Here is a 52,307-nt window from a genome sequence, read left to right as displayed (position 1 = left end):
CTAGAATTTAGAAGATTGAGGGGGGATCTTATAGAAACTTACAAAATTCTTAAGGGGTTGGACAGGCTAGATGCAGGAAGATTGTTCCTCGATGTTGGGGAAGTCCAGAACAAAGGGTCACAGTTTAAGGATAAGGGGGAAATCTTTTAGGACCGAGATGAGGAAAACTTTTTTCACACAGAGAGTGGTGTGAATCTGGAATTATCTGCCGCAGAAGGTAGTTGAGGCCAGTTCATTGTCTATATTTAAGAGGGAGTTAGATGTGGCCCTTGTGGCTAAAGGGATCTATGGAGAGAAGGCAGGAACAGGATACTGGATACTGAGTTGGATGATCAGCCATGATCATATTGAATGGCGGTGCAGGCTCGAAGGGCCGAATGGCCTACTACTGCACCTATTTTCTATGTTTCTATGAATCAGTCTGAAGAAGGGTCTTGACCCGAAACGTCACCATTTAATTTAATTTAAAAAAAAAAAACCTTGTCTCCAGAGATGCTGCTTGCCCAGCTGAGCTACTCCAACATTTTGTGTCGACATGCGATTTAAGCCAATATCTGCAGTTCTTTTCTACACGGTTGACAGTGTGTGAAGTCATCAGCTGAAAGTGTTGTCCTGCTCCTTTGAATTGTTGTCTAATACCGGCTTTTAATCTGTATATTACAGAGCAGCGGGACGTGTGAACGGCAGTCACCACCATGGCTGATGGAGCGGACCAGGGAGGAGATCCAGTGGCCTCGACAACGAGGACAGACGAAGGTGTGTTGCAGCATTACGTCAGATATAAATGTAATGTGACAAGATGTTTGAATGACGTGAAATGTAAAGCTCGTGGAGAGATTTAGGTGGAATGGTTGGGGAATTTTGCGGATGGGGAATAGGTTATGCATTGGGATAAGCAGGGCTCACGCTTAACTTTTTTTCCCTGTTGCCAGCCGAGCAACCTTGGCAGCTTTTTAGGTTGCCAAATGACAGTTTAGGTGGTCATTTAAGACGGCTTTCATGAAGCGTGCGATAATGTGCTCGGATGAAGTGCGTAGTTACCAGTCCGAGTTATACTCAATGAAGCATTCACATATTATTTCTGCTTCAAGTAAAGTCACAAACTAAATATTCACCAATCAAGACATGATATATCCCACAATGACATGCAGCAAAATTATAAGACAGTATCTCAACTCTTTTTACACATTGCAATTAATGCAATTTCTATTAGTTCTTTCCACTTCCAAACAAAAATGTGGTTGAATTATTCAGCGTATGATCCCACCTGTGTCAATAATTCCAGGACCATGGTAACATATATGCGTACGTATAGTTGTGAATGTTGCTCATTAAAAAACTACAGTACTGATATTCCATATTAAGAGTACACAAAAAAGCTGGAGAAACTCAGCGGGTGCAGCAGCATCTATGGAGCGAAGGAAATAGGCAATGTTGCCTATTTCCTTCGCTCCATAGATGCTGCTGCACCCGCTGAGTTTCTCCAGCTTTTTTGTGTAACCTTCGATTCTCCAGCATCTGCAGTTCCTTCTTAAACATTCCATATTAAGAGCATTGATTTGCCGTTAAGATGAATTCTGTAATAACTTGTCAATGGTAGCAGTGACAATCGAACACTGCAGTTTTAATGTTTCACGTGTTCACAATATAATTAATCTATCTTTATGGATTAAAACAAATAATAACAATTAAAACACATTTGATTGCATTCCGTTATCAAACGTAGTCAATGTTCACTCTGAAGACATTTCCAGGACAATAGGGTCAGGGAGGGGTGTGCGTGTGAATCAATGCGGGGTGGATAGATGGGAGGGGGGGGTTATAAGGCAGTCGGTGCAGAATGGATGGATTGAGGCAGGTGAATTAGTACGTGTTGGTTGGAGTAGGTAAAATTGTGAGGGGAGAGCACGGGGATGTCAATGGTGTTGAATGCGGGGGTTCAGTACGGCATGGATGGGGGTAGACAAAACTGCTGGAGAAACTTAGCGGGTGTGGCAGCCTCTATGGAGCGAAGGCAACGTTTTGGGTCGAGACCCTACTTCAGACTGTTCCCTCCATTCTTCTTGAATGGGAGGATCAGTACAGGATGGATGGGGGGGGGGGGGGGGGGGGTCAGCGCAGGATGAATGGAGGGGGTCAATACAGTGTGGATCGGAGGGTCTGTGCAGGATGAATGGGATTTTTCACTGCAGGATGAATGAGGGGAAGGTGCAGGGTAAATGGAGGGTGGGTCAGTATGGGATAAATGTGTGGATTAGTACAGGATAGTTGCGGGATCAGTACAGGGTGAATTGGGGAACCAGTGCAGGATGGATGGGGGGGGGGGGGGGGGGGTGCGGTGGTGGCAGGAGAATCAATACGAGGTGGATAGGGTTATTAGCGCAGGATGAATAGATTGGGGGGGGGATGGGGAGGGGAGCACACGTGATGTCAGTGAGGACTGAATAGAGGCGGGAATGGGGATGTGCTGGATGTAGAGGAGGGGTCCCAGGATAAAGGGGGGGGGTGTGGAGGGGGCATACGAGAGAGAGAGAGAAGGGGGGGCGAGGTGGGGAGGAAGGAAGGTCAGCGCTCCTCGGACGACATCACCCGCTGCCTTGGTCGTTGGGAACTCCTCGCCACCACCTCCCTCCTCCGCCAGCCAACAGCAAGGTGCGGGGCCGAGCGGTGCAGCACAAAGATCCTATAGCTATAGGATCTATGGTGCAGCTGCTTCAGAAGTATCGGAGTGAATGACGGGTCCCGCACAGCGGCAGCAGCGGCTCCATCTCCTCCTCCCTGATAGCGGCCGCTGCTTGCAAACCCGCTAACGGCGATAACTGCTTTCAAAACAAACCCCCACGCCGAGGCCTCCCCCTCACTCCATCCTCCTGGCCTCAGCGTGCGGGAGGGTTTGTTTTGAAAGTGCGCCATTAGCGGATTTGCAAGCAGCGGCCATTATCAGGACGGGCTGGAGGAGGAGGAGATGGAGTTGCTGTCGCTGTTCGGGGGCCGTCATTCACTCCGACCCTTCGTCATCCCGCATCTAGTATCTTTGCCACGCAATACAGTCGTCACCACCGACACAAAATGTTGTGTTCCTTTTCTCCAGAGATGCTGCCTGACCCGTGGAGTTACTCCTGTTTCTTGTGTCTATCTTCGGTACAAACCAGTATCTGGTTGCCAAGCCGGACAAAATGACTCGGTGTTTAGGTTGCCCGGCGGCGCTTTGAGTGGTCAATGGCACCCGGGCAACCGTTAATTTCGAGTCCTGATAAGGAGAGAAGAAACGGGACTAAGAAGTATTGAAAGAGGTTGAAGAATTCTATCTAAACTAGTACACTGCAGTACAAGAACAGACCCTACGTTGTCTGTGCCGAACATGAAGCCAGGTTAAACTAATCTCACGTAAAGTTTGCAGAATAATGTAGAACTAGTGTGAATGGGTGATCAATCGTCTCCGTGGAGTCGATAAACCGTTTCTATTGCGCATCTTTCAAATCAATATTCCCGATTCCTTGTATATCCATGGCCAGGGCTCGAATTTAACGATTGCCGGCTGCCAACCTATAGCCCCGCCGGGACCTGAAGCCATGCCATTTTGTCCGTCTTGGCAAGCACCCGGGACACCTATCATTTAATTCTAAGCGGGCCCCCTCTCTATCTCTCTCTCTCTCTCTCTCTCTCTGTCTCCGCCTGCCATCCGTGTCCGAGTCTTGGGTCTTCTCTCAGCTCGGGTCTCCGCTCGGCACGGCACACCGCCTTATACATGCGCACTGCCTCTGCTTGTACATCCTCTCCTTGCACATGGGCACAACCACGGCCAGCACATCATGGGTTGTGGTTGTGCGCATGTGCCGCCCTGCACATCCGCGCTGCCACGGCAACCTGTCTGTGTCGGCCGCTTTCTCCCTCCCTTTGCATTGTGGGAGAACTGGCCGCCATTGCTGTACGGTCGCCGCATCAATGCAATCGCTGAAAACCAACACAGAATTACTCCCTGGAGCTGGAGTAACTCCCTGGAGTAACACTTGCGTCTTGGTTTCTTGGCCCTCCAAAAATATTCCAAATGGAATTTAAAGTGGAGTGGACCCACCACAACCAAACTGCAAACTCTGAAAAATAACAGCCAATTGCATTTTATCTGTTTATTTATTGTGTATATATATATATGGTCTATGGTATATAGAACTGTTATCTCCTGTTCTGTATTATGTTTACATATTCTGTTGTGATGCAGCAAGCAAGAATTTCATTGTCCTATCTGGGACACATGACAATAAAAATCTCTTGACTTGACATTGACTTAAGCAAAAAAGGGTTCTTGAGGGGAAAAAAGAGCTACCTTAATTTAGTTGTGTCTGGTTGGGTACCTTTGGTAGGGTGAAGACTATTCCACGCTTTCATTGTGCGGGGGATCTCCATGGAGCAGCCAGCATCTCTGGATAGATTGGGTGACGTTTCAGGTAGAGACCCTTCCTTAGATTTCCTCTGGTTTTAGTGTTTTTAGTTTAATTTAAAGATACAGCGTGGAAACAGGCCCACCGAGTCCACGCCGCCCACCAATCACTAGTTCTATCCCACACATTAGCGACGTGAGTCAAGAGTGTTTTATTCACTCACGTCCCAGTTAGAAGAATGAAATCCTTACTTGCAGCAGCACAACAGAATATGTAAACATAGTACTCTGTAAACAATGTTATAAATGAGAAAACAAAACTCCATACAGACAGCACCCATATTCAGGATCAATTGCGGGTCTCTGGCAATTTTAGGCAGCAACTTTATGGCCAATGTACTGCCCCATAGTCTTGAACTGAATTAAAACATAGAATATCTGTAAACAGGGACATAACGTCACTTGGAGATTTAAGACTGAAAATTGATATTTTCATTTTTTTAGTAACCAAAGTTACCAACGTATAATTTTTTTGAGTGTTGGAAAATAAAATATAGTGGTACAGCTGGTGGACTTACTGCCTCACACGGCAGGGATCTGTGTTCGAACTTGTTCTCGGGCACTGCCTGTGTTGTGTTTGCACATTCTCCCTGCAAGCGTGTGGGTTTCCTCCCACATCCCAAAGACGCATTGGCTTTGTAGGTTAACTTGTCTCTGTAAAATTGCCCCTAATGTGTAGGGAGTGGGTGATGAAAGTGGGATAACAGAACTGGTGTGAATGGGTAGACAAAAATGCTGGAGAAACTCAGCAGGTGAGGCAGCATCTATGGAGCAAAGGAAATAGGCAACATTTCAGGTCGAGACCTTTTTCAGACTGATGTGAGTGTGCGGGGGGTGGGGAGGCGGGAAGAAGAAAGGAAGAGGCAAAGACAGTGGGCTGAGGGAGACCTGGGAAGCGGAGGAGAAAGCAGGGACTACCTGAAATTGGAGGTCAATGCTCATACCGCTGGGGTGTAAACTGCCCAAGCGAAATATGAGGTGCTGCTCCTCCAATTTACGGTGGGCCTCACTCTGGCCATGGAGGAGGCCCAGGACAGAAAGTTTGGATTCGGAATGAGAGGGGGAGTTGAAGTGCTGAGCCACCGGGAGATCAGGTTGGTTATTGTAAACCGAGCGGAGGTGTTGGGCGATGCGATCGCCAAGCCTGCACTTGGTCTCACTGAGGTTGATCATGCGCTGAATAATCCAACCAGATTTTTGTTTGGAAGTGGAAAGAGATAATAGAAATTGCATTCATTGCAACGTGTAAAAGAGGTGAGATACTGTAGGTATATTTCAAAACCTACCTTCGTCGCGGCTGCAGATCTGTCCCTGCCCGTGTGCGCGATTTTGGCGCCGTTGAGAGGGGGGCGGGTTTAAAACGCGATTTTCCCTAGGCTATTCAAATCGAGGTTGTTCAGCCTACTTAGTTACTGACGAAAAATCGCTGCGAGGTTCATTCGCTGCGGCTATTTTTAAACTTAAATGGTTAATTTAACTGTTATAGTAGGTTAAAAATTATCCTCTAAACCCGCGACCGCTGACAACGGGACGGATTTCATTCAGGGGACAACGGAAGGTAGGTTGTTTATTTTTACATTAAAAAGGACTTCTTAAGATCCCTTTATACAAAGTTTTATGTTGCGAGAAGCTAATTTGGGGCCCCATTAAATCCCGCAGTATTTTTCTGGGCATATGGGGTACAAATCCACCGTAAGGGGAACATTCCAAACCAGTGCGTTCCATAGAGTTCCACAGGATCCCACTCGAAAGCTGATTTAAATGGCCATTAATTTACAGCAATTGAACACTAAATTCCTTCCATTTGGCCTATAAATTAATGTAAATGAGATTTTAAAATCATGTTTTATTGTGAATTCTTTGTGAATGTTATTTGGACACTTAGGCTATTTAAAAATGTTAATATTTTCTTAAGAAACGGATAGATGTTTAGATCTAGTAATTGAAGTTGGAATTAGCTACAATTGGGTAACTAACTAATTATATGCTTTAATTTCAGGTCATCCAAGTAAGATTGTTTCATATTTGTTTCAGAATGCTTCAATCTATAATAACTGAAAATGTATTTCAGTTCTCTTAATTTTTAATCAAGTTATGGCCATTTCACTGTCCACGATCACAGCTTTTGTGTTAAGTCAATGGAAAATCAATAGGGAACAAGATGCTAATTTCCGAGTATGAAAATGGCCATACATTTTTTAATACTGATGATATGAAAGTGAATTAGGTGTCAAATTAAACTTATTTTTGTGCTTTATTTGATGGGATAAATTGCAAACTTGATTTTTAAAATCTCAAAATTTTGTAACATTGCTAGATACTGTATTGTAATTTTGCTGCATGTCATTGTGGTATATATCATGTCTTGATTGATAAATATGTTTAGTTTGCGGCTTTATTTGAAGCAGAAATAATATGTGAATGCTTCATTGACCATAATTCCGACTGGTAACCACGCACTTCATCCGAGCACATTATGCACACGCGTCATTCAAGCCGTCTTAAATGACCACCTAAACTGTCATTTGGCAACCTAAAAAGCTGCCGAGGTTGCCCCGCTGGCAACGGGAAGAAAGTTAAGTGAGAGCCCTGACGTCCCTATCTCAAAGCTCTTCAATGCCATTCTCCCACCAGCATCCACCACCAGCCTTCACAGGGGGATGCCCTTGGGGTTCTGCAAAGTTTCTGCGCTCTCATTCTTAAATCTGCCGTCTAGTTCTTGGTCCCATTCCCCTTCAAATACGACTTTGGGCACAGAGGGAGGTGGATATATGGAATGAGTTGCCATTTGAGGCGTGTACAATAACATGATTTTAGTGCCACTTGGGCAGGTACATGGGCAAGAAATGTTTGGAGTGATAATGGCAAACATGGACAAATAGGGCTGGCTCAGTCTGTGTCTGGCTGAAGCATCTCTGTGTGTGCGGTGTGACTGATTCTGCCACGTAGCAATAATCTGAAAATGTCTACATTAGAAAGAAAGATTAAAACAAGCCATTTAAATATAATTGCATAATATCATAAGGATTGCAGGATGCAAGAGACACGTTTGAAGTAACAAGGCTAATGGAAAATAATGCGTGGCCATTTTGTACGTATATCAACAAAGGTAGATAGCGCACAGTAACCTACAGCATAGAAACAGGTCTTTTCGGTCCACAATGCCATGTGGACCGGTGCCAAATGAAACTCATCTCCACTGCCTTAACACAATCCATATTTCTCCATTCCCTGCATATCAAAAAGCTTAAATGCCATTATCGTATATATGCCCCAACCAGCACACCTGGCAGCGCGTTCCAGGCACCACTGTCTTCTGCGTAATAAAAAAAACCTCACTCGCACTTCTCCTTTGAATTCCACCCCTTTCAGCTTAAAGCTGTGCACCTCTGTTGCCACACACCCCCAGCCAGAAGAACAACCTTCTCAGTAAACCAGTCTTCTCAGCAAACTAATTTTGAATTTATAGGAACACGTTGCTGTGAACCTTGTGCATTCTTATTATGATAACCATATAACCATATAACAATTACAGCACGGAAACGGGCCTTCTCGGCCCTACAAGTCCATGCCGAACAACTTTTTTCCCTTAGTCCCACCTGCCTGCACTCATACCATAACGCTCCATTCCCTTCTCATCCATATGCCTATCCAATTTATTTTTAAATGATACCAACAAACCTGCCTCCACCACTTCCACTGGAAGCTCATTCCACATCGCTACCACTCTCTGAGTAAAGAAGTTCCCCCTCATGTTACCCCTAAACTTCTGTCCCTTAATTCTGAAGTCATGTCCTCTTGTTTGAATCTTCCCTATTTTCAAAGGGAAAAGCTGATCCACATCAACTGTAAAGCCCTCTCATCATTTTAAAGACTTCTATCAAGTCCCCCCTTAACCTTCTGCGCTCCAGAGAATAAAGACCTAACTTATTCAACCTTTCTCTGTAACTTAGTTGTTGAAACCCAGGCAACATTCTAGTAAATCTCCTCTGTACTCTCTCTATTTTGTTGACATCCTTCCTATAATTGGGCGACCAAAATTGTATACCATACTCCAGATTTGGTCTCACCAATGCCTTGTACAATTTTAACATTACATCCCAGCTTCTATACTCAATGCTCTGATTTATAAAGGCTAGCATACCAAAAGCTTTCTTTACCACCCTATCTATATGAGATTCCACCTTCAAGGAACTATGCACGGTTATTCCCAGATCCCTCTGTTTCTTCAATTCCCTACCATTTACCATGTACGTCCTATTTTGATTTGTCCTGCCAAGGTGTAGCACCTCACATTTATCAGCATTAAACTCCATCTGCCATCTTTCGGCCCATTCTTCCAAATGGCCTAAATCAGTCTGTAGACTTTGGAAATCCTCTCATTATCCACAACTCTTCTTCCCCCTATCTTGGTATCATCTGCATACTTACTAATCCAATTTACCACACCTTCATCCAGATCATTGATGTACATGACAAACAACAAAGGACCCAACACCGATCCCTGAGGCACCCCACTAGTCACCTGCCTCCAACCCGACAAACAATCATCCACCATTACCCTCTGGCTTCTCCCATTCAGCCACTGTTGAATCCATCTTGCTACTCCTGCATTTATACCCAACAGTTGAACCTTCTTAACCAACCTTCCATGAGGAACCTTGTCAAAGGCCTTACTAAAGTCCATATAGACAACATCGACTGCTTTACCCTCGTCAATTTCCCTAGTAACCTCTTCAAAAAATTCAAGAAAATTAGTCAAACATGACCTTCCAGGCACAAATCCATGTTGAATGTTCCTAATCAGACCCTGTTTATCCAGATGCTTATATGTATTATCTCTAAGTATCTTTTCCATTAATTTGCCCACCACTGAAGTCAAACTAACAGGTCTATAATTGCTATGTTTACTCTTGGAACCTTTTTTAAACAATGGAACAACATGTGCAGTACGCCAATCCTCGGGGACTATTCCAGTTTCTAATGACATTTGAAATATTTCTGTCATAGCCCCTGCTATTTCTACACTAACTTCCCTCAATGTCCTAGGGAATATCCTGTCGGGACCTGGAGACTTATCCACTTTTATATTTTTCAAAAGTGTCAGTACTTCTTTTACTTTGAAACTCATAGTATCCATAGCTACTCTACTAGTTTCCATTACCTCGCATAATTCAATATCCTTCTCCTTGGTGAATACCGAAGAAAATAAATTGTTCAATATCTCCCCCATCTCTTTTGGCTCTGCAGATAGCTGTCCACTCTGTCTCTCCAATGGACCAATTTTATCCCTCGTTATCCTTTTGCTATTAATATAGCTGTAGAAACCCTTTGGATTGACTTTCACCTTACTTGCCAAAGCAACCTCATGTCTTCTTTTATCTTTTCTAATTTCTTTCTTAAGATTCTTTTTACATTCTTTATACTCCTCAAGCACCTCATTTACTTCATGCTGCCTATAATTATTGTAGATCTCCCTCTTTTTCCGAACACGATGTCCAATTTCCCTTGAAAAACCATGGCTCTTTCCAATTTTTACTGTTTCCTTTCAACCGAACAGGAACATAAAGATTCTGTACTCTTAAAATATCCCCTTTAAATGTCCTCCATTTCTCTTCTACATCCTTCCCATAAAACAAAATGTCCCAGTTCACTCCTTTAAAATCATTTCGCATCAAAGTTAGCCTTTCTCCAATCAAAAATCTCAACCCTAGGTCCAGTTCTGACCCTCTCCATAATTATATTGAAACTAATGGTATTGTGATCACTGGACCCAAAGTACTCCACAATGCATACCTCCGCCACCTGTCCCGTCTCATTTCCTAACAGGAGATCCAACACTGCCCCTTCTCTAGTAGGTACCTCTATGTATTGCTGCAAAAAACTACCCTGCACACATTTTACAAACTCCAAACCATCCAGCCCATTTACCAAATGTGTTTCCCAGTCTATGTGTGGAAAGTTGAAATCTCCCACAATCACTACTTTGTGCTTACTACTAATATCTGCTATCTCCTTACATATTTGCTCTTCCAATTCTCGATCCCCATTTGGCGGTCTATAATACACCCCTATAAGTGTTGCTACCCCTTTCCCACTTCTCAGTTCCACACAAATAGCCTTCCTAGATGAGCCCTCCAATCTATCCTGCCAAAGCACTGCTGTAATATCTTCCCTGACTAGTAATGCAATACCTCCACCTCTTGCCCCTCCAATTCTATCACACCTGAAGCAACGAAATCCTGGAATATTTAGTTTCCAATCACAGCCCTCCTGCAACCATGTTTCACTGATCGCCACAACATCATACTTCCAGGTGTCTATCCAGACTCTAAGCTCATCCACCTTTCTTACAATGCTCCTAGCATTAAAATATGCACATTTAAGAAACCCCCCGCCTCTTATTCTCTGTTTATTTCCTTTTTTTTCTTTCTCCTCTTGTGCCCGAGTGCTTCCCTTTTCTGCTTCCTGCCTCCCATTCTGTCTACTAGCTTTCTCTATTTGAGTCCCTCGCCCCAACCATTCTAGTTTAAAGTCTCCCCAGTAGCCTTTGCAAATTTCCCCGCTAGGATATTGGTCCCCCTCGGGTTCAAGTGCAACCCATCCTTTCTGTACAGGTCCCACCTTCCCCAAAAGAAGTCCCAATGATCCAGAAACTTGAATCCCTGCCCTCTGCACCAGTCTTTCAGCCACGCATTTATCCTCCACCTCGCTCCATTCCTACTCTCACTGTCGCGTGGCACAGGCAGTAATCCTGAGATTGTTACCTTTTTGGTCCTTTTCCTTAACTCTCCTCCAAACTCCCTAAATCCTCCCTTCAGGACCTCTTCCCTTTGTCATTGGTACCTATATGTACCACAACCTCGGGCTCCTCTCCCTCTGATTTCAGGATATCTTGGACGCGTTGAGACCCGTCCGAGACCTTGGCACCAGGGAGGCAGACCACCATCCTGGTCTCCCGACTGCGTCCACAGAATCGCCTATCCGACCCCCTAACAATAGAGTCCCCAATTATTATTGCCCTCTTCTTTTTGTCCCTACCTTCAGGAGTAACAGGGCCGGTCTCTGTGCTGGAGGCCCGTCCGCTGTCACTACCCCCGGGTAGGCTGTCACCCCCATCCGTACTCAAACAGGAGTACTTATTTGTGAGGTGTACCGACATTGGAGTACTCACTCGTTCCTGCCTCTGCCCCTTGCCCTTCCTTAACGTGACCCACATGTCTCTCTCCCGTGGTTTTGCAGTGACCACCTCCCTATAACTCCCCTCTATGACCTCCTCACTCTCCCTGACCAGACAGAGGTCATTGAGCTCCTGTTCCAGGATCCTAATACGGTCCCTTAGGAGCCCCATCTCGCTGCACCTGGTGCAGATGTGGACGTCTGGAGGGCCATCCGACACCATGACCTCCCACATCTGACATCCAGAACAGTACACTGCTCTGAATGTCATTCTCCCGCCTTACCCTGGATCTGATACAAGTATAATACAATAGAAACTGCTGGGAGAAATCAGCAGGCATCAGACTCACAACCGTTGTTCCCTCTTGACCTTTAAACTGCACCTTAATTATATAAACAAAAAGCACTGTACCCTTAGCTCACTGTACCTTTACTAAAGCACTGCACCTTTAGCTCACTGTAACTTTAACCAGAAAGCAGAAATGCTAACCTGAGGTTGCACCCAATCAGCTGCTTCCTCTCGTCTGATTCCACCAATCAGCGGCTTCCACCAGAACCCTCCCTATGAAGTGTGGAACGTTACAGACTTTGGTAAAAGCCCTGACCCTCCTCCACTGCTCTCCAACTGTCCCGGGCCTCTGCGAAAGCAAGCCCCGCGCTCGATTTAAGTACTCACCGCCCTGACCCTCCTCCACTGCTCTCCAACTGTCCCGGGCCTCTGTGAAAGCAAGCCCCGCGCTCGATTTATATACTCACCGCCCTGACCCTCCTCCACTGCTCTCCAACGGTCCTGGGCCTCTGTGAAAACAAGCCCCGCGCTCGATTTATATACTCACCGCCCTGACCCTCCTCCACTCTCTCCAACGGTCCTGGGCCTCTGTGAAAACAAGCCCCGCGCTAGATTTATATACTCACCGCCCTGACCCTCCTCCACTCTCTCCAACGGTCCCGGGCCTCTGTGAAAACAAGCCCCGCGCTAGATTTATATACTCACCGCCCTGACCCTCCTCCACTCTCTCCAACGGACCCGGTCCCGGGGTGTTATCAGACTACTGAAAGATCCTTCCATTGGTGAGTTGCGGCCTGTGGGGGGACACAGTCCTTATTTTTATAAACTATTTCATTGCGGACGTTGGACGTTTTCTCTGAAACTGTATCGCTACATGCTGAGAAAACTATATTCAACACTCTCTTCGCTCTACCTGCTGTACTTGCACTTGGCTTGGTTGTATTTATGTATAGTATTTCCTGATTAGATTGAATAGCATGCAAACAAAATATTATCACTATTTCTCAGTGCATGTAACAATAATAAGTGTTGGCACATTAGTGCAGCTGGTAGAACCACTGCCTCACTGCGCCATAGACTCAGGATCGATTCTAACTACGGCCACTGTTTGTGTGGATTTTGCATGTTTTTCCTATGATGGCGTGTGTTTCCTTCCATGTCCCTATGGCACGCTGGCATGAACATCAATTGCCCTCTATAAATTTGCCTCTTATATGCAGAACGCAAGATAACATAAATCTAGTGTGAACGGGTGATGGATTGATGATTGGCATGATTGCTGGGCCGAAGGGCCTGTTTGTATACTGTGCCTCTGAACTCTGAATGCTAAAGCTAAAGCACAAGAATAAGTCGAGATTAATGTCACAGTGGTGTATTCTGTCAAAAGGTGTCGACTTTGTGTCCATCCAGAATCAAGAAGAGAGTGCACCCGTGGGTTTGAACAGTGGGAGAGGGGCAATTGTTGTGAGTTAGCGCATTGTTTAGATGCCGCAGGGAATAAGTTACAACAACAGCCTGGGGACCATTGTCTGCGCAAGCCGAGGATCCGTGCAGTGTGTGGGTAGACAGCGGCACGTGGACTGACAATCCTGCGTTGACTGCACGGATTGGAATATGTTCAGGGAAGCAACCACAAGCCTCGATGAGTATACGGACACTGTATCATCATATGTCAGCTTTTGCGAGGACAGTTGCATTCCCGCTAAGACCCGGACATGGTTCAACAACAACAAGCCCTGGTTCACTGCAGAACTCAGACAGCTCCGACGGCCTATAGAGGAGGCCTACAGGAGCGGAGATGCAGACCTCTATAGGCAGGCCAAGTACAAGCAGAGAAGAGTAAGGCCAAGTACAAGCAGAGAAGAGTAATCAGAGCTGCCAAGGAAAGGTACTCTGAGAAGTTGAGGGGCAAGTTCTCAGCTAGTGACTCTTCTTCAGTTTGGAAGGGTTTGCAAGAAATTACCAGCTACAAGAGGAAAGCCCCCTGCTCTTTGGACAGTCGTCAGCTGACCAACAACCTGAATGAGTTTTACTGCAGGTTTGAAAATCAGAAACGTAACCCTGGCGCCCCCTCCCCAACCAACGCTGCCAGACCCCAGTCTGCAAAGAATGGACCCTGAACCCTGTCCTTCCCATTCACCACGTCACACCTACTTAAGGCAAGACTCCATTATGAAAAGACTGAACCATTTGCCACCCCAGCCAACACTTCACATCCACTCACAGCCTGACCGCAGTCTGCAAAGACTGGGCCCTTCGACACCCCCCCCCCCTTCTCCCTCCCAATCACCACTTCACACCCAATCATCCACACCCTCTGTGCTGCACAACATCACATCCAATATCATCCATAAAAATAAAGGAGGTAGAGAGGCTTTTCAGAGGCTTTCGCTGGCCAAGCTGAAAAATATCATGACCCCCCCCCCCGCTGGATCCTATGCAGTTTGAATATCGGGCCGATAGATCTGTGATGATGCAGCAACCTGGGCCTGCACTTGATCCTACAGCACCTAGGCCACCAGGGGACCTATGGGAGGATCCGGTTGGTTGATTTTAGCTCTGCATTCAACACCATTGTGCCAGAGCTACTACACTCCAAACTTTCCGAGTTGACTGTGCCTGAACCCCTCTGTCAGTGGATCACCAGCTTCCTGACAGACAGGAAGCAGCATGTGAGGCTGGGAAAGCACATCTTGGACCTGCAAACGCTCAGCATAGGAGCACCGCAAGCCTGCGTACTCTCTCCTGTCCTCTACTCTACACCAATGACTGCACCTCCACTGATTCCTCTGTCAAGCATCTCGTGTTTGCGGCCGACACAACCTTGATTGGACTGATCCAGGATGGGGAGGAATCTGCCCACAGACAGGAAGTGTGACAGCTGGCGTCCTGGTGCCATCGCAACAACCTAGAGCTTAATGCTCTTAAGACAGTGAAATTGATTGTAGACTTTAGGGGAGCTCCCCCTCCCCTCCCCTTACCCCACTCACCATCAACAACATCACAGTCGCATCTGTGTAGTCTTTTAAGTTCCTGGGAACCATCCTCTCCAAGGACCTGGGGGATACCATCGACTCCACAGTCAAAAAAGCACAACAGAGGATGCACTTCCTACGGCAGCTGAGGAAGCACAATCTGCCACAGGCAATGACGGTCCAATTCTACACGGCCATCGTAGAGTCTGTTCTCACCTTCTCCATCATGGTCTGGTTTGGCTCAGCCACCAAACACGACACCTGGAGGCTGCAGCGAATCGTCCGATCAGCAGAGAAGGCTATTGGCTGCAACCTTCCCTCCATTGATGAACTGTATACTGCAAGGTCCAGGAAGCGAGCGGGCAAGATCATCTCTGACCCCTCTCTCCCTGGCCACAAATTCTTTGGATCACTTCCCTCTGGAAGGTGAGTCCGGACTGTCAAAGCTGCTACAGCCAGACATAAAAACAGTTTTTATCCACGAGTTTTATCCTCCACTCAACAGCCAAAAATCTGTAGCCTCCCTTTGATCTGGTATTGTGTTGGTTCACATGCTTCATCAATGGTGTTTTATCATTAATGTTTTATTATTATTGATGTTTAGTGTTTTCTGAGTCATTTGTAACTGTCAGTGTATGTCATGTTGTTACTTGTGGGCGGAGCACCAAGGCAAATTCCTTGCATGTGAATATTTGGCCAATAAACTTACTTACAGCAACCCGCTGATCGGAGAGCCTCATCTCCACCATGTGGTCTGCCTTTTAGCAGAGTGGGGTGGTGACACTCCAAGTGCAGCTATCGGTGGAGGAAAACAGACAACCCTTGATAATTCTATTATTTTTATTCATCACAGCTCCTCCAATGTCTTCGATGACGGAGCTCCTGGAAAGGTGTGATGATTTGCAGCTGCTTGAATTGACAAATCCTTACCGCCAGAGGCTGGAAGAGGCGATTCAAGATGCGGTGGAGAATGTCGTCTTCGTTCTAGCATACGAGAGATATTTCAGTGAGCAAGAGTACAAGGTAGGGAGAGGAATGGATGAGTGGGTAACTTCAGCCGATGCTCAAATGTTTTCATGCACAAATATTGTGGGCCGAAGGGTCCATTCTTGTGCTGTAGTTCTCTCTATAATTACAGCTCAGTACGGCGCAGTCACAAAGAATATCCCATACAGTTCTGGTGAGTTTCTCAAACACGTCATTATATTCAGGATGTGGTGCAATACACCGACACAACCCAAAGTGTTTCAATGATTCACATCGCTAGCAAATTTTCAAAACATTTGCGACACAATAGTTCTATGCGCATTTTACATTTTTAGGATAATTAATAGATGATCAACTTCTCTTTGCAGTCTTCCTTGTTTTTCCCCAGTGTCATTTTTAATCTTCTCTGCCAAAGATACAAATAAAGGCCTTCTGTTATGTCCTGGTGAGTCTTATTAGCCTCAACCTGGTTTACAAACTCCTATATTTATCGTTACTCTGGTCAGCTATGCTTTACAATGTAAATACTTTTTGAATCTATAATTGCCTTTCCCAGTATCATCCAGTGTAATTTACCTTCTATATGTTGACATTTTTTCCCAACATACTTCCTTAGTATGTAAACTCTTGAGTTAAACATGTTACTAACTTACCCTTATGAATTTCAGAATGTCTTACATCAACCATTTCTTTTAAGATCTATTGTTAGTAAGATGATAGGCTCAATAATCAAAAAACTATATATATATTTGATAAAGCAGTAAGTAATCAGGCCATGTATTTGAGCTGGTTGAAGATTTCATCTTCAGAGTACACAGAGGGGAGTAGAGGGAACTGCAGATGCAGCAATCTTAAGCAAAAAACAAAGTGTTGGATGAACTCAGCGGGCCTGGCAAACTCCGTGAAAGGAAACAGACAGACTACATTTCCGGCTTGGTCCTTTCTTCAGAGTAGATTGTGGGGAAGCTGTGGCGTTCACTGGATGTTTGAATGGCAATTGATAGTGAGCCCTGTAAAATGCAAGTGTCGGGATCTTAGTTTAGTTTAGTTTGTTAGTGTCACGTGTACCGGGGTAGAGTGAAAACCTTTTTGTTACGTGCTATCCGAACAAAGAAAAGATTATTCACGATTACAATCAAGTCGTCCACAGTGTAGAGGTTCAAGAATCAAGGGTACAACAATTACAACAAGTTTATTTTTGCAATTATTGCAAAATAAAGCCCCATAAATTCCAATTAAAGATAGTTCAATGTCTCCAATGAGGTTGCTAGAAAGTCTGGATCGCACTCGAGAACTGGTGAAAGATTAGTACAGTTGTCTGATAATAGCTGGATAATAGCTTGAAACTGAAATGGCAATGGAAATGAAATGAAATGCAAATGAGATGAGTTGTTTGGCCTGCCCTATGCTTGAAACTGAAATGGCAATGGAAATAAAATGAAATCCAAATGAGAAGTTGTTTGGCCAGCCCTGTGCTTGAAACTGGAATGGCAATGGCAATGGAAATGAAATGAAATGAAAATGAGATGAGTTGTTTGGCCTGCCCTGTGCTTGAAACTGAAATGACAATTAAAATGAAATGAAAATGAGATTAAATGTTTGGCCTGCCCTGTGCTTGAAACTGAAAAGGCATGGAAATGAAATGAAAATGAGATGAGTTGTTTGGCCTGCCCTGTGCTTGAATCTGAAAATGGCAATGGAAATGAAATGAAATGAGTTGTATGGCCTGTCTGAAACCACTCATTTCGGCCCACAAAGCCCCTATTAGCCGAGAAACAAGTCATTTTTGTCCAAAATGCCCGCATTGGCCCAGGAAGAGCATTTTGATCCAAAAGGCCCGTGCTAGGCCAGGAAAAGTCCAGAAAAAATGCCTTTCACTGAGATTTCACACAGATGTTTTTTTGTTGTTTATTTTTTAAAGTCCCTTCAGCCCATCAGGCCTGTACTAGCCCAGTAGTCAATTCGGCCCATCAGTAAGTATTCCCCCTGCAAGTATTAAACCTCACCCCAGTATTTTTCTACCTTCATTGGCTCCCTGTGAGATCCTGGCAAGGATAGACTTTCCCCCATCATTGCTGTGCTCTGCAGAAATAGATGAAAAATGCCTAAAATTGATTAACCACCCTCTCCCCCTCTCTCAGTCTCCCACCTGTTTTGGGCAGAATTCCTGGCAGTTTCTGAGCTGCCAGCCCACCAGGCCTAAGTGACTGAAGTGACTGAGCTGCCAGCCCACCAGGCCTGAGTGACTGAGCTGCCAGCCCACCAGGTCTGAGTGACTGAGCTGCCAGCCCACCAGGCCCGAGTGACTGAGCTGCCAGCCCACCAGGCCCGAGTGACTGAGCTGCCAGCCCACCAGGCCTAAGTGACTGAGCTGCCAGCCCACCAGGCCCGAGTGACTGAGCTGCCAGCCCACCAGGCCCGAGTGACTGAGCTGCCAGCCCACCAGGCCCGAGTGACTGAGCTGCCAGCCCGCCAGGCCTGAGTGACTGAGCTTCCAACCCACCAGGCCTGAGTGACTGTAGATTAGAGGCGCATGTTATGTCATGCTTTGTAGTTACGCCTGCTAGTTTATTAGCTCCGCAGTTTGCATTACACTCCCAAATGAGAGCTTGACATTCAGAAAAAATGGTTCGACAAGACGAGCAGGCCTCTGCCACCTGACCAAAGGACAGGTGGTCTGCTTACAGACTGACAAAGGCCACTTAAAAAGTTGGGGTGATTTCTGGTCTAGCTTCAGAACCACGCTTGTACATTGTTAGAGCCAATGGCGGCACCTACCGATGAAACAGACAGCATCTCCTGCCTGTGAAGGAGCCAATCCCTTCCCCCTTACTATCTTGATTGTACAAGTTCATTTCAATCTGCATCTGGTGACCCTCACATGCTGTTGCAGACGCAACGATCCATGCCTGTGACAGCTCCTTTGTCTGTCCCATCCTCGCCTGTGCCACCATCTCCTAATTTGACCTCTGAGTCGTTGGTCCACTCCCCCATTGCGGTGATATCACCAGCTCTGTCTCTGGAGAAAAAGAATGGAGATGGCCTTTATCGTACACGCTCTGGTCATGTTTGCAGGTCGGTCGTGAAGTATCCGGACTCTGTTTGACTTTACATGTTTGTCATCGGTTGTGATATTGTCTTTGCTTAGTTATGGGTATGCAGTGTTGTTAATTTTTTTAAGAGGGGGGATGTAGATTAGAGGCTCATGTTATGAGATGCTTTGTAGTTACGCCTACTAGTTTATTAGTGTCACTGTGGAGTACACTCCCCAGTGAGAACTTGTACTTGTTTGTTTTGAATAAACAGGGTTTAACCTGACATGGCATGAGGTCTTTATTATCACAAGGGCCATAAATAGCAGTGACTGAGCTGCCAGGCCACCAGGTCTGAGTGACTGAACTGGCAGCCCAAGAATCCATTTGGCCCACAATGTCCATACTAGCCCTCTGGAAACCAGCCCCTTCGGCCCACAATACCAATGCTAGAGCTCCAGAAAGCCCCCCCCCCCCCTCCACTGGCCAGCAATATTGGAATTGGCGGTGAGGTGGAATATTGCATTGGGTGACCGTGTGATGCTGGGACCCAAAGCATCCCACTTAGTCTAATCCTAAAAGTAACAAAGACTATCGAATATTAAGTTATAAGCAAACTAAATGTTTGGGAGATCAATCTTAGCCAGTCGATGGAACATGGAATGTAGAAACTGTTAAAAAGGAAACTGTTTATGTAGAAACTGTTAAAAACGAAAAGAAAAAAGGTGCTAAAACAAAAGGTGCTCACCCCTCCCGTGTGAGCATCGGACCCAATGGGTCCCACTTAGTCTAGTATACAAATATAATTGACAAATGCAATACATAGAGCAAAGGGGGTGGGGGCTGCACATAGTGTAGAATATTGTTCTTAGCATTGTAGCATACCAGGTTGATAGACAAAATGTTTCTGTCTCAGGAGGGCACTGATATACAACACCACAGGTCAGAATCTTAAGAAGGGCTCCACACCAAAATGTCATCTGTCCTTGTGCCTTGATAGCTGCTACCCGAACCGAAGTGTTTGTATTTAGTTTAGAGAAACAGCGCGGAAACAGGTCCTTCAACCCACCGGGCCCACGCCGACCTGCGATCCCCGCACATTCTACTCTCACTAGGGACAATTTTTACATTTACCAAGCCAATTAACCTACAATAACGAATTATCATATAAACCTGTACGTCTTTGGAGTGTGGGAAGAAACCGAAGATCTCAGAGTAAACCCACGCAGGACACGGGGAGAACGTACAAACTGTTTACAGCCAGAACCCGTAATGAGATCGCACCCGGGTCACAAGAGACGCAAAATGCTGGAGCAACTTAGCGGGTCAGCCAGGATATCTCTGGAGGAATGAACTAGGTGAAGTTTCGGGTTGAGATCCTTCTTCTTATTGAAAGTCAGGAGAGTGGGAAACATCTGCTCCTGTGCCTTTTCTCCAGAGATGCTGCCTGACTCGCTGAGATGCTCCAGCATGTTGTGTCTATCTTTGGCAAGAACCAGCATCTGCAGTTCCTTCCCCCACTTTTAATTAATAAAGTCGGATGGTGCAGAACGTCCTGCTCTCCATTCATCACACGCCTGCATTGTGCTTCAGAGTGGCTTGAGAGGTCATTTTGAATAGTGAAAGGCAGAGGAATTTGATCCCATTGATACTCCAGGAGATTGTCGACAATCCCTAATTCCAAACTGCGGTGTGGGACTGTAATGCTCTCAGTTACAAAGACCCAGCCGGCCACTGCATTCACTGCTCCATATGTCCAGGAAGTCCATCCCTGAGCAATTCTTCCCTTTCTTATTTGACGTGAGTCTGTCCCGCTCCTTCACAATATCTTCCTTATTAATCTTGTAGTTCAGTTGGAAATGATACAGGCTGGATTAACCAGGATGTCCAGGCCTACTTCTTGAGTTATATGGGGAGGTTAGGTAGGCTGGGATATTTTTTCTTTGGTTTGCAAGAGAATGAGGGGTGACTTTACTGAGGTGTGCAAGACAAAGAGATGCTGGGATAAAGGGAACACAGTCTTGTTTTCCAGGATAAAGGATCCACAAACTGGAGGGTGCAGGCTTGAGGGGAGATGGGAGAAATGTAGGTGGGTCTGATCTGGGGACAACAGGTTTACTTGGAGAGCAGTCCATATCTGGAACACAATGCCAGAGGAAGCTGGAAAAGCGGATAACATTAGGGATATCAAAGTACATTCAGACTGATGAGTGGATAGGAGGGGCTTACAAATGCAGGCAAATGCCATAGGACAATGTGGCAAATGGCTGGAATGGCCTGTCTCCGTGTGGTCTACTGTTCTATCACTCTACCACTTGAGGCACTGTGACTCCAGTAAATCCATCGACAAGTTTGGCCGAGGTTTCCGTGCAGTACTACTATATAACTCCTTGTCTCTGCGCTCTTCACAGCGAGTCATCAAACGCACGAAGAGAGGAAGCCGTGCGGCCGGTTCCACACTTCTCCTCAACCTGGTGACTGAGAAAGAGCCGCAGGTCCGTAAACTGATATGGAAATGTTTCGTGAAAATGCACCACCTGCTCCCCAAACTGGAGGAGTTGCTGAAAGCAGTGGGGGAAGAAGGTACAGGACATGTTTCTATAGAGAATTTGATCTTTTTGTCAAAATGCAACTCGGACTCATTCCACAAACTGATTCCAACAGGTTCTGATCTGATCGAATCGTTCAAAGCCATGAAGGTTTCCTCGGAACTACCTGCTCATCTGAAAGGTATTCAATTGCATGGAAACATGATATTCTACCCAGTGCGTACACGCCATCCATCGATCACCCTTTCACGCTAGTCCTATTGTATCCCAAGTTTATATCAACTTGCAGTCTAGGGCCAATTTACAGAGGACAATTTGCAGAGGTCCAATTAACCTACATCTGTGCGATGTGAGGGGAAAGTGAAAGATTCTGGGGGGGGAAAACCCCTCACGGTTACAGGGAGAAGCTGCAAACTCCACATAAACAGCACCCGAGGTCAGCATCAAACCTGGCACTGTGAGGCAGCTGGTCTTCCAGGTCTCCCCACTTTCTCCAACCAGTCTAACCCCACTTTAAACAGCCTGAAGAGATTTCCTGACATGACACTTCTCATATCCTTGTTCTCCAAGGATACTGCCTGACCTGATGAGTTACTCCAGTACTATCCTATTTTTCTTTAAATCTGCTGCTTGAATTTGTGATTCTCATACTAAATGTCCTGTCAACTTTGTCGGAACTTGTTCAGGAGTTATGGTTTGCACCACAAGGATCAGTACTTCAACACTGCTCAGAGCATTGTAAATAGACAATTGGTGCAGGAGAATGCCATTTTGCCCTTCGAGCCAACACTGTCATTCAATGTGGTCATGGCTGATCATCCACAATCAGTACCCCATTCCTGCCTTCTCCCCATATCCCATGACTACGGTATCTTTAAGAGGCCTATCTCGCTCACTCATGAAAGCATCCAGAGAACCGACCCTCTGAGGCAGAGAATCTCACAAACTCACAACTCTGTGTGAAAAGGTGTTTCCTCATCTCCGTTCTAAATGGCTTATCCATTATTATTAAACTGGCCCCTGGTTCTGGACTCCCCCAACATCGGGAACATGTTTCCTGCCTCTTGCGTGTCCAAACCCTTAATAATCTTATTTTTCAATAAGATCCCCTCTCACCTCTCTAAACTACAGAGTATACAAGCCCAGCCGCTCCATTCTCTCAGCATATGGCAGTCCCCTTTTCCCAACTTGACACCATTTAGATAATAATCTGCCTTCCTGTTTTTGCTACCAAAGTGGATAACCTCACATTTATCCGCATTAAACTTAATCTGCCATGCATCTGCCCACTCACCCAACCTGTCCAAATCACCCTGCATTCTCATAGCATCCTCCTCACAGTTCACACTGCCACCCAGCTTAGTGTCATCTGCAAATTTGCTAATGTTACTTGTAATTCCTTTATCTAAATCATTAATATATATTGTAAATAGCTGCGATCCCAGCACCGAGCCTTGTGGTACCCCACTAGTCACTGCCTGCCATTCTGAAAGGGACCCGTTAATCCCTACTCTTTGCTTACTGTCTGCCAACCAATTTTCTATCCATGTCAGCACCCTGATCTATTCCTCTCTTGATTGTACACACATCTATAAGATCACTCCTCGTCGTCCTACGCTCAAGGAATAGTCTTGACCTACTCAAACTCACCCTGCAGCTCAGACAATACAGTCCAGGCAACATAAATCTCCTCCTTACCCTTTCCAGCTTGATAACATATTTCCTATAACATGTTCCGCAACTCCACCAATTTTGGTTGTGTCTGGAAATTTACGAAGCAGCCTATCTATATTTACAGCCAAGTCATTTTCATACATCATAAACAGCAAAGTTCCGAGCACAGTTCACTGCGGACTCCATCAGTCACAGACATCCAGCCAGAATAACTCCCTTCCAACACAACCATCTGTCCTGCATCAGTAAAACAGTTCTGAATACAACCAAACAATTCACCGTGAATCTAATGAATGTTAGTCTTCTTGATCAGCCTACAATGATGGGGTTTATTAAAAGCCTGTCAAAAGTCCATGTAGAAAACATCCACTGTCCGTCTCTCATCGATCACCTACATTACCTCCTCAAAAACACAGTTGTTCATATGACATGACCTATCGTGTACAAAGTCACGCTGACTTTCCCCAATGGTCATAATCTATTCCATGTGGGAGCAAATCATATTCCAACGAACCCCCTCCAATGGCTTCCCAACCGCTGACGTGGTTCATTTCCTGGTTCATCTCTACTTCCTCCCTTAAACAAAGGAACAACCCTGGGTATTCTCCAGTGCTCTGCATTTATGGATAGACAGGTCATTGATAGTGTTAAACATTGGAAGTACACTATCTAATGATTGACGGCATGCAGGAATAACTCGCACTACCCGCTTTCCTGGAAACTCTTTCATTCCCGCGTTGCATGCTCTTGAATTTAGAGTTGTAGCGATAGATTTATACTATCACACAGCACGGAAACAGGATCTTCTATCTAATTTGTCCATACCAACCTAAATGCCCCCATTTAAGCTCTCCCGACCAGCCGCGATTGCCCAATATTCCTGTAAACCTTTCCAATCCATGTATTTGTCCAAATATTATTTTTCCAATATGTTCTGCTTAGTTGACTAACAAAACAACAATAACAATTGGATAACATGTAATCAATAACACCGTCAACTAGGCGACTCCGGACTGTCAAAGCTGCCACAGCCAGACATAAAAACAGTTTTTATCCACGAGTAGCTCTACTCAACAGCCAAAAATCTGTAGCCTCCCTTTGATCAGGTATTTTGTTGGTTCACATGCTTGATCAATGGTATTTTATCATTAATGTTTGGTGTTTTCTGAGTCATTCGTAACTGCCAATGTATGTCATGTTGTTACTTGTGTGCGGAGCACCAAGGCAAATTCCTTGTATGTGAATACTTGGCCAATAAACTTACTTACTTAATATCCGTGATATTAGAATTTGTGGATGTGTTTTTCTTTGCGTGATAAATCTAATTTCAGGACCTCTTGTTTATCTCACCTGATAAAAGATGTTCAGCAGAAGCACATGGACACACTGAAGGCGCAGACTGAAATACTGAGCGTGAATACGATCCTGATGATGGAGAAGGTTAAGGTTTTCCAGCTGCTTGATCGATACGCTGAGCTCACAATCATCTCCACTGTTCGAGATCGGACACTGGTGGAACATGAGCTGCTGGCAAGAGGCCGGGACCATGAAGAGTGGAGAGAGGAATGTCTCCGGGGAGAACTGGAAAAAATCAGGACTGATCAGTTATTCCAGAACATTTCGGTGAGCAAATCCAAATCTGGGAGTTCTTCAGCCGTGGCCGGAGTCGCGGGGATCGGAAAAACAACAATGGTGCAAAAGATTGTTCATGACTGGGCTACAGGGAAAATATTCCAACAATTCCAGTTTGTCTTCAGTTTCAAATTCCGTGATTTGAACACGATTAACTGCAGAGTAACCCTGAGGGAACTGATTCTGGATCAGTATCCTCACTTTGAGAATATGCTAGGGGAGGTCTGGAAGAACCCAGAGGGATTGCTGTTTATATTCGACGGCCTGGATGAATTCAAGGGTAGAATCGATTTTGCTGACAGTCGGAGAGACACAGAACCTCAGCACCAGTGCCCAGATCCCGAGTGGTGGTGTGAAGTGTCTGACATTGTGTACAGTTTAATCCAGCACAAGCTGCTCCCAGGGTGTTCAGTGCTAGTGACCACCCGCCCCACTGCGTTACATTTACTGAAAAAGGCAGCGATCAGTGTCTGGGCTGAAATCCTGGGGTTTGTTGGTGAGGAACGGAAGGAATATTTCACCAGGTATTTTGAAGATCAGACGGTGGCAGCAGCTGTTTTCAAACATGTGAAGGAGAATGAGATCCTGTACACCATGAGCTACAACCCCTCCTACTGCTGGATCCTTGTCCTGACACTGGGCCCCTTCTTCACACAAACACACCGGGACCCGCAGCGAGTTCCCAAGACCATCACACAACTATATTGCTACTTTATCTACAACATCCTGAAAAACCACGGCCGTGAGATTGAGAACCTCCGTGAGGTGTTACTGAGGGTTGGTCAGATGGCCTTCACTGGAGTGGCTGAGAAGAAGATTGTGTTCACAGATGAAGATTTGATCGAATACAATCTGCAGCCTTCCCAGTTCCTGTCCGGGTTCCTGATGGAACTTTTGGAGAGAGAGGATTCAGTCCGGAGCGTGGTGTACACCTTCCCGCACATCACCATCCAAGAGTTTGTAGCCGCACTCGCACAATTCATGTCTCCAAATCGCGGGGATATCACAACACTCCTCATTGAAGCCCATGGCATGACAGACGGGCGATTTGAAGTATTTCTCCGTTTTGTCGCTGGTCTCTCCTCCCCACGGTCAGTTTGGATCCTGGAGGAGTTTCTGGGTAAATTCCCTCATCAAATAATCTGTCGAGTGATTGACTGGGTGAAGGGGGAGGTTAAACGCCGCGCTGGAAACACATGGAGTGAAGCTGGTAAACGGAGCCTCCTGAACACGCTGCACTACCTGTTTGAGTCTCAGAATCCTCTACTGGCTCAGAAGACACTGGGATCTGTGGAATCACTTTCATTCCATGGACTGGGACTGACTCCGATTGACTGTGCGGTCCTGTCTCATGCCATCGGGCTCTGTAATACAATCAAACACCTCAATCTGATGAACTGCCACATTCAGTGTGAAGGTCTCCAGCGGTTGGGACCAGCTCTGCACAAGTGTCAGCACTTGAGGTAACTGTCCGTTTGACGGTAAAACTGAACAGGAAAATTGTTTCACTATTTTGTTATTCCGTTCAGCACCCCTCCTATGGGGCTGTTCGGCCGTCACTGTGCACGGGGGGGGGGGCACCCCTGCTATTTTACCCTCCCCAGAGTCGCCGTTGTTTGGCTTCATTATCCCCTCCCCCGGGTCGCGCATGTTGCCGCCGTTCTCTGCACGGGGAACATTTTCCGGTCGTCGGGAATTAGAATAAATAGTGAAAGTCACCAAACACCACAACCACAGAGATTTATTCAATTGGGTCCCAGCTTCGCACGGGAAGACTGGTCCCCCAACGCAATATTCCATCTCTCCACCAATTCCAATATTGGTGAACAGTGGGGAGGGGGGGGCCTTTTTGAAGCGCTAGTATGGGTGTTGTGGGCTGAAGGGACTAGTTTCCAGAGGGCTACTATAGACATTGCAGGCCGAATGGATTCTTAGGCAGGCGGCTTACTCACTCAATGCTGGTGGGCTGGCAGTTGACTCACGGCTATTCCTTGAAAAGCCACTTCAAGTGGAGTGCAAGACGACCAAATTCGAGTGCAGTTTCCTGCCACTTCAAGCAGGGTGCAAGGCCACCAAATTCGAATGCAGTTTCCTGCCACTTCAAGCAGGGTGCAAGGACACCAAATTCGAATGCAGTTTCCTGCCACTTCAAGCAGGGTGCAAGACCACCAATTTCAAGTGCAGTTTTATACCATTTCAAGAGGGTGCAAGGTTACCAAAGACAGATAGTTGTGACCTCTCCCCCTTCTTGTAGACACTGAGCCACGCCCACACTTCCAGGTTTTATAGTCCCTCCCCCCTCCCACCAGAAAGGGCGTGGCCTTCATAACGGGAGAATCTCAACATTTTCTAATCACTAATAACTCTTTTATTTTTCATCGATGGGATAAATCCTCAGCACCTGAAGAGCGGAGGGGGGATCTGAGTAAGATGGCCAAAAATCACAGCCGTGAGTGGTAGGGTTTTTTCTAAAATCAGTATGAAGTGCAAACAGGAAATGGTCAAGATCAAAGTTTTAATTATATACTTGACCAAGTGCAGTTCCCTACCCGTAGCCCCCACGGGAGACGTGGTCCTCCAACTCAAGCGGCTCAGGAATCAGCAGTGCGGCTGTTTTTAAATGGCGTCTTTGAGGCGAGATGCGAGCGCCAGCAGCCGTTATGGTGGCTGGCCAGCAGGAGGCGACAAAATGAGTGAGTGAGCGAGGGTGAGAGGGAAGAAGGAATTTATTAAAAATGTGTACATAAACGTGACAAAATTTAATGAGGAGTGGATACTTGGAATGAAAAGTGAAATCTCTACCGAAATGGAAAAAAAACTCGGCGTTTCTGGGTCTGACGTTGGCGTAGCAACGAATCAAAGACTGGCACACATAGGTCAGGCAGAAACACAGACAGCCACACAGTTTTAATATTATACTAGACCAAGTGCAGACCCATTGGGTCTGTTTTCCCAATACGAGTTCGCGGGGGGGGGGGGGGGGGGGGGGGGGGGGGGGGGGGGGGGGGGGGGGGGGGGAGGGGAGGGAGAGGGAAGGGAGGAGGAGAGAGGGGGGAAGGAGAGGGAGAGGGGGGGGGGGGGGTGGGGGAGGCGGGAGAGGGGGAGGGGGGAGGGGTGAGGGGTGGGGTGGGGGGGGGGGAGGAGAGTGGGGAGGGGAGGGGGAGGGGAGGGGGGGGGGGTAGGGGGGGTGGGGGGGAGAGGGGTAGAGGGGAGAGGGGAGGCTGGAGAGGGGGAGGGGGAGGGGAGGAGAGGGGGGAGGGGATGAGGGAGGGGGGAGGTGGGGGAGAGGGGGGAGAGAATTGGGGGGAAGGGAAGGGGGGAGGGAGAGGGGGGGGGAGTGGAGGGAGGGGGGGGGGGGGGGGAGGGGTAGGGGGGAAAGGGGGGGGGTGGGTGGTGAGGGAGGGGGAAGGATAAGAGTGTGGAAGAGGGGTAAGGGGGGTGGAAGAGGCAGAGATGGGGAGGGGGGGGAGAGGGGGGGGGGGTTGGAGTGGGAGGGGAGGGGGAGAGGGGGGGTTGGAGGGGGGGGGGAGATTGGGGGGGGGGGGGGAAGGATGGGGGGGGGGGGAGAGGGGGGGAGGTGGGGGGGGGGGGGAGGAGGGGGGGAGGGGGGGAGGGGGGGGGGGGGGGGGGGGGGGGGGGGGGGGGGGGGGGGGGGGGGGGGGGGGGTGGGGGGGCACCCTGGTTATAGGGAGAGAGGGAGGGGGGGGGGGGGGGGGGGGGAGGGTGGGGGGGGGAGAGGGGAGGGGGAGAGGGGGGGGGGGGGAGAGGGGGGAGAGGAGGTGGGGGGGGGGGGGGGGGGGGGGGGGGGGAGGGGGAGAGGGAGGGGAGGAGAGGGGGGGGGGAGGGGGGGGGGGGGGGAGAGGGGGGGGGAGAGGGGGGGGGAGGAGGAGGTGGGGGAGAGAGGGGGAGGTGTAAAGAGGGGAGAGAAAGAGGGACGGGGAGAGATATAGGGAGGGTTTAGAAAGATGGGGGGAAGGGGGGGGGGGGGGGGGGGAGAGAGGGGGAGGGAAAGGTAGAGAGAGAAAAGAGACGGGAGATAGAGAGAGAGATAGAGAGGTGAGAGAGAGAGAGGGGAGGAATGAGATGGCGTGGGGGAGAAATTAGGTGCAGTAGTAGGCCATTCGGCCATTTGTGCCTGCACCGCCATTCAATATGATCAAGTCTGATCATCCAACTCAGTATCCTGTACCTGCCTTCTCTCCATACCCCCTGATCCCTTTAGCCTCAAGGGCCACATCTAATTCCCTCTTAAATATAGCCAATGAACTGGCCTCAACTACCTTCTGTGGCAGAGAATTCCAGAGATTCACCACTCTCTGTGTGAAAAATGTTTTTCTCATCTCGGTCCTGAAAGGTTTCCCCCTTATCCTTAAACTGTGACCCCCTTGTTCCCCAACATCGGGAACAATCTTCCTGCATCTAGCCTGTCCAACCCCTTAAGAATTTTGTAAGTTTCTATAAGATCCCCCCTTAATCTTCTAAATTCTAGCGAGTACAAGCCGAGTCCATCCAGTCTTTCTTCATATGAAAGTCCTGACATCCCAGGAATCAGTCTGGTTAACCTTCTCTGTACTCCCTCTATGGCAACAATGTATTTGGCAAGGGAGATGGAGAGGGGGGAGGGAGAGAGGGATGGGGGAGGGGAAGAGAGAGGGGGAGCGGGAGAGAGGTGTGGGGGAGGGGGGAGGGAGATGGGGTTGGGGAGAGAGGGGGGAAAGTGGGTGGAGGGGGGGGAAGAGTGGGGGAGAGAGAAGGGGGGGGGGGAGGAGAGGAGGGGGGTGAGGGGAGGGGGGGAGGGGGGGGGTGGGGGGGGGGTGGTATGGGGGGGGGAGCGAGGGGAGGAGGGATATGGGGTAGGGGAGGGAGGGGGTGGGGGAAGAGAGTGGGGAGAGAGGGGAAAGAGAGGGGAGGGCGGGAGAGGGAGAGGGGGGGAGAGAAGTGGAAGAGTGGTGAGGGGTAGGGTGGTGGTGGAACAGGGACAGAGGGGAAGGGGTGGGGGGAGATGACCGGTCAAGAACAAAGTTTTAGTAATATAGATGTGTACATAAACACGACAACATTTAATGAGGAGTGGATACTTGGAATGAAACGTGAAATCTCTACCGAAATGGAAAAAAACTTGGCATTTCTGGGTCGGGTGTTGGCGTAGCAACGAATCAAAGTCTGGCAGCCACAAGTCAGAAACACACACAGCCACACAGCCAGACACACACAGTTTTAAATATAGATAGATAGATATGTGCTGAGGTGTTTCCATAAATATCCATTTGGGAGCAGTTATCTATCTCGGCCTCGCTGGGGTTTGTATCAGTTTGTTTCTTACTCTCTGTTTGTGTTTAGACTGGGAAACACAATGACCTGGGAGATTCCGGAGTGAAACTGGTGTCTGCGGCTCTGAGGAACCCGGACTGTAAAATACAGAGACTGGGGTAAGTCCCAGATGGTGAGAGATTGTGTTTATAGTCACTGGGTGTCTGACACTGAACATTAATATGATCAGTAATTGTGTCACTGATAAACACTGGGGATTTGCACCGTCTCCTGTCTCTCTGTATCCCTCACCCTCACTCTCTCATCTCCAGGCTAAACTGTGTCGGTCTCACAGATTCTGGAGCCGAAGATCTCGCCTCCGCTCTCAGTACAAACCCCTCACTGAAGGATCTGGACCTGACACATAACTCCCTTACAGACCGATCTGTCCCCGCTCTCCGCAATGTCCTACTGACCCTCCCGAGACTGGAGCTGATCGAGTGAGTGTTGGTGTTAATGTTTAATGTGATAAAATATCAGGGGATCCGCGGGCTTCTTTCTCCTGTGATTGTGTTCTGTAAATGTTGTTGAAATATTAACCCCAGTCCCTGTTATTGACACTGTTGTTTCATCTGTTTATTTCCTCTTTATTCCTCCACATGTTTCAGGCTGACGGAGAATACGTTCAGTCCGACCGGGAAGAAAGAACTGAGGTCGCTGCAGGAACCCAGACCCACACTGACAGTGTTCGTGTGAACATCTCAGGGTGTGAATGTCACCGCCCTGGGGACCGGAATATTGTTGACCGATTCCCCGCCCTCCCCTTTAAACCCCAACGCTTCCCCGGGCCAGCTGGGCTGTGATATCAGAGGTGGCCCTGCCTGCTGTCACGTGACCCGGGTACGCAGCGTTGCTGCTGCTGATGCCCAATATCCGGTGCTGCCCCCCCAGTGGGGGACTGGGGAATTGCAGCGGGACCTGCAGGATCCTGGATGTGACTTTATCAGCTCCTGTGGTAGATTGATGGTGACATCAGCAGCAGCAACGTTGTTCAAACTGTTCATTCACACAGCAATGTCTGTTATTGCTTTACCATCTGTAAATCAAATGTAAATAGTTAATGACAGTTAAAACAAATTGAAAGTTAGTGGATGTCTAGATTACTAATATGTGCAGAACTCAATAAACACTTGTCAATTCCAGACTCCCGCTCGGATCATTGCAAATTTGATCAGAAATATGTGACTGTCCCAATCTCCCCAATACTTACTTCATTCCTTTCTCCTCTGATAATATCCTAGTTAATGATGGAACATTTTATGTATTTTATTAAGTAAAGATTAATTTAACTTCTTTGGGTTTTGGGTTCATATATCGAGATTGAAAATATTGGGAATTATTGCCTTTGCTCACTGCATTTCATTAACAGTAAGACATTATTTGTGTTTTTTCTCGATTCCTTTGGTATATAAAAAGTTTATAAAAGTATATAAATCTAGCTGTAAAATTTTACAATCGCCCATGGTTCTGAAGTGGGTTTTTACATACAGAAAGAAACCTATTCTGAAGCTAAATTTATCATTAAAAAAATCTCCAGACTTACGAGTGGTGTGTGGAAAAGTAAGTTTTCTATCATTATGCTATTGAGATGTATATTTTGGCAAATAATAAAATGTCCTGACAGCTTAAATACCCACTCCCTTTCAATAGGATATTGTCAATTTGCTGTGATTGATTATGTCTAATTAACAGTTAGCCATTCCTTGGCTTGCATCTAAGTAAAATGTAATTCAAAACCCACGTATGGTTTGCGATTTTAATTTTTTTAATGATAAATTTTGCTTCAGAGGTGTTTTCTTTTTTAAGTAAAAACCCAATTGAGAACCATGGGCGATTTTAAAATTTTACAGCCAGATTTATCACTTCTGAAACTATTTTGATGCCAAAGGAATCAAGAAAAATACAAATGATGCCTTCCTGTTGATGAAATACAGTGAGCAAACGCGATAATTCCCAATATTTTCAATCTCAAAATCTGCACAGCCAATGTTCGCCAAACACTTTGGCTGTTGTTGCCCTTTCAGCTCTCGCTTCTATTTACCGTAATTTCTCCTCTCTTTTAGAATTCTGAAATAGGATAAATGTCTCACGCTTATCCCAATTTCCATAATTATTTACAGCGCAAAAATTGACCATTTTGGCGGGTTTTAATTGGCCCTCTGCACAGGAGACAATGGTAAATGCTTTCCTGCAGTTCAACGCGTATACTCCAGTTGGCGTAGCGTAGCAACAGTACGGGTCACGGGTCGTGACCCGACTGCCGTGCAACCTGTTTGTGTGTGTGTGTGTGTGTCTGAGGGTCTGTTTGAGTCTGTGTGTATGTGTGAGAGTGTGTGAGTGATTCTGAGAGAGTGTGTATGTGTGAGAGTCTGTGTGATTCTGAGACTGTGTGTCAGAGAGAGTGTGTGTGTGTGTGTGATCAAAACAAATAGTAAAAATAATATATATCGTAGTTCAGAACTTATTAATTATGGATAATAGCCTGATGGCTGTAAGGAAGAAGCTGTTCCTCAATGTGGATGTTAGTTTTCAGTTTACAAAAGTCGGACGTGACTCCAGAAGTCGGGCATCAGTCAGTCCACAAGCTGTGATTCAATCTGTCAGTCCAGAGGCCATGAGTGAGTGAGTGAGTCAGTCCAGACACCATCAGTTAGTCCCAAGGCAGTGAGTGAGTCCAGAGGCCATGAGTAGGTCGCTCGTCCCCCGCCCCCACTGACACCCCCCACCTCAAGACGCTGCCCTCCGCATGCCTATAGGATGCTCCTCCTCCTGAAGCCGCCCCCCTTCCTCGGCTGCAGGATGTTTGCCACCTTCCACCCCTGCCCCCGCCTCAAAAAAATGTTTTGGACAAATTCTTCAGTGAGTCCAGAGGATTGAGAATTACAACAAAACAATGGAAATCTTTAATTTGCCACACCAAGAAATGGAAGGATGCACCTTGATGACGAGCCAGAATTTCTGCAGGAATTGCAATACGATAGAACTGAACAACCAATTTGTTGAGGAGAATGGGCCTCTGCTGAATGCTGAGTAGAGAGCAGCGTATGCATTCAATTTAACAAAAGGTGGAGACATTCCCCTTCAGCAAACCCAATTCCCCATTCAATCAAGTTTTGCTATGACGATTCATAAAGCACAAGGACACACAATGCAGAAGGTGTTGATTTACCTCGACAAACCGGTATTTCAGCATGGACAACTATATGTGGCTCTTAGCCGAGGAAAGATGAAGGGAAATGTCAAAGTTTTCCTGAAGGATGGAACATCGACCAAGAATGTTGTCATTAAAAGCGTGCTTCGTTGAATGATGACTTCTGAGATAAATTCTCAGATTTTCTTTGTTAAAATGTGACCACTCAATCTCTCCATATTTAAATTGTCTCTTTTTTATCAACAGCAAAGACACATAAAGACGCAGTGAGCAGCAACAAGAGACACAACAAGAAATAACTTAATAATTTTCATCATTTAATTTGCTCTTCTATTTTAAGAGTCATTCACATTTTAAGCTTAAATATATCATTTTTCCACTTTTCATGCTTGCGTGTACTTCATCACAATGGGAACCTAATGGGCAGGAATTGATGCTCTGTGGGAGAGCTACTAAGAGTGCATGGGGGGAGGTTGTGGGGAGATGGACTGAATGCGTGGGGGGGAGGGGAATGGCAAGGAGCAGAGTGGGGGGGGGTGAAGGGAGGAGGAGTGACTGAGTGAACTGCCAGCGTACCAGGCGTGAGTGACTGCACTGCCAGCCCACGAGCCATGAGTTAGTGAACTGCCAGCCCACCAGCTGCAAGTGACTGAACTGCCAGCCCAATAATCCATTCAGTCCACCCTCTCCCCCTTCTCTCTCAGTCTGTCACCTGTTTTGGGCAGAATTTCTGCCAGTTTCTCAGCTGCCAGCCTGCCAGGTCTGAGTGACTGTACTGCCAGGCTTCAGTGACCGAGCTGCCAGCCCAAGAGTCCAGTCGGCTCACGTCCATACTAGCCCTCTGGAAACCAGTCCCTTCGTGCCACAACACCCATACTAGCGCAACATACTAGCACCACCACCCCCCCTCCAATGGCCAGCAATATTGGAATTGGTGGCAAAGTGGAATATTGAATTGGGTGACCGTGTGATGCTGGGACCCAAAGCATCCCACTTAGTCTTTGTTACTTTTAGGATTAGACTATCGAATATTAAGTTATAAGCAAACCAAATGTTTGGGAGATCAATCTTAGCCAGTCGATGGAACATGGAATGTAGAAACTGTTAAAAAGGAAACTGTTTATGTAGAAACTGTTTATGTAGAAACTGTTAAAAATGAAAAGAAAAAAGGTGCTAAAACGAAATAACCCAGGGACCCCTTGTCTGACAAGCAACCCTGTTTATAGCAGTGACAAAGGGACAAATTTGATGGGGAACTGAGGAACAAAGTCGGGAATATTGTAGACCACCTCCCACATATAAGATCCTGTAGGGGTGGGCGGGAGGCTCCAGCACCCCTACAGGGAAGGGCACCCCCAAAAAAAACTGATACTGACAGCGACCTGGAGACTGAAAAGGCAGATGAGAAAGCAGAAGGGAAAGGGCTGAGGCAGAAGAGGAAGAAGTAGCAGTAATTGAATTCAGCAGTGAGAGAGTTAAACAACGCAGATGACCAGAGAGAGAAAACAGCAGATAAATTAAAGAAGATTGGAAGAGAAAAAAAAAGCATGAGGATTGAGGCTGCTTAAAAACTTTAACTCGCTAGCCAACAGCCTATACTCTTTAAAACAAACTTGCCTTCGAACTGTGAATCACTTTTGGCACAGAGCTCGTCTCTGCTGGAGAGAGAAAGACAGAGAGGAGAGTTTGTGAGTAACCCAATGGTTGTGGGGTGTGACAAGACCCTGATTGACAGGAAGTATGACTAATCACAATCTGGATCAAAGTCCAATCACAGCGCCCAGGATCCTGATTGACAGGGAATTGGACCATCCCATTGTGAATCATACCGGCCTACCCATTCCTAGCAGATGAAGACTTTTTTGGCTTGGATCTTATTCATTTTAACTCTCTTTCCAACAAGAAGAAGACTTTCACAACTTAAAGACAACGCTGACCACTACACTAGCCTCAGCCTTCCCAGTCCACCAAGCCATTATTAAGTACAATCCCCATATGAGTGGCCATGACACAGTCTCCCAGGGGAATGCCTGAGTTAATAGTACTGCCCTCATGGCAGCTTGTAAATTCTGGTCCGAAAAGAATCAAAGATTCTAGTAAACAGAACGGACTTGTCAGACAAGGGAAGGTTTAGAAATTGCAAAGGGACGCCTTTGAATAGGGAACATAATTATGGAAATGAAAGGGCAGTGCCATTGATTCCACCACGAGACTCTGGATCACACCCTTTTTGGACAAATTTGTGCAATTGATGTTTTTCTGCCTGTTATTTTATTTTATATACACTCCCTTACGCATGCTGGTAAGAAGAAAAAACAACAGAGATACACCGTACAATTTAAAAACCTAATTGTGATGCCCATTTTCCTATGTGAAAATTCCATGCTAATTTAGTAAATGTGTGAAACGGGGGGCAAGCTTATGAACGTATTGGTGTATCAACGTTTTAAGAGATAGAATTATTTCTTGAGGTTTGTATTACTGTTTTACGTTTAGGTGATAATTTTATTGTTTAACGTGTAAATATCTGAGACTAGACTTGGGACCCGTTGGGTCCCAGCATCACACAGGAGGGCTGGTCACCCAATGCAATATTCCACCTCGCCACCAATTCCAAATTTGCTGTTCAGTGAGGGGCGGGGGGCACTTTCTGTTGCGCTAGTATGAGCATTGTGGGTCGAAGGTACTGGTTTCCAGACGGTTAGTATGGGGTTTTGGGGCCAAATGGATTTTTGGGCTGGCAGCTCAGTCACTGAGGCCTGGCAGTACAATCACTCGGACCTGGCAGGCTGGCGGCTGAGAAACGGCCAGAAATTCTGCCCAAAACAGGTGACAGAATGTAAGAGAGAAGGGGGAAGAGGGTGGACTGAATGGATTATTGGGCTGGCAGTTCAGTCACTTACAGCTGGTGGGCTGGCAGTTCACTAACTCACGGCTCCTGGGCTGGCAGTGCAGTCGCTCATGCCTGGTACGCTTGCAGTTCACTCAGTCACCCCACCTACCTTCACCCCCTTCCCCCCCACTCTGCCCCTTGCCATTCCCCTCACACCCACACATTCAGTGCATCTCCAAACAACCTTCCCCCCATGCACTCTTAGTGGCTCGCCCACAGAGCAGCCATTCCTGCCTATTAGGTTCTATTGTGATGAAGAACACTAAAAGTGCAAAAAGGTTTTATTAAAGTTTAAAATGTGAATGTCTCTTAAAATGTAAGAACAATTTAAATTTTAAAGATGAGATTTATTACGTTTTAACTTGTGTCTTGTTGCGTCTTGTTGTGTTCTGCTGCTCGCTGCCTCTTGATGACTATTTCCTGTTGATAAAAAGAGACAATTTTAATATAGAGCAAGTCAGCGGTTAAATTTTAAGAAGGAAATCTGAGAATATCTCAGAAGTCATCATTCAACGAAGCACGCTATTAATGACAACATTCTTTGACGATGTTCCATCCTTCAGGAAACCTTTGACATTTCCCTTCATATTTCTGTTGAGCTAGTATGTTGGGCCAAAGGTACTAGTTTCCAGAGGGCTAGTATGGAGTTTGTGGGCGGAATGGATTTTTTGGGCTGGCAGCTCATTCACTGAGGGCTGGCAGCTCAGTCACTGAGGCCTGTACAGGCAGGGGGGCACCGAAATGCTTGGTGTTGCTGAAGACATCTGGAAGAGTTCTGTCCACAACTTCAAAGCATTCTCTCCTAATCATTGGACATTCATCCCAAACAATGACTTTCACTTGCCTCGTGAAATGTGCCGTCTGATTCTTCTCGATGTTGCACAATGTATCCTCGGCCACTTGGATGGGTATCTTGAATCGAGAATGTGTAGTTCTTCCACCAGGCAGATATGTAGCTGCTATCCTAGATGATACTACAGCAATAGCCACATCACCTTGACCTCTAACATTTCCTGACATGATGTTGAAAAAGCAGCCTAAAGACAATTTCAGTTGTTAATGAACACTGAAGATTTTGTGCAAAACATTTTTTTGAGGTGGGGGCTGTCAGGGTGGGGTAGGGGGTGGTAAACATCGTGCAGCCAGAGGAGGGGGTCAGCTTCAGATGGGGGTTCACGTGAGCTGATGAGAAATGGGGGGGGGGGGGGGGCTCATGCAGGGCGGCTTCAGTGGGGGTGCATCCTATAGCCAGGCGGAGGTGGGGTATGTCAATGGAGGAGAGGGGGCAGTGAGCGATTTACTCATGACCTGTGGACTCACTCACTGCGTTGGAATTAACTCATGCCCTTTAGACTGACTGACTCTCACGGCTTGTGGACTGACTGATGCCCGACTTCTGGAGTCACGTCCGATTTTTTTGTAAACTGAAAACGGTAACATCTACATTGAGGAACAGCTTCTTCCTGACAGCCATCACGCTATTAAACCTAACAAATAAGCTCTGAACTACGAAATACTATATTATTTCACACACACACACACACATATATATTCACATGCACTCACACACATATGCACACACACACTCACACACACACATATGCACACACACACACACACACACACACACACACACACACATTCACTCACACACATATTCAGACACACACGTACACACACACGTATTCACACGCACATATTCACACACACACACACACATATACACACATACACACATTCACAGACACACACACACTCATACACACGCACTCACATCACACTCAAAGACACACACATTCACACACACACACACACACACCCATAGACTCATACACATACACATACACACACACACACACACTCACTCACTCACACACACGCACACACAGACTCAATCACACACACATACACAGACTCATCCCCCCACCTCAAGACGCTGCCCTCTGGGTGGTAAATGTCGTGCAGCCAAGGGCAGCTTCAGGCGGGGGTTGTCGTGAACTGATGAGAAGGGGGTGGGGTGTCCTCATGCAGGGGATGTGGACGGCTTCAGTAGGGGGTGCATCCTATAGCCAGGCGGAGGGCAGCGTCTTGAGGTGGGTGATGTCACCGGAGAGGGGGGCAGTGAGCGATTTACTCATGGCCTGTGGACTCACACACTGCCTTGGGATTAACTCATGGCTTTTGGACTGACTCTCACAGCTTGTCGACTGACTGATGCCCGACGTCTGGAGTCACGTCCGACTTTTGCAAACTGAAAACTGTAACATCTACATTGAGGAACATCTTCTTTCTGACAGCCATCACGCTATTAAACATATCAAATAAGCTCTGAACTACGAAATACTATATTATTTCACAAACACACACATATACATATTCACATGCACTCACACACATATGCACACATACACACATATTCACACACACATATTTACTCACACACATACATATACAGACACGCACATATTCACGCACACACATGTACACACACATATTCACACACACATATTTACACACACATACATATTCACACACACATATTTACACACACATACATATTCACACACACATACATATTCACACACACATATACATATATCACACATATATTCACACACACACACACACACACATATAGGAAGGTTTCACGGCAGTCGGGTCACGCTACACCAAATGGATTACACGCAATGTACTGCTGGTAGGCACTTACCATTGTTTCCAACTCCATCTTCCAGGGAGATGCTTAGCGAACATTGGCCGTTTGTTCACTGTATTTCATCAACACTAAAGCATTATTTGTGTTTTTTCTTGATTCCTTTGGCAACTAAAACGTTTCAGAAGTAATAAATCTGGCTGTATTTTATTTTTTTTTTTAAATCGCCCATGGTTCTCAAGTAGGTTTTTACGTAAAAAATGAAAACGCATCTGAAGAAAAATTTACAGCCAGATTTATCACTTCTGAGAATTTTTAGATACCAAAGGAATCAAGAAAAAACACGAATAATGCCTTACTGTTGATGAAATGCAGTGAGCAAACGCGATAATGGCAATATTTTCAATTACGATATCTGCACAGCCAATGTTTACCAAGCACTTTAGCTGCTGTTGTCTCTTCAATTCTTGCTTCTCTTTACCTTCATTTAATTTCACGTTTGGAATTCTAATGTTGGGTACATGTCTCTCACACTTACCCCAACTTACACAATTTTTTTCAGAGCACAAATTCAACATGTTGGCGGTTTTTAACAGATAGGAAAGTACACGTTTCTCGCATTAATAACATACTGGAAGTGATGGATGTCTTCCAGATGGATTGAGCGGCTCCGTGCGTCCAGTCCTATGACTTGTGACCTTACGTGCAACCCCCTATGCACACACACACACACACACATATACACACACATTCACGCACACATACATATATATTCACACACACACACACATATACATATACGCACACATATATATATTCACACACATATACATATATATTCACACACACACACATATATTCACACACACACACACACACATATACACACACACATATATTCTCACACATATATATTCTCACACACACACACACACACACATATTCACACACGCTCACATATATATTCTCACACACACACACACACACATATTCACACACACACACACACATATATATTCGCACACACACATATATTCGCACACACACATATATTCGCACACACTCACACTCACACATATATATATTCACACACACATATATATTCACACACACACACATATATATTCACACACACACACATATATATATATATATTCACACACACACATCTATATTACTAAAACTCTGTTCTTGACCGCTGTTCTTGACTCTGTGCTGCGATTTCCGAGAGAACGCCGCCACCTACGGCCGTCATTTTTGGCCACCTCGGTCAGAGCCCCCCTCCGCCGCATGTGTGCCGAGGATTTTTCCCGTCGATGAAATATGACAGAGATATTAATATTTTTTACAACATTCCCCATTCTCTCTGCTGCCCCCACTGGCAGCAGGGGGAGGGAGGGTCTATAAAATCCGGAAGTGTCCTGCTTCAATCACTTTCTCCCGGACCACGAAGTGAAAGGGCCACGGCTCTCTGAGCTGCAGCTCTACTCCAAGGTGAGTCCCCTCCATATGCTTTTCAGCCAATTGATATGTATGCTGTTCACCATTCACCATGGTCTGAAGTTTCTTGGCATTTTGTTGGCAAATTTGTCTATTTATCTTGTCTTTGAAATGTGTATTGAACATGAAATACATTTGTAAATTTGTCTATCCATATTGTCTTTGAAATGTGTATTGAACATGAAATGCATTTGTAAATTGTCTAGCTATATTGTCTTTGAAATGTGTATTGAACATGAAATGCATTTGTAAATTTGTCTATCTATATTGTCTTTGAAATGTGTATTGAAAATAAAAAGCATTTGTTATTGTTATAAAGTGTTTGCAAATTTGTTTCTCTTGGGTTTTAAAATGGTTGCACCCGTTTTCAGGTGACTAAAGCATGATGTCTGTATTGTCTTTGAAATGTTCATGTAAATTGAAATGGATTTGTTGCAACGTTTTCAGGCGGATATTGGACGAATAAAGCTTTTTATTTGGACTAGAACTGAGTTTAAAATAAAAATTGGCGCTTATTTTGTGATTTTGGCGGTTGCAAGATGGCGGCGAGGACATCATTTCCGGTGATCGGTAAGCCGGCGGCGATGACGTCATTTCCGGTCGGAGGCAAGATGGCGCTGCCCACAGAGTGCACGAGGTGTTGAAAAATTCTACAGAACTAGTAAGTGTTTGTTGCAGCCACAGCGGCATTGTGTTTCGGCAAAAGCTGCAATTGTGTGTGTGTGTGTGTGTGAATATATATATATATATGTGAGTGTGTGAATATATGTGTGTGTGTGAATGTGAGTATGTGTATGTGTGTGTGTGTGAATATATATATGTGTGTGTGTGTGAGTATGTGTGTGTGAATATATGTGTGTGAGAAATAATATAGTGTTTCGTAATTCAGAGCTTATTTGTTATGTTTAATAGCGTGGTGGGTGTCAGGAAGAAGCTGTTCCTCAATGTAGATGTTACAGTTTTCAGTTTACATAAGACGGATGTGACTCCAGAAGTCGGGCATCAGTCAGTCCACAAGCCGTGAGAGTCAGTCAGTCCAAAGGCCATGAGTTCATCCCAAGGAAGTGAGTGAGTCCACAGTTCATGAGTAAATTGCTCACTGCCCCCCCCCCCCCCACTTCAAGATGCTGCCCTCCGCCTGGCTTTGGGATGCACCCCCTACTGAAGCTGCCCTCATCCCCTGCATGAGGACCCCCCTCCCCTTCTCATCAGCTCACGAGAGCCCCCGCCTGAAGCTGTCCCTCCTCCCTTGGCTGCACGATGTTTACCACCCCCCATCCCACCCTGACAGCACCCACCTCAAAAAAATATTTTGCACAAATTCTTCAGTGTTCATTAACAACTGAAATTGTCTTTAGGCTGCTTTTTCGACATCATGTCAGGAAAAGGGACAAAAAGCACTGCAGGATGGTCAAGGCAGCGGGCAGTGGGACATCGAGCTGCAACAAGACTGAGAAGGGAAGGAGAGACCGAAGAAGAAACATCTCAACGTCGCGCAGATGACCGAGAAAGCAGACAAAGAAGAAAGGATCAAGAGGCGCAACCAAAAAGAACTGAACATTTTGAGGATCAACGAGAAAGAACGCAAAGCACACGGGGTGATGAAGAGATGCCACAAAGAAGTGAGCGTATCAAGGATCGACACGAAAGAGCACAGAGAAGGGATGAAGAGATACAACCAAAAATAACTCAATGTTTGTATGATCAACAAGAAAGACCACAGTGCAGCAGGGATGCAGACACACCACAAAGAGAAAGTTTGCGTCTCAAGCATGAATGAGAAAGATCGCAAAGAAGAAGGCTTGAAGAGACAGGAAATAAAAAAAACTAACAGACTGGCTGAACAGCAGGCCAGAGATACAAGACGAAATACACAACTGGTAAGGAGAAATCTTTCTTCTGATGTTGGACAAATGACAAAGGTTTGCCCTCACTGTCGAACGAACCGTTTCCCTGCAGAAACCACACACTTTTGCTGCATGAATGGTCAAGTGAACATTGCTCCTGTGCACGCACTGCCTGATGAACTCATGAGATTGTATACTGTTGACACTGCACAAGCAAAGGAGTTCAGAAGGCGTATTAGACAATACAACTGTTTATTTCAACTGACGTCATTCGGTGCCAAGGAAGTGGTGCAACCCGGATGGAATCCTTCAGTGGTCATTCAAGGCGGGTTCATCATTACATTGGTTCGTTGATGCCTGACCCAGACCAACAAAGTCGATTCTTGCAGATCTATTTCATGGACCCCCAAGATAGCTTTGAATTGCGAATGGGTATTCTGAAAAATGCTGGTATGCAAAGGGAAGTTGTTGCAATGCTTGAACGCTTGATAAGACAAAACAACCCTTACATTGAAACACTGACAATGGCAAAGGAAAGAATTCGAGGTTTACCAGAGGTGTAGCTCCTAAGCAGTACACGAGGCCCGAGGTCGTGGTTAAATACGGGGTTTATCTTCGGCTCCAACCAACCCGTGAGAACTGAGCCAAAAAACAAGGCAACAAAAAACAAAAACAAACAAAATAAAAATACAGTTTACAAAATACATGCATGTACGTCCATACAGCAACACAACACCACACTAACCAAGCAAATAAACAACATACCTCGTCCACTGCTTACTGCTCGAGAGGTATTTCTTAGTTTCTTCTTTGTCATGGCTTCTGTCATTCTTTATGATCTTACTTATTTAACATTTAACTTATTTTGGCGGTGTATCCCCTTTGCGTTGCTTCCCTTTTCTTTGCTGCCCGGCCAGGTGCGCCAACAACCGTGCACCCCGGAAACTAAGTCGGCAATTAGTTCCCCCCTTAGGAACGCTATTATTACAGGTAGGAACCAAAAAACGTGAGGTTTAGAATTTAACTAACTGCCGATGTGGGGCAGTTACACTCCCACCAAATCACATGTGATTTCTTAGAACAACTTACATACTGCATATAAAACATTATTTCAAAATACTATCTAACTATGGGCCACTAATAGACTTAAGGTGAGCGTAAGATACTGGTGTCTTCAGTCTGCTTCCACCAGTGTTACTATCTTCTGAATGGGTCTCTCCAGGTGAACCGGTTTGGAGGTGCGCTTTCCATTTTCATCGAGAGTTGAGTCACCTATCAGCAACTGGAGTCTTCTCACTCTTCCGTCCTTCCCGGGATGAACTTCACTGATCCTTGCCAGCTTCCACTGATTCCACGGTGTCGGATCATCCTTTAGCAGAACAATGTCATTGACCTTTGCGTTTCTGCGGTCTTTAGTAAGTAAGTAAGTAAACTTTATTTATATAGCACATTTTAAGTCAACTTGCATTGACCCCAAAGTGCTTCACATAATTTAAATAATAAGTTCCATTGCAAACCATAGAAAAAGGTTTTAAAAAAAAGAATAAAAATGGACACAACATATTACAGAGTTCAACACAAACCCCCCCCCCACAGCAGAATCAAAACATTTCCACTGTGGGGGAAAGGCACCAGAAAGTTAAGTCCTCTTCCTCTGTGAAACACCCAAGGTCAGGGCCCATCTGTGGCTGTGCAGCCAGTCCGATGATTTTCAGGGCCCTCTTGCCGTAATGATGAAACATCGGCGTCGGGTGAAACATTCCTCAGCGGCTTGGAAAAGTCTTGAGCGGCTGTCCCCTCCGGAGACCGGAGACCGGAGAAAGTGGCACTCGTAGTCCTCCGGCCGCGCAGGCTCGAGCTCCGACCCCGGCGAATTCGATCCCTGGCTCTGCGGCGCTCCAAATCCAGCGCCGCCTGCGGCCGGTCGTCCGCAGCCACAGCTCCGCGATGTTGGAAGTCGGCGACTAAAGCACTCCGGAGCTTACCGCACGGTGACCCGGTAGGCATCGCCCGCTCCGTGTTGGTATCCCAGCGCTGCACCACCGCCGCCGAAGCTGTAGTCCCAGCCGGTCCCGACAGGAAAACGCCGCTCCACTTTCGGTGGTAGGCCACGAGGACTGGGCTAAGAAACAGCACGGAGGGATGCTGCCTCTCCGACCAGGTAGGGGACTAAGAATAAAGTTTCCCCTTCCCCACCCCCACCCCCCACATAGAAGACCTCCACTAACAAAATAAAATAAAGAAAGGTGTAGAGACGGACTGCGGGCAGGCTGCCATACACAGACGGCGCCCACTCCCGCACATCCGCCATCTTTGGTCCACTTCTGTCTGTGCTGAAGATTTAAGAGATACTCTTTTTTCCATCGTGACCAGAAGTTGTTGGCTAGTAATTGAACTCGACGCCATCTCTTGCGGAGGTAAAGATCTTCCTTGACGAACTTCCCAGGAGGAGGGGATATGATCGTAGACTTCATGGTCAGGATGTGGTTTGGTGTCAAGGGCTCTGGACTGGATGTATCATTTAGGTTATCAGTAGTTAGAGGTCTGCTATTCACGACCGCCATGACCTCGTATAGGAACGTTTGTAGAGAGGAGCAGTCAAGTTGTTGGGCTGACTGGTCTAGAATAGCCATCAAGACACTTCTGATGGTGCGGATTTGTCTTTCCCAAACGCCACCCATGTGACTTGAAGCTGGGGTGTTCATGATGAACTCACATCCCAGCTCCTTGAGTTCCTCTTGATCCATCTCTCTCAGTGCTTCAACAAACTCACGCCTTGCACCAACGAAGTTCGTCCCTTGATCACATTTTATTTGCCGTACCATTCCCCGAATGGCGATGAATGAACGCAGGGCGTTAATGAAGGCGTCTGTGGTCAAGCTATCGAGCATTTCGATGTGTACTGCTCTGGAACACATGCAGGTAAGTAATAGTCCATAACGCTTTAGCTCTTTCCTTCCTCCTTGATGTGGAATAGTCCAAAGCAATCCATCCCGCAGTAAGTGAACGGAGAAGTTGTTTCAATTCGATCTTCCGGGAGGTCTGCCATCCTTTGTTGTTCCATGCCGCTTCGGAACTTCCTGCACTTAATGCACTTGAAAATATGGGATGTTACTACTTTGCTGCATCCAAGAATCCATATGCTGTTTGAGCGGAGCTCATTTATGGTCATCCCTCGGCCCTGATGGTGCACCCTCTCATGATAATGCTTGACCAGTAATGTTAACACGTGACTGTCTCTTGGGAGGACCGCTGGATACTTCACATGTGGATGTAGGGCAGCATGAGTTAAGCGGCCTCCCACCCTAATGATTCCTTGGTCATCCAGGAATGGATGTAACTTGTGCAACTTGGACTTGAGTCGTGTCTCCTTGTGACGCTGAAGGTAATGAACTTCTTGGGAGAGGGTTGCATTTTGAACCATCTTGATTATGGTCACCTCTGCCTCTCTCCTTTCCTCTAAACTGGTGGCTTCACAGGACTTTGGCTTGCTGCCCTTAAATTCCCTTGCATGGTGCTTGAGCCTGGCAATAGCTTTCACCACTCTTGACCAGTCGGAGAACCTTTGTAGGCGATCTAAGAGCGACCTCACTTCCTTTGCCAGAGTGTCATGAACCTGGGCCTTCTTGAGCTCTGGGTCACTACTTGAGACATCTCCCACCTTGACATCACCACTTGGTATCTCTTTCTGGCAAAGAAGGTCTGGGCCTGTGAACCAGTTAGAGGCTATAAGTTGTCCTGCTGTGAGACCTCTTGAGGCGTGATCTGCTGGGTTCTCCTCAGAAGTTAAATACCTCCGTTGCGCAGACTCTGTGCTTCGCTTGATGCGTTCCACGCGGTTTGCTACGAACACGTGGAATCTTCTGGCTTCATTATTGATGTATCCAAGTACAACCTTTGAATCGGTCCAGAAGATTTCTTGACGGCATTCTACTTCGAGCTCTTTCTTGAGCATGTCACTGATGCGGACAGCTACCACTGCTGCTGACAGCTCTAGTCTTGGTATGGTCGTCATCTTAGCAGGGGCGACTCTTGACTTTCCCATTACTAAGGTAGAGTGGACTTCACCTGATATACTGACCGCTCTGAGATATGAGCACACTCCATAGCCCGTCACACTGGCATCGGAGAAATGGTGGAGCTCATAGTGCTGGGCATTGAAACTTGGTGGAGCGTAGCATCTCCAGATCTTCACACCAGCCAGGTTTTTCAGGTCTTGGAGCCAAGATTCCCACAGGTGTAGAAGGTCATCTGGTAAAGTGTCATCCCAACTAAGCTTGTCACGACACATCTGCTGCAAGATCTGCTTTCCTACCAAGATGAAGGGTGCCACAAATCCGAGCGGGTCATACACTGAGGCAACCGTGGACAAGACTCCTCTTCGGGTGAATGGATTTTCTTTGACAATTACCCTGAACTGGAATTCGTCAGAAGCCACAGACCACTGGACACCGAGTGCTCTATCCATGTGTTGTTCTCCCAGTGCCATGTCCAGGTCCTTGGCAGCTTCAACACATTCCTCTTTAGGGATTGTGGCTAGGACTTCCTTGCTGTTAGAGATGAACTTATGTAGCCGAGGTTTGCCTGTTAGATTCATAATTCTGTTAGTTCATAATTCTGTTAATTCTTGTTAAAGAATAAAATGTTTATAAACACACATACATGAAAATTATATAAATGTATAGAATCATATAACACACACAATTATATTCCGATCCAATAATGAACTTTATTTGAGACTAGACACGGAACATTAAATAAGAAACAGTGTAAATAAGAAACATTGTAAACCTCCCCGCAACTTCACACACACTAGGCTTTATCCCCTCTCCCCGCTGCCCCGGACCCCACACTCCCTCTCCCGCTGCCCCGGACCCCACACTCCCTCTCCCCGCTGCCCTGGACCCCACACTCCCTCTCCCCTGCCCCCCCACACTCCCTCTCCCGCTGCCCCGGACCCCACACTCCCTCCCCCCGGTCCCCCACTCCCTCCCTCTCCCCGCTGCCCCCGGTCCCCCCCACACACACTCTCTCCCCTGCCCCGGACCCCTCCCTCCCCGCTGCCCCGCCCCCCCACACTCCCTCTCCCGCTGGCCCGGACCCCACACTCCCTCTCCCGCTGCCCCGCGCAGCGCACACTCCCTCTCCCGCTGCCCCGGGGACCCCTCCCACTCCCCTCTCCCGCTGCCCCGGACCCCCACACCCCACACTCCCTCTCCCGCTGCCCCGGACCCCACACTCCCTCTCCCGCTGCCCCGGACACCACACTCCCGCTCCCGCTGCCCCCGACCCCACACTCCCTCTCCCCTGCCCCGGACCCCACACTCCCTCTCCCCGCTGCCCCGGACCCCACACTCCCTCTCCCCCGCTGCCCCGGACCCCCCCACACACTCCCTCTCCCCGCTGCCCCCCGGACCCCCACTCCCTCTCCCCGCTGCCCCGGACCCCACACTCTCCCCTCTCCCCGCTGCCCCGGACCCCACACTCCCTCTCCCCGCTCCCCCGGACCCCCCCCTCCCTCTCCCCCCCGCCCCGGCCCCCCCACTCCCCCTCCCGCTGCCCCGGACCCCGCACTCCCTCTCCCGCTGCCCCGGACCCCACACTCCCTCTCCTCTGGCCCCTCTCTCCCGCTGCCCCGGACCCCACACTCCCTCTCCCGCTGCCCCGGACCCCACACTCCCTCTCCCGCTGCCCCGGACCCCACACTCCCTCTCCCGCTGCCCCGGGCCGCCCACACTCCCTCTCCCGCTGCCCCGGGCCGCGCACTCCCTCTCCCGCTGCGGACTCCAATCTCCAATCTTTGGCCGGAAGCGAGATGGCTGAGCAAGATGGCGGAGGCAGGTTACTAAAATGAGTCATAAAATCGCCCATGAATCCGCCCATGAGCGTACTACACGTTTGCGTGAGAGTAACCCATCTTGCTTCGCTATAAGATCTTTGCTGCTTACTACTTAAGAGGTATTTCTTGGTTTCTTCTTAGTCATGGCTTCTGTGTGCGCCAACAACCGTGCCCCCCGGAAACTAAGTCGGCAATTAGTTCCCCCCTTAGGAACGCTATTATTACAGGTAGGAACCAAAAAACGTGAGGTTTAGAATTTAACTAACTGCCGATGTGGGGCAGTTACAGGCAGCATCTGTGGAGAACATGGATAGGTGACATTTCAAAGAGTGCTGGAGTAACTCAGCGGGTCAGGCAGCATCTCTGGTCAATGTGGATAGACGATGTTTCAGGTCTGAAGAAAGGTCGTGACATAAAAAAACGTTCCCATCCACATGTTCTCCATAGACAGACACAAAATGCTGGAGAAACTCAGCGGGACAGGCAGCATCTCTGGAGAGAAGGAACCTTCTTCAGACTGAGAGTCACAGGAGAGGGAGACACAGAGATAAGGAAGTGTAAGGTGTTACTACAGCTCTCTATATTATCTGAATGGTGTCAGGTTAGGAAAATGGGAAGTACAACGACACCTGGATGTCCTTGTACATCAGTCACTGAAAGTAAGCATGCAGGTACAGCAGGTAATGAAGAAAGCTAATGGCATGTTGGCCTTCAAAGCGAGAGGAGTTGAGTTTCGGAGCAAGGAGGTCCTACTGCAGTTGTACAGGGCCCTAGTGACACCACACCTGGAGAATTGTGTGCAGTTTTGGTCTCCTAATTTGAGGAAGGCCATTCTTGCTATTGAGGGAGAGCAGCGTAGGTTCATAAGATTAATTCCTGGAATGGCGGGACTGACATATGTTGAAAGAATGGGTCGACTGGGTTTGTATTCACTGGAATTCAGAAGGATGAGCGGGTATCTTATAGAATCGTATAAAATTAGTGAGGGATTGGACAGGGTAGATGCAGGAAACATGTTCCCCATGTTGGGGGAGTACAGAACTATTAAGGTTCATTTCTTAAAACAGTCAACTCACAATAAGTTAGATCAACCAACACAAGCTTTACTGATCATTTAGCCGGTAATGGTGCCAGGGGATACAAAGTCAAGTATGCAACACACACTTAACCCTCCTGGGCCATCATTCTAATGATCAAAGACATTCAGCATCTTTTTATAATATTTTTGGAAACTTTGTCACATGTTTATACAGAGTTGGAGCAATGACGTCTAACACATCAATCACACAATACTTCTCATGCTATGGTTATATCGATCACAAACTTTAGTTACAAACCCCCAAACAACAGGAACTTAGTCAAAGGTCTATCATCTGCAGTACCTTCTTAAACAATGTAAGGATCTTTATCAATTACCCACAGAAGTTCCTGTTTACAGAGACCCAGCTCCAAAGGAAACACATCCTCTCTCAAGGCTTCTGTTGACAGAAGCCAGCACCCTCTTAGGAAACACATCCTCTGCCACCATTTTCAATATCTTTTGCTTGGGCACAACAGGAAGCAGCTTGATTGCAGTTTGAATGCTGGCCTCCAATTTCCTGATCACCCAGCTCATCTACAGCACAGAATTACAAAGCTTCAGAACCCAAAACCAAAAGAAGTCAAATTAACCTTTACTTTAATCCCAACATTTAAGAAAGTTATAGTCAGGTACATAGATAGGCCAAGTTTGGAAGGATATGGACCAAATGCAGGCAGGTGGGACTGGTGTAGCCGGGACATGTTGGGCGGTTTGGGCAAGTTGGGCCGAAGGTCCTGTTTCCACACTGTATCACTCTGTCTCAAACACAAAGTGCTGGAGTAACTCAGCGGGTCAGGCAGTATCTGTGGAGAACATGGATAGGTGATGTTTCAGAGTTCTGGAGTAACTCAGCGGGTCAGGCAGCATTTGTGGAGAACATGGATAGGTGATGTTTCAGAGTTCTGGAGTAACTCAGCGGGTCAGGCAGTATCTGTGGAGAACATGGATAGGTGACATTTCGGGTCAGGACCCTTCTTCAGACTGACACTATGTTAACAGATGAGGGGGTGATCGGCAGATGAGTGAAGTAAGTGACAGGCGAGGGAAAATGAGGAAATAAAAGGATGTGAGATAAGGAGAGAGGAAAGTATATGTGAAGCTTTAAGGGACGTTGGTCAGGTAGCATTTGGAGTATTGCATACTGTTCTGGTGACTCCATTACAGGACTGATGTGGAGGCTTTGGGGAAGGTGCAGAGATGGTTAACCAGAATGGTTTATAAACAAGGAACTGCAGATGCTGGTGATCAACTGAGTTATTTTAGAAACATAGAAATTAGGTGCAGGAGTAGGCCATTCGGCCCTTCGAGCCTGCACCGCCATTCAATATGATCATGGCTGATCATCCAACTCAGTATCCCGTACCTGCCTTCTCTCCATACCCTCTGATCCCTTTAGCCACAAGGGCCACATCTAACTCCCTCTTAAATATAGCCAATGAACTGGCCTCAACTACCCTCTGTGGCAGAGAGTTCCAGAGATTCACCACTCTGTGTGAAAAAAGTTTTTCTCATCTCGGTTTTAAAGGATTTCCCCCTTATCCTTAAGCTGTGACCCCTTGTCCTGGACTTCCCCAACATCGGGAACAATCTTCCTGCATCTAGGCTGTCCAACCCCTTAAGAATTTTGTAAGTTTCTATAAGATCCCCTCTCAATCTCCTAAATTCTAGTGAGTATAAACCAAGTCTATCCAGTCTTTCTTCATAAGACAGTCCTGACATCCCAGGAATCAGTCTGGTGAACCTTCTCTGCACTCCCTCTTTTGTCAGTCCAATTCAAGAAAACTTGATTCAAACTCTTGCTGTTTGAATCGATTCTTTACTCTGACAGCGCTGGATAATTCTTTAAACCTTTCAACACAGAGCTAAGAACTCTGGGGCAGGTCGAAAGATCTGCTGCCTTGACACAAACGTAACACGTTCTTGGTTCTTGGTTTCTTGGTCCTCCAAAATATTCCAAATGGAATTTAAACTGGAGGTGGTGGAGGGAGGACTTAAGCCAGAAAGGGTTATTGGGAAGAAAGAGATACTTTAAATGTAGTTGCATCTGGTTGGGTAGCTATAGTAGGGTGGAGATTATTCCATGCTTTAATTGTGCGGGGGAAGAACGAATTGCTGTACACATCTGTCTTTGTAGCTGTTATCACGAATTGGATCGAATGCCCTCGTCTGCTCCTAATTGGTTTGGGTTTGGTGTAGGTCTTGTAATCTATGTCGTAGCCGGAACGCCTCCGCTCCGAGACGGCCCGCCACAGCATCAGCTCCAGGTCGCCGCCCCAGCTCCAGGTCGCCGCCCCAGCTCCAGATCCTGCAGTCTCCGCACCGGGCCGCTGCCCCAGCTCCAGGCCGATGCCCCAGCTCCAGGTCGCTGCCCCAGCTCCGGGTCCTGCAGTCTCTGCTCTGGGCCGCTGCCCCAGCTCCAGGCCGCCGCGCCAGCTTCTGGTCCCGCAGTCGCTGCTCCAGGTCCCGCCGTCTCCGCTCCGGGCCGCTGCCCCAGCTCCGGGCCCCGCTGCATCAGCCCCAGGCCGCCGCCGAAAGCCAGAACGCCGCACCAGCAAGTCGGGCCACCGCTGCTCAGCCCCGAAGTCGGCCAGCCTCTCGTTGGTAAGTCCTGGCTGGCTCTGCCTCCGGAGCCTCGGGGTCGGTCGCAGGCTGGAGGTCGCCAGCTCCGCCATTAGGCCTCAGCGCAGATGGAGGCAGAGAAGGGGGATACGACATGAAAAAGTCGCATTCCCCCGAAGGAAGAGACAGAGAACATGTTCCACCCCCTCTAACACAACCCAACAAACTAAAACTTAACCAAAACAAGACAAAAAAAACAACAGAAAAAAGTAAAGACAGACGGACTGCAGGCGAGCCGCAGCTGTTAACAGCGCCGCCACTTTCCGGACACTTCACGTCTGTCTTGGAGAGGGTTCCACCCCAGAGAATTCAGAAGTTTGGTAACACTCGCTTCTCTCTCATAGGTGTTAGTAACAAATCGAGCTGCCTGTCTTTGGACACGTTCGATGGAAGAAATGTTTTTATTTGTGTATGGGTCCCGTGCTGCAACTGCGTTATGTAGGTATTGGACAATTATGGTACAAAAGGAGTGGCAAACTATTAACCGATCATAGGTACACAAAAAAGCTGGAGAAACTCAGCGGGTGCAGCAACATCCATGGAGCGAAGGAAAAAGGCAACGTTTCGGGCCGACACCCTTCTTCAGACCAATCATTATGGTTTACCATACATTTAGCTTATTTGCATTAACCAATCAACCAAATCCTTTCCAGTGATTG

The 52,307-nt window shown here is 47.0% G+C and overlaps 1 protein-coding gene across 1 annotated transcript; it reads left to right on the top strand.

Moving 5' to 3' along the window:
• The first annotated feature begins 659 nt into the window (after positions 1 to 659).
• On the top strand, positions 660 to 30,842 carry LOC129693384 (NACHT, LRR and PYD domains-containing protein 3-like). The gene is made up of 8 exons (XM_055630217.1): positions 660 to 756; positions 15,735 to 15,904; positions 21,312 to 21,483; positions 21,565 to 21,630; positions 24,484 to 26,218; positions 30,177 to 30,198; positions 30,255 to 30,505; positions 30,674 to 30,842. The coding sequence occupies exons 1-8, from the start codon at positions 696 to 698 to the stop codon at positions 30,759 to 30,761; spliced, it is 2,565 nt and encodes an 854-aa protein (XP_055486192.1). The 5' UTR covers positions 660 to 695; the 3' UTR covers positions 30,762 to 30,842.
• The last annotated feature ends 21,465 nt before the right edge of the window (positions 30,843 to 52,307 follow it).

Source organism: Leucoraja erinacea, unplaced genomic scaffold (genome assembly GCF_028641065.1).
Source record: "Leucoraja erinacea ecotype New England unplaced genomic scaffold, Leri_hhj_1 Leri_273S, whole genome shotgun sequence".
Classification (NCBI taxonomy): Eukaryota; Metazoa; Chordata; class Chondrichthyes; order Rajiformes; family Rajidae; genus Leucoraja; species Leucoraja erinaceus.
Note: the sequence above shows the minus strand (reverse complement) of the source record. Positions and strands in the feature narration are given on the sequence as shown.

Coding starts and splice junctions, on each gene's coding strand:
- LOC129693384 (XM_055630217.1), top strand. CDS start 696: ATGGCTGATGGAGCGGACCAGGGAGGAGATCCAGTGGCCTCGACAACG. Junction 15,905..21,311: donor TCAGTGAGCAAGAGTACAAG/GTAGGGAGAGGA, acceptor CGCTCTTCACAG/CGAGTCATCAAACGCACGAA. Junction 21,484..21,564: donor GAAAGCAGTGGGGGAAGAAG/GTACAGGACATG, acceptor TGATTCCAACAG/GTTCTGATCTGATCGAATCG.